Source organism: Protobothrops mucrosquamatus, unplaced genomic scaffold (assembly GCF_001527695.2).
Source record: "Protobothrops mucrosquamatus isolate PMUCROS unplaced genomic scaffold, P.Mucros_1.0 scaffold233, whole genome shotgun sequence".
Lineage (NCBI taxonomy): Eukaryota > Metazoa > Chordata > Lepidosauria > Squamata > Viperidae > Protobothrops > Protobothrops mucrosquamatus.
Window position 1 is genome coordinate 460,694 of NW_015386584.1, and position 72,089 is coordinate 532,782.

A 72,089-nucleotide genomic window follows, 5' to 3' on the forward strand; every position below is an offset into this window, starting at 1 on the left:
AGTTTCAGGACTGGGTTAGGCACTGAAGCATCCTTCATCGTCAACCTCACTGATGACCTCTTACACTGAGAAATGCAAAATGGACTTCTTTTGATCTCTCAACAGCTTTTGATAGAATGTATGATGGTATCTTGCTGGACTGGCTATGCAGATTGGGTGTAAGAGACATAGTAAATATTTGTAGGTTTCAGACAGTGGCCCTGGGGAATTTCTGTTTTAATACCATGGCAATTGTGCTATGGGATCAAAAATGATTCATGGGACTTCCCATGCTTTTCAATAACTATATGAATTCACTGGATAAGATAATCAGAATTTGGAATTAGATCCCAGAAGTATCCTGACAACAATCAAGACAAGTAATAAAAGGTACCTCTCAATTTGCCCAGAACATTACTTCTGTGAGAGTAGCACTGGTTGCTACTTGGCTTCTGAATGCAATTCAAGATGCTTGTTTTCACCTTTAAAACCCATGACTTAGGACCTAGATACATCTTTGCCAAGCGGTTTCTATCATTCCATATGAACTATGAAGACACTTTCAAGTCCCATACCCAGGGCTTTTTTTCTCATAGAACGCCCAGAACGGAGTTCCGGCACCTTTTTGGGATGGAACCTTGTAGGGTAGGCAAAACGGGTTGTATGATGTGTGTGAGTTCCGGCACCTTTACTTTTTAGAAAAAAAGCACTGCCCATACCTAAGGGATTGTCATTACAAGGGACCATCAGAGCATGCCTTTTCATTTGCTGCCCCTTTCCATTTGAACATAGCTCAAGAAACATATGAATATTATTAAGCTGATTGGTGTGAGTAGTCCCTTTTTGTACTCCTTGTCATTTATTGGTGTATTTGGTATATTAATGTGAATAATATTAAGCTTTTTAAAAATACATTTTGTTAAATACAACTGTGCTATAAATATATTTTATTAAACTAACAAGTAAAATATTATTTTGATAAACAGTTTATCTTCTGGAATTTCCAAGACAACATACATGATTCAGGGAGGAATTTCTCCTTATTTTATCTCAGGTTGCTACATGTTGCATGTCCAAAGTAGCCCAAGAATTATATAATTAGGGAAAAATTGGGCCTCACAGGATCCCAACCTACACCTTAACTGCTATAGTATACTGACTCTCATTGATCAAGAGTATCTATTGGATAGAATATAGATTCTTAGAACACACAATGAACCTCCAGCTACAGTAATGTGTTTCTTTAACAGGCTTGCCTTGATTTTTTTTTTTTTCTTACCAATAACTTGAAAACCAGGACTCAGAAAATCACATCTTTCTAAAGTCTTTATATTTTTAAAATAAGCTATATCTATTGACACTCTGTCAATAGAGGAGCTTTTGTTTCATATGTAACACCAATCATTTTATCAGCAAAGTAGGTTCTAAGAAAATAGAAACCCCCTCCATTTCTTCCAAAAAGATATATGACTGTCAAGCTTGACAATGACCTTGTAGGTGTCTCTGTGTGCTTATATGCATGTAAGTGTACGTGTACCTACAAATAACATTAATAAATAATTTCATCACAGAAAAAAGTGAAATTAGCTCAAATTTATTAATGAGAAGATTTTATCTGCAATTTAACAGGACTACCAAACATGAACATTAGAAATCCAGACAATCCATAAATGGCCACAGAGTTAGTTTCCTGTATCTCTTTACTGTGGTCTAGTTGTTATCTGGAGTTTTGCTGTCAACATATAGGAGCCATAAGTGGTTACATTCTGATGTCAAAAAGAAAATTGTATCAATGAAGTGAGTGAGTGTCTCAGTCAAGTAAATATTTCCCTGTGCTGGTATAAAATACAATGAAGTGTATCAATCATAAGAAAGTATATAACTCTAACAACTACTCATAGTCTCACTGCACTTCAAGGTTAACAGTACATTTCTATAGATTTCACAATGCATTTTCAAGCCCAGCCTTTCTTCTCTAATACAGTACTTGCCCCTCTCTCTAGCACATACTAAAAGGAGGTAGCAAGAGCCAGGTGTCTTAGCAACAATAACATCATCTTCAAATCTCCTTTCTTCTGCAGTGACTCCATAATAATCTACCTCGGCATGCTCAACATACCTCTGTTGGACATTGTTCTATCCTTCTCGGCTCTCGGCTCTCTTTCTTGTGCAGGAGCTGATTGTCCCCCTGCATGCTACCAGTGGCGGCACACAAACTGAAAAATATTGTCCAAATAATCTGTTCTGATATCATCAATCATTCACAGCTTTTGCCTTCATTTACAGTACTTGTCTCAGTTCATATTCTGCTTCTTACTAGGTTTTCTCTTCAGTTTTTTTTTTAAAACTGACCACCAAACCACATTCTTTCCTATGGAAAATACTGTGGTTGCTCTTTTATATAATTTTGGTTAGAATCCCTTGACACATGACTTTCAATTATATCAATATCTGCCAGCTCATTGGTTTATAAGTATAAGCCAATGAATGCCATAAATTAAATTTCTCAATTTCATCATATATAAACTAGTATTTAAACCAATTAGAGGCTGTCAATTGTAAAGCTTATACGCAACAGCTATTCAAGTTGAGCTAGAACAGACTTTTTCATCTCTCAATGTTCTTACTATTTAGAAATTTATTCTTTCAAAATATATTCTTATTATTTTTATATTTAAAATCCTACTTTTATAATATTTAGCCTATTCTCATTTTCTCTAGTTACATTGAAATCAATTGCACATATTCTTAGGTAAGAATGCAAAGGATTGCAACCTTACTATTTCATTAAATAATAAACTTTTTAAAACAAACTTTTCCAGGTTATACAAAATTAGTATGGAACGTAGAAGTTAAGAAAGGTTAGAAATGTTTTGTGTGAATCAAATACGTAATTTTTTTGTTGTCTTTGGCAGCATATAATCATATAAAATGGTATAGTCCCAGCATTTCTTCTGAATGTTGAGATTAGCTTTGTAAGGAAATATGAAAAATGATTACAGCTTATCTATCTAAAGAATAATGTCCAATGTACATTTGCCTAAACAATACATTTGGGTGGAAGTAAAAACCTGTTATCTCTAATAGCCAGATGACGCCTCAAGCCCCAGGTTAAATTTAACATCAGGAAAGATCTATGGACATTGTCTTCACTCTTTTCTTTCAAAGAAATGTAGGTGGGGCCAGGTTTTATGAATAGATATTTGAGGATTAGGAAGCAAAGGCTGGTATAAGTGAAGAAGCCAAACATGTCTGGATGCAAATTAAGTCTGCAGCTAAAATAATTTAACATCTGTCACACATCAGCAGATACTGTATATATTTTTCTACAATATAAAATGTTCCTTATTAACATAACCCTGGAAAAACATTAATTAGATAAGTATTTATTTTAATCTATGGTTTATGTGTATTGTCATTCATGTGACTATCAAGCCTGTGCAGACTGTTAAATTAGATTCCAACCTTCCCATGTTTATTTATTAATATGTTTCACTGACTTCATTATGCTAGACTGGTGGGGATAATATGGGAATAAATAACTAGGTACAAATTTAGTCATGCAATATTGAATTGTGTATCAGTTTGTACTGGATAAATAAAATGCAATATCATAAAGATATAATTTAAGAGTGTCTTTTTCTGCTATTTTAGCTCTGCAAGAAAATATGAATTGCATATTTTAGCAATATTTTCTATAATGTACTTTACTCTTTTTCTCTTATTTGGTTTTTCCTTTTTTCTGAGTATCATCTTGTAAAATATCTCAATACCACAGGTATCCAGAGAAATTTAATTATAAAAATATTAAAGTTGCCAAGTTTGAAAAGTATTGCTCTAGACCAATGTTTCCCAACCTGGGTGTCTCCAGATATATAAACCAAGTTCCAGAATACCCCAGTCAGTAGCACAATTGCTGGGAATTTTTAGAATTAAAGTCTGTACAATTGCAAGTTGATAAGGTTGAGAAACAGTGTCTTGGATTATAATTCTCAGACTCCAGCTCTTCCTTGAAAAGTAGAAAATTTAAAGGGATAGGACTTTGGTCTAGAGGCTATTATTCATCTCCCTTGTCCCTATGAAGGGGCTACGTGAAGAAAGGCAGAACAGAAATTGGGTAAGTCACTAATAAATAATTTTCTCTATATTTAATGATAAGAAAACTTGAACATATCATCCCAACAATTATTAGCCTATAAAAATAATCATACAGCAGCATAACATTATGGACCAGTAATTCCCTATGTTCGTTTGAGGATCTAAGGAATATTCAATTTTCTGGATGTGTCATTTTGTCTGGAAGTGGGGATTTTGTGAATGCTAAACATTTGTACCTTTTTTGAAAGTAGATAGCTTAGTTAATATAGCTTTGGAAGTTTTGTTGTCATGATTAATCCACTTATTCTGTCTATTTTGCATAACCAGAGAATCTAATTTAATTAATAGTGAAAAACTGCCAGGTGAAACATATGGATATCCTTTAGTCTGAGACTATCTGCCCTTCTACTGCCAGGAAATGTTATGTTATCTGATTTGGCTTTTATTAATTCATAGCTTTTACTAATAAATCTCTGTGGCCTACAACCATCTCATCAGAGATTAAAATCCAGGAAAAGCTTCCTTAGGTTGACGGTAGACTTCGAAGAATTTGAAAGCAGAGTGGACCTATGGAAAGCTACAAAGAATCAACACTGGATGGAGTCAACAGAGGAGCTGGTTCTTGGGTCTGGCGAAAGGTTGGAAGTATGGAAATTATTGTACAGACTGCGCACTGGTACAACAAGATCCAAAGGCACTCAGAACAAATGGGGCTACCTGGTGGCTTTCTCCTTTGCAATTTTGGTGATATGCAGACAACCCATATGTATACCTGCTCTTTGCATCCTGATCATTATATACTTGAGGACTTAATGAGAGTGTGACAGAATGCAATTTAAATTGCTAGTCTCTGGGCAAGATCTGTTTAACTTGTACATGTTTTCCTCTTATATATTATATTTTAAATTTTATGTCATATAACAGTGATGGCGAACCTTTTAGAGACCCAGTGCCCAAACTGCAACCCAAAACCCACTTATTTATCACCGGGTGCCAGGTGGGCGTGGCCGCGGTGGTCATGGCAGACTGGGTGAGCGGGGCCAGGGTGGTGGGGGCCAGTCCCTCGCCATCTCCAGGGCACGGCACAGAGAGGGCTCTGAGTGCCGCCTCTGGCATACGTGCCATAGGTTCGCCACCACTGTCATATAATATGCCTTATTTTAATTGTGATGCTTCTGACATGAATAATTAAACTAATAAATATCTGCCCTGCTTTGTTAATATAATAACTAATTTGTTATTCATTTGTTTTCCTGAGGGATCTGAATGCCTAACTCAGATAGAAATAGATGTAACTTTAACAATGGTAACAAATATGAGGAACAACAGCTATGGTTTGTTTCTTTATTGAAGTTCTAGGAGTATATTAATTCAGCTAATGCCACCTTTGCACATGACTGGAGGTAATCTGTATCTTTGCAGATTACTCCTTCATTTTACTTAACATTCTAATCATGTCTTTCAAGTTACATCAGGTTAGGAAATAGACACCACAAAAATTACTGGATCTCTACGGCACTGTCGAAGGGGATAATAACAGAATCTGGAAAAATGGCAGAGGTTTCCTTTGCCTTTCTTTTAGTGTACAGAATCAAATGTTATTTTATATTCTTTCCCATGTTCCCTTCTTTCCAAGGATTGAGCTGTCTTTTTCTAGTTTATTATTCCTTAATGATTCTGATAACCATCAATATTATCTCTCAATTCCTCTCTATATATAGTGATATCCCTTTAACACTGCCTATATTTATGCCTTCCATTTTTCTGCTTTTGTACCACTTTGATGAAGAGTTCTTTAAACTATAATGTCATAAAGGCGCTTATGAAAGTACTAGCCTTTATTATGGATTTTTGAGAAATTAAAATGCCTTTAAGGAATCAAGGCATTTATTTTTGACTATCTAAACCTATCATAGATCACGTTTATTAGCTGACTCAGGAATCTGTTCCTTTCATTCGTGTTTGTATTATCAGTTCATGAAGGGAAAGATACGAAAAACAACAGAGACAGATTGAAAAATGTATTTTTAAAATGATCACCTCTAGCAATAATTAATATATAAGCTCAAAGTACTGAAATACAGCCAAGGATGAATTGGGCACTATGCCTTCAGAGAAATAAATGTTAATGCACTATTACCTTTCATCTTCAGGAAGATGAAATATACATTGATGTTTTAAAAAACAACTGGAGCCAAGCATATTAAGCAAGCTTCAGCCTGCAAATCTACCTAATTTTTATTTTCAGCTGTTTATTTTGGTTTTTGATTATTTTCATGCAGAAAAGATGCAACTTCATGATAAAGGAATCATTATTTCAATTTCTATCCTGAAATCTATGAATACCTATTATGTTCTGGGTTTTACCTTATTTAAAACTTTCATAGGATCCTCCTGTCATTAGAAAACTGAACGTCATGTTACAGCAAATTGTTGGTTTCTGGCAAAATTGAACGTTGCTGAGTGCAATGGAACTGTATGATTCATGTTCAAATGGTCAAAATATTTGCAATAGTTCCTTATCAGGAGTTCTAGCACTAGCATACCATTTTTCCTGCAAATAAGCCTGATCGGGTACTGCTTCAATTGGTCTGGTAATTTGTAGTAGCACTGATGATACTTGTGGCCGATGGTTTGCCAGTACAATAGATTATCTGGCTATTGTAGAGACTGAGGCTGAGTAGAGATCTGACATCCTCAACTAGAAGAGAAAAATAATATATTAATGAAATCAACACTGCAACTCCTTTATTCAAAGGATGATAAAAATGCAAACATTAAAATACTTAAAATGTAGAATTTATTCTCAGCAGATGCTTTTGTATTCAGATTATTGGTTGGGCTGAATTTGAAGCCATTTATTTAAAATGAAGCAACTTTCCATCTGGTAAAGTATATTTGGGAGAGCTCTGCATATCCAGTGTGTGAACATTTCAGATTCACGGAATATCTGTACATTTGAATATCCTAAAAGAAGTAACAAAAATGAAGCTTTTAAATGGAAAGGTAACTTTATATTTTAATGCTCTTATTTGAAACTATACAACCCATGCCCAAGAGGTATTTCCTCTACCAAAATAGAGAAACAGAATGACCACTGGTGGACAAAAAAAACAATGGGAGCAGGAACAACTTTAAATTTCCTACCAGCTTCCCCATTAAATAAACCTTCCTTCTTTCCCTCCCCTCCCCGATCATTCTATCATTATTTTCCCCCATCCCTCGAATTCCTGCCAGCTTGCCTATTTACTTTGCTTCTGAGAAGCTTGCAAGGAGAGAGTCAATGGGAATTCAGCAGGAAGGTTAAAGTGTAGGGCTAGAATGGCTGCTGCTGGGGGACAGAGAGAGGGAGGGTGTGATATAAGGGTCAGAAATGGTACATATGAGAAACCTGCTGCATAGTTTGGGAAGGGTGTGTGGTTGTACACCAGAGATGCTGCACAGATTGTGGAAGGAATTTGAGTGGGTGGCATAGGTCAGGAAGGATACCTGGGGTGTGCGAGAGGTGCCTGCTGGTTGAGTAAGGGGGGAAATAAGGAGCATGGGGGTCCCAGGGGTGTATAAGAGATGCTGCATAAGTCAGATAGAGTGTGTGTGTGTGGGAGGTCAAGCAGGGCTTGTGGAGGTTACAGGGATGTACGAGAGGTACCACACCAGTAAAAGGTGGTGTGCGAGGGGGGTGGCATGGGTTGGAAGGATGCCTGGGGGATGCTTGCAAGTGTGCAAGAGGTGCCATGCAGAACAGCATATGTGAGTGCCCAAGAGATGCTGCATTGTCAGGGAAGTTTGTTGGGGGATAGCACAGATACGGAAAGGTGCATAGAGTGCACAAGAAGTACTGTGGGGGTTAGGAAAGCCACATGGTGGTGGCACAATTCAGTGAACGGGTGCAGGAAGCAACATAGGTTGGGGGAGTGCGCAGAGAAGTAGCATGGGCTGGGAAGGGTGCTCAGGATTCCTTCCTCCCTTCCTTTTTTCCTTCCTTCCTCCCCCTTTTCTTTGCAGCAGGCGAATAAATGGCTGCTAATGGGTGTGGAAGGGTGCAAGGGATTGCAAGCTTGGCTAGTCGTAAAGTCACTTTTTCAGTGCCATTGTAACTTCAAATATTCGCTAAACAGGATAGTTGTTAAGCAAGGTTTGTTCGTGATAATTCAACAAGTTTGTATTCATTCCAATTTTCTCCTCCACATTATTCTAAAAGAAAGGGGCCCATGAAACAGTTCATATGAGCTAGTCAGATTTAATTCAAAACAGTTCCACCTAAATCCTACCAATAAAACCCAATATTTGAACTTTAATTAAACTCAATTAAATGCTCAACCTCAATTCTACCAAATCAGCTTAAATATTTAACTTATTTATGGATCAAGCTAATAATATATTTGTAAAATAAAATAGGCTTAAACTATGGGTTTATCTGCTTAGCCTTGTTCTGCAAAATTATGTCTCATCTAGTCTGATTTAGAAATTTCTCAGTGAGACTTGTTAAATGGGTTGACTGTTCCCAGATCTATCCTTCATTAAATTCCCAGACCAAAAGTTCTCTTTAATCACTTTAATCCAATTAAATTTTAAGTGAGTCAAAGAACATGGTGTAGAAATTCAAAATCATAATGAATATCTGCACAGATTGTCCCAGCATCAGTATGGACCGTTAACCAGTTCTTGAAGGTAGGAAAGGACAGTGTCCTCTCTAATTGTGCCCAGCTTACTGAGAAGACAATCTCCACTCAGCATTTCCTATTACACATCAGAAGTTGTACCTTCCAACTTGTACCAGCACAGGTGAGGCTGTCTGGTTCACCTTTTGCATTTCATTTTATTATAGACAACACCTCTACTCTACTTGGTTTCTGTGCATTGTGGCAGGAGCACTTTCTACCCCAATACTTGCTGCCCTCCATTTTGTTCTCAACTAGTAAGCTGCCTGAGCTTTTTTAATTTGTTTCAGCCGTGGAGCTTTTTTAATGTGTAAAAAGACTTTCCATACTCTGTTTTTTAAGCAGATGAAATTGGCAAGATTTCTTTTTCCTACCCCATGTAATAGAAAGAGCCTTAAAACTCTTAAACAAAACAATAACAATAGTCTATCAGATAGGAATGTATCAACTACAAGGGGAAACAATGGAGGAGCCAAGTCTCATATAAAAGGTCTATCAATATAAACTACATGTCTTAAAAGATCCATTTTGAAAAAAAAGCAATTGATACTTGCTTTCCTGGCACAGGTGGGACAGGTGGAATCCACCAAACAGGTGTGATAAGTGGTATGTCCAATGCCACCATTTTGGCCAATGCCAAGAAGCGGTTGAGAAGTGGAGATTTCTTATGCTGGCTCCATTTCCATTTGGTTTGTATACAGGTGTCAAGTAGCTTAAAGCTGCAGGCAGGACAGAGGTAATTTACTGTATATTCCCAATGCTTCTAATACAAAATTAATGATACTGCTAGCCAAAAAAAAAAAAAAATCCCGCTTATGTCCCACCAGCTAAGGAAATTCAACACTTGGAGTACATTGTGTCCCAACCATACAATATGGGCGACATATGCAAGCGGGTCGTGTTGGTTTTATGACACCTCAGGGTGATCATATTTTCTCACCATTGCCCACATTCTCTCAACATGTTGATGCAAGTGCTTCTCAACAACAATTGTAGTTATTTTCTGTATGTTTTGGATGTAACATCACATAATAAATGTGGTCATAGTGTAAATCCTGAGTTTTTCTTAATAGTTTCTCAATGCAACTACACAGTGGCAAACTCACTGCCTCGGTCCACTTCAGAAATCTACCCCAGCCCCTTTTACAATCTGATTACAAAAGTTCTTTTTTTTTCCTCTTCAGTCACCTTCACAAGCAGACTTGAAACCACAGTTTACTTGATAAGAAGATTCTTTCCCCCAAAATATTTTTTTCTTTGAGTTGGGGAAAGATGTCATCTTACATTTGCTGAAAAAAAGTAGAAGGCATTGTTGAAAATATGGGAATAAAGTGAAGATTTAAATGGCTACAGACATTATTGCTGAAAAATGTGACTACACTTTTTCAAGATTAATTATTGTTTGGCATGGGATATTTGCAAAGTGATTTTTTAAAAATTCTATATGTAATGTACAAACTTTTATTCCTGCTGAGTTTCTTCTTCTTAATCTTTGTTCAGTTTTGTTGCCTGTTTTCTATTTTTTTTTCATTCCTACTACTGTTTGTCACAAGTTTATCCCAAAAGAGAAAAAGAATGCACAGGTGTATTTTCATATTTCACTACAGTAGTATATAATTACTGCATGTAAATTAATTTTACAACTGATAAAATTTTATAATTTTGTTTTATAATGTTAATTTTAATCAATAATGATACATTTAATTAATATTTACATTTCTGCTATGAATCTATCCTTCTGCAATGTGGTCTCTGGAAACTATGTAATACATACATATATTTATGAATAGATAAAAAATAATTACACTGACCCCTATATTCTATTGCTATGCTTATAAATAAAAATAATATAAATAAAAATGTATCACTTGTATACATTTATGGCAGGGGGGAATCTCATTATTGGGTTCAACTAGAATTGGCAATCTTAAATTAACCAGTGGTAAGGTTGGACATTGAACAAGGGGTATGTGTGTGTGTGTGTGTGTGTGTGTGTGTGTGTGTGTGTGTGAGCACACACATATTCTCATATCTACCTTTTTGAGGAGAACTATTTAAAATTCAGCACAATCGTCTCTTCAGATAAAAAGGTATTACAGATATTCCTTTTGGATAAATGTAGTATACTAAATCTCATCTTCTTCCTTCTTTAGATATTTTGAAAAAGCTTATTTTGTTTATTCTTTTAAATATCCCAAGGAAACGAGAAAGGTTGTTCATTTTTTCAATGGCAGTTGCCTCAAGGGGAATATGGATTTAAATTTAGAATTGTCAATCTGGAAGCTAAATTTCAATCCTGATTATATATTGCTATGTATTTTGTCAATTATTCAATGTGGTTTATCTTGTTGCTGCTTTTCATTTAAGTTGTACTTTATGTATGGGTTTTTATAAATAAATATTAAGTACTATTTCTTCAAATGAAAAATGAAGGCAGCAATTGCAATAAGGCAAGCTGTATTCTCAATTTCACTTTCTTATAACCTTTAAAAGCTGTAAAAGTTGAAAAGTGGCAGCACTTAATACAATTCAGGATGTTTCTCTATTCTTGCACAATGAAACAGTTAGTTTGTTTTAAATTGGCCATAGGCTAGTAAGAGACTTGCAGCATTACAACTAGATCATCTATATGTTAACTCAGATGTGATCACTACTATGTTCAGTGAAATCACTCTCTGTTTTAAAGCTAAGAATAATATCTTTTTAATTCATCCCTGCAGCACAGTTAGTAGCAAATAACTGTGGGAGCTATGTCTAAATCACCTTGGGGAACCATTTTGCACATTTGTGTTTTAAAACTTTACATTTATGGCGGAGGAATAGAGGAAGTCACACTAGCATGCAAGGGAAGACCAGTGGTTCTATTTCTATTAGCAGACTTAACACCTTGACTTTTTGCAAAACTAGAAAAATAAATAACTAATTTATTATATTATTATATCTTACAAAATATTATAATTTATTAGGTAGCCATACCCTCTGAAGTTAGCAGGAATCAATTTACCTAGAATGCATTAAATTGCCATCAACAGAGAATCCACTTATGACAAACTGAACAAAAGACAACATATTGGAAAACTGATAGAGAACTTATATCTGACTAAAGTAGGGCAGTTAAAATGTTATTAGACATCCAAGTCCATCCTGATGGGATGAAAGGCAAACTTTTCTCCTGTTTCTGAAAACAAAGAGGCACAATAATAATGAATATTGGGGAAAAATTTAAAGGACAGTTCTTATTTGCTGTGGGATAGAAATCTTATGTTTCATGCACCAGTTTGATACAGATACAATGAAACAGTTTGTTTTAATTTGGCTATAGGCTAGTAAGAGACTTGGAGCATTACAGCTAGATCATCCATATGTTAACTCAGATGTGAGCACTACTATATTCAGTGAAATCACTCTCTGTTTCAGCAGGGAAGGACTTCCTATCTGTCTCTTTTCTATGTCAGCGACTCTCCCAGCATGGCTGACTTCTTGTCTACCCTCTGCAGCTGTCCCCTACTTCCTTTTACAGCATGTCAAATACCAAACAAACGATTAATACCGGGACAACATTTTTGCATCAAAATGCATTTTGAAACAGTCGAGTACCAAGGTGCCACTGCAATTTTGTTGTTGTTGTTGTAAAGCATGGGACAATGCTGGTTTCTAAAATACCAGTGGAATCCTACAGATATTAAGTCTAGAGATTAATAGCAATCTTTTTCCTATTTTTCCCACCAACTATCCTGTGTGTAAATTTGGGCTGAGCAGGTGTGACTAGTCCAAAATTATCTAGTGAGCATCCATGATTGAGGATGGGCTAGAAACTGGCTTTCTCTCCTCCTAATCCAAGACTTATACAGTGTAGGATACTATACCACATATTCCATGAAATCATTTTAATGAAATTCCATGGATTACAAAATTCTATTATTTTTGAAATATTTAAGCCTTAAGGATTGTTTCTGTAAAACGTTGCTTGTCCTATGTGGTTGTCTCCTTAATAATAAGTGATAAAATTGGGAGGGAAAATATGCTTCCAAAAAGTGTGTGTTTTAGCTTTTTTGTACTAGCTCTATGGTATAACATGGAATATTTTCTTTAAAACCCATTTGGAGATCTATAAGGTGATAAGAGTTCAATAACAGTTTGAGAAATAGTATATTTTGGATTAACCCAACTACTATGCTAAAATAGGGGTGCCAAACTGGCAGCCCACAGGCCAGATGCATCACACGCAGGGCATGCCCACCTCAGCTCCACAAAGGCATAAAACGTTGCGGTACATCACGATACATCACATGACGCAATCGAGTTTGACACCCATGTGCTAAAATAATGTTGTGCGTTGCCTAGAATTGTCTCTTGTGAAATGGGCAACTATATAAATTTGTTAAATGAATGGATGGATGGATAGATAAATAATATATAACTAAAAATACAGGGCATCCAATTAATGTGACCTATCTGTAGCTAAAGAAACATGGTGGCATAATTTAGCTTTAATAACCTGCCACATTGCATGTACTACTATAATCCATTATCTAGAGCTTGGTTTCTTTTGAACTGCTAAGGAAGTTTGGAACTGGTTATTGCCTGATGGATTGGGAAGTTGAAAAAACAGTTAAGATGAGAGTAGCAAATCATTTCTGTACTTTCACCAAAAAATCCACATGGAGATGGGTATGAATTCACCAGGCGTAAAGCCCAACTCCAAATAGGCTTTATCTTGGGGCAAAACGTGGGTTTTCCCACTATAACACGAGGGCCTTATGGAATCTCTTTAAAAAAAGTGTATTTATTACATTTCTACCTAACACAACCAATTCTCAGTATGGCACAAATAAGTGTTTATTCAACAATGTACACCTGGTCCTCTTGAGGCAAGACTGGGCTGCATAACCCTCTAAGACTGCTCATTCACCTCTACGGTAAACAAGAAAAAAATTGCTTTCATTCCTTCTCAGTCAGAGGCTGGGCTGATGGAAGATTGCTTCGCCGGCCAGAAACTCGGTAGGTCCATGCCCCCTGCAGACATAGTGCCCAAATTAGGGAACAATGGACCCCACCGCTGCTTGCACACTTTTCTAGGTTCTCTATACGTGACACAATTCCCAGGGCAGAGAGGACAGAGAAGACCTGGAGTTTCCCGAGACCCTTCCTCTCTCTCCTGAACGGGCAGGGAAAAGGAACAGAGACCGCGATTTAGTTTTACTCTCAGTAGGTGTGCATGAAGCAAGACACAGGGCTGTCTTTTTTTTCCAGGAGTATCGTAAAATTTATTAGCTTAAAGATGCCACATCTCCCCCCGCTGTTCTTCTTTTGCAGCAAAAGGACTACCTCTCTGGTGGAGGGGGGGGAACCCCTCCTTTTCAAAATCTGGCTCTAACGTCATCCGCTGTTAGGCCCCGACTTGTTTGGTACCCATGATCAAAGGAGGGCTTGAAGCGGGAACGCAGCCTGGGCAGGAACTGCCGGATCCTCCCTTCGAAGCCTCTCCGCTCTTTGTAGTCTCCTTTCAAGTCAACGGTGTCCGGTTTCAGGCGGCAAGCAAGTTCGCCCCGCCCGGCCCCGCCCCGGGCCACCCAGACCCCTCCTTCTGGGGTTGCGGCTGGGAAGGGAAATATGAAGGGGAGTAGTTGTTGGTGTCGCCGCCGCCGCCGCTGCAGCGCTTCGGATAAAAGCCGCAGGAGGAGACGCGGAGGGAAAACCGCCTGGGAAAAAAAGGCGGCGGTAGGCGCCCGAGGCGGGATCTGAGCCTAAGCAGGCAGCGGCGGCGGCTTCGGAAGGCCAAGGACTGGGAAAGCCTTGGGAGCTTTGGCGCGCGCCCGAAGCTCGCCGCCTCGGCCGGCACGAGGCGGAGCGCCTCCCTTGAAAAGTTTTGGTCGGCGAGTGGGTGGGAGAGCTGGAAGACTGAAGCTCAGGGCGGCAGCTGCCTGAAGACGCCGGAGCCTCGCGCTGCTTTCTGCAGTTGGGAGTTCGCCCCGAGTTGGGAGGGAGAGGTGGCGAGGGCTGGCTTGGGGGGGAGGTTGGATCCCGCCAGGTGGGTTGCGCGCGGATCTGGACTTCATCCTTTTTGCGCAGAACCTTCGCTCGCTCTTGCGCTGGGTTTTGCCTTTTTACGACGACTCTTGCTATTAGCGCGTGTTTCCAGCTTAGTGTGCGTGAGAGGACTCGGTGGATTTGGAGGAACTTCAGCGGTGCGGAAGAAAGGGATTAAAGCAAAAGAGGAGAGAGAAGATTTTTTTTTTTATTTTATTTTTTAAGGGCGCAAAAAAAAAAAAAAAAAGTTCGGAATAGAGAAGCTGTTGAAAAGCTGGAAATGTCCTGTCCCTGTTGCATCTTGGTTGGGTACCTGTTCCTAGTCCTGCTCTTGCATGGTGAGTACTCCAGAAAGAAACAGAAGTGCATTTGTAATAATCTTTTTACGTTATTCTTGTAACGAGAGTAATTCTTGCATTTTCTAGCCAGATTTAGGGTACGGCTAGAAAGGCTACTTCAACTTCAAACTCCTATGTGTTACTAACGCTGTTCTTATGGATAACAAATAATTTTCCCTTTAACGATGGGTTGGCTTCTGTCATTTTAACCCTTTGGTGTTGTAGTGGAAAAGAGTATTTTAAATGTTTTCGTTTTTTGCTGTACAAATGGTTAGAGACGTTAGCCTAGAATTTATTGGCAGTATTCTCATGACAGCCAGGTCTCTTATTTCCCTGGAAAAAACTGAAAGAGGCATATTGGTGAACAATTTAAATATGCAACGTTTGGGAGGCTGATTTTTTTTTTATTAAAAATGTCAGCTCCAAAAGCAGGAATTGCTGTATAGATGCATCCATGTTTGTTATCAGTTACATATTTGATATATAAAATCCTGAAAGATCTAACACAATATTTAGGTAGAGAGAAATGTGAGATTTTGCTTTATTATCCATATTAATATAGTCCCATTTTTGCCTGTTTAGAAGTTTCATAAAAGAACTTCCCACTTTTATTTTCTTAAATGCCTACCTTAATATCACCATGGGCTTAATAGAGAGGCCAAGTTGACTTCTACATCCAAGAAGACCTAGAAAAAAGGGTCTTAGGCCATTGATCCAAACCAGTTTTTGCTTCAGATGCATTGTTCACTAATAAAATGATGGTACATTGCAGTCACAATTCTTTTCCATTTAATGATGAAATGCCAAGATGTATTCTAATTGGGGGGTGGGGGTGGTCTAAAAGTTATGTACATAAAAGTAACAACAGGATCACCCCAAGCATTTGTAGAATTTACATTCTGTTCCCAGCAATGCATAGCTCAGCACTCCACAAACAAGTAAGGACCCATACTGGTCTTTTGTAGTTTTGACCCCAAAATTGGTATCCAAGAGTACCGAACACTGTGTTTAAACATATACTTTCTACTTAGTCATTGCCAAATCTTTTAAATTCATCTTAAAACAGAGGCATAATCTCATACTGTAGTAATGGATTCTAGAAAAGTACATGCTATGTAAGAAAATACATTTCTTGGCCTGCCTTGACTTTAATGTTTATTAATGTGTATTGCAATGTTATCCCACACTATTAGTGATGTAATGTACCTCTATCATGATCACTTTTCTTATTTTCTAGACTGTCAAGTCCATTATTTTAGTCTTTTCTCAAATGGAAGATAATAACTGCATCATTTTTGCGCCCTTTCCATTGCTCTAATGTCATTTTAGAGATCCGATAGCTATCTAGAACTGTAATTAAAATTGCAGATGATGTAATACCGTACATGTCTATAATAGAGTTATGATATAGTTATCTTATTTTCAGTCTTTTAAAAGGTTTTTTACTGTTGCTGCAAAATCTGGTATTCATATTCCCCTGATAAAATTCCAGTGTCTTCCAATAATCATAGCTGCTTCATATGTCATCATTACTATATTATTATTTGACAGATGATTTTCACATTTAATATTCTGTTTGTGATTTTATTGTCTATGTCTTCAATATGAGGAGAATGTCTTCAGTGTTCAGGAATCCTTCATAATCTGTGTTGTATTTCCCCATTCTGAATAATTTGATTACAACTGCAGCTTGATTGTCTCTAGTTTTTTTCATCTATTACTGGACCGATATCTGCCCACAGAACAATTTTTTTTGTGTTGCTTCCCTTTTGCACTAAAGCAAATTTCAGAGAGTTTGAATCAGTGAGAGGAATGTAAGGGGAAATTCAACTGTGCAAAAAGCCCATTTATTTGTTGCATTCAATTCCAGATCACTACACATCCATAGGGGAATATTCTTTAGTTATTAATCTACAAGAGGGCTTTTAAGTTTATATAGGAGCTTATGTGTATGTAGAAGCTTATTAAAAAGAGCTATAGACTAAAAATTGTTAAGACATTGCTAATATTCTGCAGCAAGGCTTGTTCTTTTATAACATTTTTGCTTTGGTGATCTCCAATTTAAAATGTCCATAAAAGTTTGTTATATTTTAAGTTATAGCTGAGGAACCTCTGGGTTCTCCACTTATGGAGTCTATTTTCAGGTAGGATAAATGACTGATTGGAATTCTAGTCCAGTAACATTATGTTTTCCACTTTACCCTAAATGTTATTTGATAGAAATGCTTATTTATTGGATAAACGAGTATCTGAATAGCTGTCCAGTATCTGTTAAATTAATAGAAATTAGTTTAACATCAGCATTTGAACACACGTGTGTATTTTTATACAGGTGTTTTAAACACATAGATGTTACCTTCCCATCTGTTTGGGACTGTCAGATGCAGAAATGCCACACCATCATGATTAAAAAATCTGTACCTTCTAGGTAACTTGTCATTTCATAGATAAAAGGATTGCTTTTTAAAAAAAGTACTTATTCTCTTCCAATAACTCAGCACAACATATACAGACTATATAAATATGTCTGGTTGAAACAGACCTGCATGGACGCCAAGGTGTACTTTAAAATTCTCTGGTCTGGGAGTCTAGAAGTCAGAACAGAAGATTTGAAGTTAGAGGCTAAGTAAGGAGAGAAGGTGTAATTATAGGGTTAGACTCATAGGCTCATCTGCTTAGAATTACCAAGCTGTTTTAAACTTTGGCTGAAATATGAAACAAATCAAGGCCAGTAGTCAGATCAAAACAGCCGCTGCCAAGAGAATTTGAAATGGGGAGTTTTGCTTGTCCCTCCTTCAGAGTACTATCAAATTGGGAACATGAGAAAAGAAAAAAGAGGTAGGAGAAAGAATCAATTGTTGAGGCTACAGTAAACATAGAGGTGAAGAACGTAATAGAAAATCATAACCCTTTGGCATTCAAGTAAGAACAGATAATTGGATGGGCAGTGCTGGCCTCTTCTGTGTGAGTGATTTTTTTTGTTGCTAAACTTATGTAACATTTATAATGGTGACATTTGTTTATGAATAAAGGAATCTATAGAGTAAGGCAACTGCCACCTCTATTTTTTATATAATGCAGGTAATTGAAGAATCTGTCAGTTTCTGGTATGTATCTTAAGCCTTTTGTTACTGTCCTTAAAAGTCTAAACTCATTTTTCCCCTTGAACTAATATCCCTTAGATCAGGGGTCCCCAACCCCTGCCCTGTCCGTGGACTGGTACTGGGCCGCGGCATGCCAGCAACCGATCCACACAAATAAGCAAAGCCCCATTCATGGGCTGCAGGCAGCACACAAAACCATGCACTCTCTGGTCCAGGTAGAAAAACCTCTCTCCACGGAACCGGTCCCTGGTTGGGGATCTCTACCTTAGATTGCGGGTTCTCAATCTGGTTGTGTGTGTGTGTGTGTGTGATACACCAAACATAGTATCAAAAGGGCCTGGAGTCCAGCTTGGGAGAAATAAAAGGATATTTTAATGCTTATTTATATTATGTCATTACATGTATAATTTACTGTCTCAGCAACTTTAGTCCTCGACTTGCAACCACAATTGGGACCAGAATTTCCATTGCTGAACAAGGCAGTTGTTAAGTGAGTCACACACGATTTTATGACCTTTTTTGCCATTGTTGTTAAGCAAACCACTGCAGTTATTACGTGAATCACATCACATGGTTGTTAAGCAAATCCAGCCTTCCCGATTTACTTTGCTTGACAGAAGCTGGCTAGGAAGGTCACCAAATGGTGATCACGAGACTCTGGGAGTGTCATTAAAAAACATGCTGGTTGACAAGATTTTGATCATGTGACCATCATGTGAGTACAAGTTGTAAGTCGCTTTTTTCAGTGCCATTGTAACTTCAAGCAGTTGCTAAATGAATGGTTGTAAGTTGAGGACTACCTGCATTCTGTTCTCTTTTGAGACTCATCTGTGGTACATCTATTGCTAGTGGAGAATAAGTGCTTTGTTATCCATCGTATTGGTTTGAGGTGAGTTTTATACAACAGAGATCCCCAACCTTTTGGGCACCAGGGACCGGTTACATGGAGAGAGGTTTTTTCGCGGACCGAAGGGGGCATGATTTTGTGTGCTGCCTGTATCCTGCAGATGGGGCTTTCCTTGTTTGTGTGGACCGGTTCCTGGCATGCCACAGCCCGGTACTAGGTTGGGGACCCCTGTTATACAACATTTAGAATCAATTTGCAAAAATTGAAATCAGTGTGGCTGCATAGAACAAGGTTTCTTTACTAAACTTGTCATGTACTGCTCCAAACAATCCTATTTACTATACTGTTTACTATACTATACTTGCAAAAAGTTGAATCAAATAATTTCTGAAAAAGTAGTGGGCCTGAGTTCAGTTGGTTTTATAAGCAATTCTGTTACTTTTATTATAACCCAATATATGTGATATCTGATGCAAATTTTTCAAATGCTGCTGGTTGGGTGAGATATAAATTTAGGATTACCTGATTAATTAATTTAGGACAGAGGATATAAATATTACATATAATTAATTTAACAATTTTTGTTGCCGTAACATATGATGGATTTGTTGAATTAATTGGAGACTAGATTTATCAGACTATTAACCCTAATAATCGTGTGGGAGTTTGCATATTCAGAAACAGTACATTTCTGAACTTCAGTTTCTTGCATGCAAACACACACATTGCTTCCCATGTCTTTTTTGTGGGTTTCCTATAAGCATCTGGCAGGCCATTGTTGGAAGCAGATGGCAGAGATAATCTAAATGGACTTCTGATGTCTTTGATTTTTGTTCTAAACATGGAGAGTCTTTGTCTTTTATTTCTATGACTCATATTCTCTGAATCTTTTCCGATTCCACCATTGGTCCAAACTTGAAAATCTTGTCTGGAAGATTATATCTGTCGCAGCTGCATAATAATAATATTACATCCCAGCCTTAGGATTTTGCTTTTTCTATGGAAGATTCAAGCTAAATTATTCCTTCCAGTCAACTATTAAAATTGACATTTATCATTAATGACTGATAAAACTGAAAAAAATCTGTCAAGATACTAGATTACATAGTTGTATCTAACCAGTGGGACTATATGTAGCAATTCATAATTTATTATACATTTTATATCAAACATACAGAAACTCTGCTATATATTTAAAAATTGAATCAATTTCCTTATCTACTGACATTATGTAATGGAATAAAATGTAAATTGAGAAAATTCACTGCATAGACTAAGGAAAGGAGAAAAAGGGAGAGAGCATCATCTCAGTAATTTAGAAAATGACTTAAAATCTTACATTTATTGCTTGTTGAATGTTAAAGGTTTGCATCATGTGACAGAATTTTTCTGTTACAGAGATTCTGAATTCATTTTACTGCTCATTTTAATCTGAATTTCTGGAACAGAAAAATTTTGTCACATGATGCAAACTTCTTTAAATTCAACAAGTAATAAATGTAGGGTTTTAAAAGTCATTTTCTAAGTTACTGAGATGATGCTCTCTTTCTCCCTTTTTCTCCTTTCCAAAATAATTAAAATTGATACTGTATATTAAATGCAATTTTGCTTGCTTTATATTTCCTTTCTCAAAATAAAATTGATATTGTTATATTGAGTTTCCAACTAGTTAACATGAAATACCAGACTGTATGGCAAATACATACAGTATATGATACCTATTGTAATTGCTTTTAAAATGTATTTTTGTGAACATTGTGGATATTGTTATGAATGTTGTTTTTCTTTTCTTTATAAAGTTAGTGTATACATAGCAAGTTACACAATCTAAAGTTGTCTGGGAAGCCATATATACATACATACATATAGTGTTTTCAAATTAGTCTTGACTCGGTTGACTATATGGACAAGTTCATGCAGTTTTCTTGGCAGGATTTTTCAGAAGTGGTTTGCCATTGCCTTCTTATTAGGGCTGAGAGAGAATGACTGGCCCAAAGTCTTTCAGCTGGCTTCATGCCTGAAGCCGTGCTAGAATGCACAGTCTCCTAGTATCTAGTTCACTACTTTAACCATTTCATCAAGCAGGGTCTCATCCCCCTCTTTTTTTTCTTAAAACATTAAAAAGTATCCAGTTTTAAGAATTAGAATTTGGGCTGTGGAGGCATCAAAGTAAGGCCCACTCTTGAATTTTCAGTAAAATTATCATTTCAGACAGCCATTCATCCTAGAAAGTAACTTCTGTTAAACTATATTAAATGTCATAATTATAATACATTATTCTGTCAAATTTGTTTTTTATGTTTATTATTTATGCAATCTTGTAAGTACATAAACATCCTTGTTAATTGAAGACATTCCTATATAATATAAAAATGTGACTAACATCTTTTTAGTTGTATACTAAGGATGCAGGCTGTGGAAAAACTTTTGTCTTTTGGTGATAAAATATGTGTCAACTAAATATTTGAACAATTGAAATTAAAGAATTTTCATCTACATTATTAAAACTTTGGAAGATTCTTAAATTACTTAATTACTTTAGTAAATTACTGAATTACCTAACAAACTCTGCTACAGACTTTCATGGGACACAGTAAACTGTTGCATTTTGTTCATTTACTTAGCTGTTTATTATTATGGTTGGTCACACAGCCAGATGTTTAGACAGGATTTGGAATTTTATCAACCTATCAAGTCTTTTCCAAGGACCTGGGATAGGCAGATGTTATTTGATGGTGTTATAGTTAAGGCTGTTCCAAGCAAAGCTGCCTTTTGCAATTGACTGACGATGATTTTGTCAACACAATGGTAGTATTCCAGCTATTTTGGGATTGTACCCAATGTGTCTATCACCATTGATACTATTTTTGCTTTGCTGACTTACCACAGCCCTTCTTTTCAGCCCAGATATTTTTATAATCCTTCTAGAGGTTAAATTTAAGACCTTTTACATACAGATCATATGCTCTATCACTGAGTTATAGCTCCTCCCCTTTTATAATCTTTTTTTCCTTTAGTAAGTTTGCATCACAATCACAGATTTAAACATAAGCAAGAAAACAAGAATATAGTCATTGCTCAGCAAAAAATAACATATTTAGCCATTCTCCAGTATCTTTTGCAGTTTTTCTATTTTATATTAAGTCCTTGCGAAAGGATACATATTTTTTAAGGGATGTATACTAAAGTATCTACTGAGCCACATAGGGAAAATAGGTACAGAATTTCAAAAGAACATTAAAGAAGATTATCCTTTAATAACTTGGCTTTAATAAGTTACTGTCATTAGAGCTCCATGAAACTTTCATTAACTAGCTCCACATGGAAAATATTTGTTCCAACATTGTGCAATCTCCCTTCTTTCTGGTTTAAGTAGGAAGAGTTACTATGTTATTAATAATTTACTAATCAATTTGTATGGCCATCCAACTCACAATTGTGACTCTCAGCAGCTAACATCAGCTGAAAAACACATAAACAAAAGGCAATAAAATACATTTTAAAAAGGACATCTATTGTTAAGCACAACCAGTCTGAACTCAACAGGCTTGTCTAACATCCTAGTCCAATGTCTCAAAGAAGAGCCCCTCAAGCTAACCACACTACTTCATTCTGGACCAGTTGTTGCTTCCAGGTGGTCTTCAAGGATACTTATGTATAGTTTGCATTGTAGTAGTCCAAACAGGAGGTGATCACGTTTGAGGGATTGTGAACAGAGCTTCCCAATTCAGGAGCTGGTGCAATTAGTGCATAACTTAGGTTTGTTCAAAGACTTTCCTAGTCTTAGCAACCATTTGCTGTTCAAATAGGTGCTGTGAATCCAAGAAGATCCCAAATGTGTACCAATTCTGTTTAGGAAAACACTATCCCATTAAAAAAAAAAAGGTTGGAAAGTCCTCAAATCTCAGGGGCCCTAAAACCCACAATCACTTGGTTTTGAAATCTGTTCTTCCTCCAGACCATCACAGCCTTCAACACTGGGGAAAAATCTAAGTGGAGTCATTCGGTTGGCCAGGGATAAAGATGTGCAACTGAGTATCATCAGCATATTGATGTTGCTTAATCCTTTACCAATGAACCACCTCATCTAGAGACTTCATATAAATGTGAAATAAAAGTGGGGAGAGAGTTGAGCTCTAAGGAACCTCACAAAGCAAAGGCCTAAAACTAGACCTCTCTCCCTACCAATATGATTGGAATCAACCCCAAAGGGAGGAGGAAAACTACTGTAACACCATTTCCCCCCCCCCATTCTAATATCCTATGCTGATCCAGAAGGATACCATGATTAACAACACTTATTTTATTTCCTTCCTTCCTTCCCTACCTACCTACCTACCTACCTACTTACTCCGGGTGGCTGTATTGAAGGTTTTTGACAGATGAGAGAGATGGCTGGCCAAAATTATGAACAAATGCAATATAGCAACAAATATTCTAAAGCAAGTCATTTCAGCAATGACTTAGGATGCAGGGGAAAGAAAAGCCCCACTGCATATAGCTCAGAATTTTTTAAAACTTCTGACAAGTTTCTGCTCCAAGAAGCATGTTGCGAAAGATAAAGCTTTATTTCAATACTGTCATAACAGAGTGAATATTCACTGGTTACATGTTTTCCTTATTTATTTATATTCTATTTGTATTAATTGTATAAATAACTCAAGGTGGTGGACCTACATAATACTACTTTCTCCTCCTCCTGTTTTTCTGACAACCATCCTGTGAGGTGGGTGGGGCTGAAAGAAAGTGACTGGCCCAATGTCTCATCCAGCTGGCTCTCCGGCCTAAGGCGGACTAGAACTCCCAGTCTTCTGCTTTCTGGACTGGTGCCTTAACTACTAGACCAAACTGGCTATGTGCTAAACCTATTGAACCATGGAATCAAATAGGCCAAGTCTTGATTTCCCTTCGTGAAAATATTTACCCTTTGATTGCACAGTTTCATCTTATACATAGTTATCCAGATGTTCCTTGCATAAATATTTGTAACCTCAGTGAGTATAATCTTGAGATCTATGCATATATTGGGTGTGAATATATCATATAATTTTTGTATAATTGTATCATTTCAGATTTCCCTCAGTTTCAGAATTTTAGAAATGAAGTAGAAAAAAAACTAAATGGCAGTTCTATATCTCAACTTTGAAAGGCATTTATATTTTTTAAAAAGTATGACAGTATGAAGTGTTTTATGGATATTGTATACTGTATATAAAGTATATAATAGAACATAAAGACTTGGTTTTTCCTTTACAATGATTAACAGATCAGTGCTACCTAGAAAGTAAGCTAATCCTGCTATAAATTGTCCAAATATATATAAAAACTAATTTCTAAATACATTCTAGCATAAACAAGACATTTAAATATAAACAGAGAAAGAAATTGGAATCTGCAATAAAAATAATTTGATTGTTTAAAAACACACTCCTGTAGAATGAGAACAAAAGAGGGTGTTGAAAATAAAGGAATTACCTCCAGAATAAGAGGCTACTTGATTTAGAAGGCCATAAGTTAAGATTCGGATGGCACGGTTATTTATGGTATGACAAGGTTAAAGTAAATGTTGACTTTAACAATCATTTTGTTAGATGTGCCATTCTAAGAGTCTGGAACAAATATAAAATAAGGTATTGATGTCCCCCCAAGAAGCTTTTTTTAGAAAAGAAATGGTGACGAAGCTGGACTGGTGAACTTATAGTAAAATAATAACTTTTAACTTTGGTGATTCTATTCTCAAATCTAAGGAGGAGCTAGAATCAGAAGGACATGTCTGCCACTAGTTTACATATTTACAACTGAAAGAAAGATTTAAACTAGACAAAAAGAGCTATGAGTTTGACTCTGTTAAAAATGAATTGGAAACCCCATTGTGTGGTAGTGGTGAACATATTGCTAGGGTCTACAAAACGTTATTGAGTTTGATTTGGAAAGTGAATATGTAAAACATTGTATGATTCAGTGGGCAAGGAATTGTGGATGTAATATAAAGCTTGAACAATGGGAGAATATGTGGACGAAAGCTTTAAAATTACAATTTAAAAGGATTTTTTTATAAATGATGTATTAACAACAGATAAGCTATCAAGGTATAAAGGTGTTTCAAATGAATGCTGGAAATGCAAATGCAAAGAAAGGATTTTTTATCATTTATGGTAGATGTGTGATAAAGCAAAGAAATACTGGAGTAGGATTCATATTCTAATACAGAAGATTCTCAAAGTGAATATAAAACTAGAAACTTTCTCTTGGGTTTAATGGAAAAAGACAGAAATTTGGGGGGGGGAGAACTTTGATGTTATATATGTGGACGGCAGCAAGATTACTCTATACTCAAAAATGAAGGACACTTTAATCCCCACAATAGACAAATGGTTGCAAAAGCTGATGGAGTCAGCCATGGCTAAATTGACTGCTTTGATAAAAGAAAAAAACACAAGTACTTTTGTTTCTACTTGGAAACCGCTTCTGGAATTTGTGCTTGAGATGGAAAAAAATGAAACTTTGATTTTGGGTTTTACTGATTAGATAGGTCTGTTGTTATAGAAATGGCTAGTTTATAATGTTATGTAAAAGTAAAAAATTGAGGTTTGATGTTACTTCTTATTCTACTGCACCAAAGGGAATCGGAAGTCAGTGCCTTTTTTTTCTTTTTCTTTTTCCTTTTTCCTCTCCTACTTTTCCTATTATTTGCTTTTGTATTTTTGTATTTTATATTATAAACTAATTTTTAAAAATGTGGCAAAAAAAAAGAATTACTATGAAGTGCAAAAGGCCCAGCAGATGCTCCTGATGCCTTTGAAGATTATTTTGTAACTTGGAAGGGCTGTTTGCCTATTAAATTTAACCCTTTTTAAAATGCATAAACTGGTGTCTCTTTTCTCCCTGTTTCTCTTCCTTCTTTTTCCTATGACCATTTCTTCTTCATTTTGCTGTTTCTGCCAGGCATGAGGACATGTGTGTGTGTGTGTGTGTGTGCGTGCGTGCGCGCACGTGCACGCATGTGTGTGTAATGTGTAATATTGATTTGTGCATGACAAAGAATAGTTGGAATATATAGGTAAACTTTGATTACTTTTGTAAAAAGAATAATTTATTTTACTGGTAATTAATTTGATTTAATAGCCATTAATTTAGTCAATATTAACTCCTTTTACCCCAGCTCTGCAAAATGCTGGGGAAGCAGGAATTATAGCTGTTGACAGGTATCCATATTTGCACACATAAAATCAAATATGACACTTGCACTCATTTATTGACAAAAAGGATTTTTTAGAATAGGCTTCAGCTGAATTTGTCAACTCCAAGTTGTTAAATTTGGAAGCTAGGCATTGCACAAAGCTTTTTTTTTCAGTGTAGTGATAGCATGCATGTAATTCCTTATATGTAGGGTCCAAGGATTAAAATATGTCAGTCAGTTAACTTTTCGTAATATCTCTACAGCAATGATGGCGAACCTTTTAGAAACTGAGTGCCCCAAAACCGGCCCTCCCCTGCTCCGCCCACCCGCTCCCACCCTGCTCTGCCCTTATTCCGCCCACCCTCAGGGCCATCCATGGCATGCCGCAGATCACCCAGGCGGCCCTGCACGCCATGGTGGCCACGCCCTCCACCCGCACCCAGCAGAATCATCTGCTGCCCAGCTGCCATGTGCTTGGCTGTGCAGCTCTGCACGGGCCGCACTCGGGGGTGACTCTTCTCCGGGGGGACTGCTGGTGAGGACGGGGTTATGGGGGAGGCGGGGTTGGGGCGACAGCATGCGTGCCCACAGAAGGCTCCGAGTGCTGCCTCTGGCACTAGTGCCATAGGTTCGCCACCACTGCTCTACAGTCTTTTAAAATTTGCACTCATTGTAATCTCAATTTCAAGCAGATGGTCAGTTTCTAGAGGCCTGCATTCCCACATGAAGATATCTCTCATTGCCAACAACTGGGATTTATTTTTTTATACATTTATTTTTTATTAATCTAAATTTACCAGAATGTTTATGTTTTATCTTTGATTATCCAGGGCTGGGAGAAGGTTCTGCACTTCACGACAGCAGGACTTCTCAAATATTAGAAAAGAACGCATGGCGAACTTTCAAGGAATCACAGTGCCATCATATGCTGAAACATCTTCACAATGGTGCTCGGATTACTGTACAGATGCCACCCATAATTGAGGGACATTGGGTCTCGACTGGGTAAGTTTATAGGCAGACAAAATGATCATATTGGAAAACACTACAGGCTAAAATACTTTAACTTGCAATCAGTTAAAGGATTTGAGAACGTTACTTTTTTTCTTCCCCTTAATGATAATAGCTCTCTCTCGCTCTCTCTCTCTCTCTCTCTCTCTCTCTCTCTCTCTCTCTCTCTCTCTCCCTCCCTCTCCCTCCTCTCTCTCCCCCTCTTTCCCTCCCCCTCCCATCCCTTCCCTCCCTCTCTCCCTGCCTCCCTCCCTCTCTCTCTCTCCATAAGTATCAAAGTCAGTTCTTATTGTAACGTGGTTGTTGTGATTGGCTGCAGAATTTTGTGACCACAATCTGTTTTAGCCATTTTAAATATTTTCTATTTTCCTTACTTGGAACCTGCAGCATAGCATAAAATTGTTCATATGCTGTTTTCTTGTTGGAACTTAAGTATTATAGGATCTGGTGAATAAATTCATGATTTCATGTTTTGTCTTCTGACATCTGTATAAATTCATTAATAAATTGAAATTACCAAGTTTCAGTTGACAACCCAAGCATGTGTAAATGTTTAATTGACATTATAGATATTCTTTTAGAGTAAGATTTATTTTATAGTTTTCTTTTATGGTATACTCTAAATTATGTGTTTAGAATTACAACTCCTTCAAGCCTAATCCAGCAGTCCTTATTCAGACAAAAGCCACAGTTAAACTTAATAGGACAATTGCTTCAATAAATACCAGTCTTCATTCAAGTCCATAAAAGGTTCTGATAGAAGCTATAGAAGCTCATTTCTTTGGTGAATTATTTCTTATTTATAATTGGCTAACAGGCAAGATGGTTCATTTCATACATCATCTTTTGCATTTATAGTCTGTATACAACTATTTGATACAGGTGTTTGTTTAATATATTAGTGTAACATATGTTACATTATTAATCTAGAATACATTTAAGCTACTGATCTAAAATTTGGAAGATGATTCAGTATTTTGATAGGAATGTGGATGAAGCACCTTTACAGAAATTCCATTAAAATATCTCCATACAGCATACCATAAATTCTTAGTATATAAAAAAGGAGAAAAAAACAAGAAATAAAGAGAAATAAAAGGGTCTTACCAGAAGGGTTAAGAAATCAAAGCAAATATTGTTACATATAGAAACACTAATGTTCAAGTATTCCAATTATCGTTGTCATATATATGAATAGGTTGTTATTTAGAGATGTATTAGTAACTCCCGAACCTGTTTTGACAATAACTACGTTTTATAATTTCATACTTTAACGAAGTGTGTTTTTTTCGTGTTTGACTATAGTTGTGAAGTTAGAGCAGGTCCAGAATTCATCACAAGATCCTACAGATTCTACCATAACAATACATTTAAAGCTTATCAGTTTTACTATGGAAGCAATCGGTGTACCACCCCAATCTATACCTTAGTTATCCGTGGTAAAGTCCGCCTTCGCCAAGCATCCTGGATTATCCGAGGAGGGACCGAAGCGGATTATCAATTGCATAACATTCAGATCATCTGCCACAATGAGGCAGTAGCTGATAAATTAAATCAGTTGGTGAACCGTACCTGTCCTGGATTTGTAGCAGAAGCTAAACCTTGGGAGCAGAATGTGAGCTATGATTTATGGAGAGAAGAGAATGGCTACGAGTGCACAAAGGCACTGAATTTTGCTATGCATGAACTTCAACTGATTCGAGTAGAGAAACAATACTTGCACCATAATTTAGATCACTTAGTAGAAGAACTGTTTCTTGGAGATATCCACACAGATCCTGCTCAAAGGATGTATTATCGCCCATCCAGTTATCAATCTCCACTCCAAAATGCCAAGGTATGTGAACATTTCAGTTGTATTTCCAAGACATGTAAATGAAGTATGTTTTTAAATTACTTAGCCCAAAACTTAAGTCCAGATCCCATGCAGGTTTTGTCTGTTTTCACTTGTATTCCTTATCAGGGTTGCTTATCTTGTCTGTCAGTTATGCCTTCTAGACTTTATTATCCTCACTGTTACATCATCTTATCTGACATTCAAATTGCTATTTTCTGTTTGCTGGCTTATCACCCGTGTTGCCACTTTTTCATGTCTTTCTAATTTGCATCTTGGATGCAGACTTGTAGGATCAAATCTGTTTTATGTTTTTAATGTTTTAATTGGAAAGAATGTTGCAATGTATCTTTTTTTCAATATATTTACAGCAGTGGCATCTAGAGGGGGAAGTGGGGTTCAAAATATTAAAAGCAGTATCATGACATAGGCCCTGAGTCTTTAATAGATGTAGTGCAGTGTAACATACGTGTACAAAAGAGATGGAGCTTGCTGACAGAATGCAATAATATTTGCTTTTGTCATTTTGATGAAAACAGCAAGATCCTGCAGACATTGCTGCTTGGCAGAAATATTTTCCTTGATGGCAAGGAAGCATTGATCCATACTCTCAAAAGTTTCTGCTCTTTAAAATCTGTCTGATAGTTACAAGAGTATACATTGCAAAATTTCCTGAATAACTGAAAAATATACTGTGTGGCCAACCACCTACCTGAAAGGCAATTTCATATTTCATATTTCATTAAAAGTGAGGTACTTTATATGTATAGGAAAGATAAAAGTAGAATAAGGTTATGACAAACTTCTTTTCTATAGATTTTCATAATGATTGCTAAGAAGAAACAGTAAATAATGTATAGTAGTTCGTTGCTTTTCAATATTTTCAAAGGGCATTTCATAAGATTTTTTCAAAGCCTAACTTTTCTTCACCTTTTATGTATTTTATATATTTAATTTGCTTTATAATATTTTCTCCTTGCTCTTTATCCAAAATATATTCAGAATGACTTACACGTGATCAGTAACTGTCTCCTCTCTGACCCCCCTCCTCCCTGTAAGAAAGAAGCAAAGCGGGGGAAGCAACTCAGGCACAATTTATTAAAATGTATTAAACATTAGTCTGCCAGCCAGCATAGCTGATAGTATATTTTCCCTCAAAATTGTAGAAAATATGGAAATTATTAAACGGAAACTCCAGTGCTTTCCTTTTGAAAGGAATTAATGTTATAAAGCAGGAGAATATGGGCAATCCTCCTCAATGGACAGCATTTGTTTATATCGGGTGGGGAATGATGACCCCTTTATGACTTGTGGACTTCAATTCCTGCTAGCTCAGAAATTCTGGGAGTTGAAGTTGAAGTCCACAAGTCATAAAAGGGCCATTGGTTCCCACCTCTGATTTATATAATCTTCAAGCATGTTTGGGTCTCGATCATTTCATTGGAGGGAAATGGCATCCATTTAGAACAGGGGTGAGGAACTATGGCCCTTTTATGACTTGTGGACTTCAACTCCCATGCCTGGCTGAGGAATTCTCGGAATTGAAGTCCACAGGTCATAAAGGGCCATGGTTCCCCACCTCTGATTTAGAAGATCATAAGTCACAATGAAACAAACTCAATTATAGCAGCTAGAATTAAAGGGGCAACTGTTTATAACAGAATGGAATAACACAGATTTAGGATAAGCATATCCTTGTGTGAATCAAAGAATAAAATTCTTGTCTTACAAGTCTTGACTGAAATGTAGCATCCAAGACTGAGAAGAATAAAAAAATAATGAAAGCAATTCCTGAAAATATTTAATAGCATTTTCTCTATTTCACATTTGACCAGCTGCACTTTGCTATCAACTTTTTTCTTTTTGTCTTTCGTTAATACTGTAATAATTATTACAATGCCCACCACATTACAGTGCAGCATCAACAATAGGTTTTGATATTTGCATGAAGTGTGATTATAATTAAAGCCCCAGAAAGGTTCGTGCTAATGAGGAAGATTTTTACTGAAAGAAAAAAAAACATGCCTGAGAAAACAGAAATGGGGGGGGGAGAGAATGATGGCAATCAACAACAGAGACAAAAGCTTAAAATAGAGTTCCTCAAGTTGTGATACATGTGTCCTTCAAAATAACATGAGGATCATTCCAGCATACTGGCAGTTTGGCTTATTGGTCAGGAGGATCAGAAGGACCATGCAGGAGGAATGTACTTTCATACTACAGGTAGGGTAAAGAGGCCTACCAGTTGCCTATTTTGATATCTATTTGAGGAAGAAAGGAACTTGGGAGGAGCTGATAAGAATACAGAGAGTGGTACTGATGGTCATGAGATTAAGATTGTATAGAGTAGTGTTTCTCGACTTTAGAAGTACTAAAATATCTGGACTTCCCAGCTGGATGGGGGATTCTGGGAGTTAAAATCCAGATATATTAAAGTTGCTAACGTTGGGAAACACTGGTATATTTACTTTTGCATTATGGGATAATTTAGTGATATATCATGTGACTCCAATGCAGTGGAACACACAAATGTAAGATTTACTTTTCTTTTGAGTAAGGTGTTACCACAAGCTTCTCTAATATTTATTATGATTATGTCTAATAATCATTATGACACCTTTCCTAGTAATATTTTTTCTTATCTTGGAGTTTTACAGCAGGAAAAACTATTTTATATACATATATAAATACATGCATACATACATACATATATTTTGGAAAGCCTGATGTCCAAAGAAGTCCACTAAGAGTATTAAGGTAGTAACTCAGTATTAAACTATGTGCGATCCTGGAATTGGATGACTGTTTCTTACAGAATGTGCTTCATAAAGAAGATGACAACTGAAGAGTTAACAATATGTTTAAAGAGGCATTTAAATATTTTAGCTGTAGTGAAAACTGAAGCCACAGCCCCTCAATAAGCTATTCACAAAAACATACATAGAATAATGAGAATATATTGTTAAAGTTTCACAGTAGAGCTGTACATCTTTTCTGATGACATCTCAAAGGAATGTACATTGCAATTGTAACCACATTTGAGATCAGAGTTGTCATCAGTTAATTCCAGCAGAATCTTTCAGGGTTACTTCAAGTTTATTCTTTAAACATTTTCGTATCATGAAAATGTGATCATAATTAATTTGGCCTATCCTTTAAAATAAAGTGCGATTGAATGAACCTATAAAATATTTATAACCAAAACATTTTTTTTCTTGGTTGAACTCAGTGGTGGGATTCAAATATGGAAACAACCGGTTCTCTGTGGATGCCGCTTCTGGAAGTCCATTCTGGGCCTGGGCAACAACAAATTAGCTACCGGTTCGGCCGAAGTGGTACAACCTGGCTGAATCCCACCACTGGTTGAACTGTATTAATCCTTCTGAATGTTTTGTAGTATAAATTTGGACAGTGCATATACTTAAGTGAAGCATATGGTATTATTTTAGACTATATAATTTTATTGTATGCAGTGTTACAAATTGTTTTATTTTCATGAATATGCAATAAAAGAACAGAGGAACTGGCTGTCTGGCTCAGATCCAGAGCCCTTTGATGTAATGTTCCATTTCAAGCAAAAGTGCAGATATGACTCTAAAGTCTTTGGGTCAGACTGTGCAATTAAGTGAGGGGGGAGCTTATTGGGTGGCTTTCCCCAACAAAGCATCTTCCAGACATTTAACTACAAGAATGCTTAGCCAGCGTAGCTAATGGGAAAATTGGGAACGCTGTAATAAGACTTAAACAAAAGTAGAACATCTATTTGAAGTAAAATTGCAGTTTGAAGAAAGAATTCATGTGGCTGCAAAGAGCATCTATTACTTTTCCCATGTCCTACTTTTTAAAATATTAAACTTGCCTCCAGGATGTTTTTTACCCCAACAGTTATGAACATAAATCTTTTATGTATATTCTTCTTCTTGGAGGTAATTATTTTGAAAGCATATATGACACTGTTTCATGGAAATGTGTCATATTCCAGTACCTCTTCTTGTAAAAGAAATAAAATAAAATAACCTTTGCAGAAATATTTATCAAGTGAACAACTGTAATTTGATTACTTAGAGGTAAGCATAAAACAAGACTAACATTAAATATAAAATGGCTTGCATAATTATTATCCTTCTGTCTTGAATTTCTTTTTCTCATTACCCACAGCAACACTGATGAAAATCAATTCTAAATACTAGACTATATTTAAAAGTTCTAATCTTAGTTGCTTCTGGAATTGGAAAACAAAGACATTAAATCAACTACTTACATCAGATTTTTGGCCATCAAACACAAAAGCAAGAAAACTCTCTGAAGAGAATCAATTGTAGAGAATCTGTCTAGTAAAGCTTGCTTGATAATGTTTTTAAATTTTAAACATAAATATTAGCTTACTTATAATAAAGAAGAGAACTTAGAAAATTTTAAAATTGAGGGATTTCATAGCCCAGTTCCCATAAAGCAGCTGGAAATCGCTCTTGAAATAGGATCAGAACTACCATGGTACAGGGTCTTCACCTCCAACTCAAATGTTCTGTCCAACAAGATGCTATGTTCAATATTTTCAGAATATTGATAGATTGAGGAGAATCAACAGAATTGCTATCTCTGTCTTTTTCCTGACACAGATCATTCCACCGGGTGACCAAAATGATTTCTTTTTGATAGCTAAGTCTGAAACCAGTTTGAAAGGAATCTAGAAATCATTTTTACCCAAGAAAATATGTAACTGATCAGTTACCACCTACACAAACGCCTAGCCTAGCAAGAGGGTATTGACCATTAGAGTATGCAACTGTTTTCGTCCACTGGGTCCAGGTTTTGTTTCTTCAGGAACAGCTTGATCACGGTCTCTTTTAAAGAGGTGGACACCACACTGTCTGAACAAGGCATTTACAACTTCCTGCATCCATCAGTCTTGAGCTAATTTAAATGAACTTTTTGTATTATTCATTTTGTATTATTTTCTGTTGGTTAGTAAATGCAAGGGCCTTGTTAATAAGGGACTTTCTCTAGGGATGCTGATGTTTCTTTCCAAATTGGCAAACGCTTCACTGTTAATACTTTAGATTTATTTAATTTGGGTTGTTCCTGACCTTTTTGGTTCTCTGTTTCCTATATTGGTGACTCCCCACAACCAGCAGCCCAACATAATGGCCAAGTCATCTGTTTTACTTTTAAAAATGGAGAACAAAGTTTGAGGGTCTACATGTATCCCCACTGAAAGGTATACTGATCTCTTGATCTCCCATATCTTCTAAGACATTGATATCCCAATATATATAGAAAGAAAAGAAAGAGAAAGAAAAAAAGAAAGAAAGAAAGAAAGAAAGAAAGAAAGAAAGAAAGAAAGAAAGAAAGAAAGAAAGAAAGAAAGAAAGAAAGAAAGAAAGAAAGAAAGAAAGAAAGAAAACTGGCAGCCTGAACATCTTCCTTTCTGCCATTTAATTAGGACTGAGTAATTGGTTTTCTTCACCAGTAGGTAACATAAGTGGTAGAGAAAGACTTCAGGGCATTCAATCACTACTTTAAACCTGTCCTAATTTACACTTTATGAAGTCAGCAACCCTGAGTGGCTGTGCTTGTAAAACATGATAAAAATAGTCTGTGGGAGCAGCACTTATATCAACATTGTCTCAAGCATGGGAAGGGAGCACATTAATGTGTTGTAAAGAAGAGCCCTAAAGTGTAGGGTGTACTCTATGAAAGTAACTTAGGTCTTTGTCATGTTTGTCTTTGCACAATTTGCTCAGCAATTTGAAACAGACAAGGAATTAGTAACCAGTTCAGCTACTTCAGTATAGGACTAATACAGCACTTTTACAAAATGCCACATCATCCATCCTATTGCTTTCTGGACCAGTTGAGTTTCTGGACCCTGTTCAAATGAGTAAACTGCAGTAATCCAATATTAAACATTGGCTATGGATTATCAGCTCAAGTTAATAAAAATGCCATTTATATAACACAATTGCTAAGTATCAGTGACAAATTTAGATGGAACACCAGGCAGAAAACTTGATTCTTAGGGGAAAGAGTCAGGGGCATCTTCCCAATTTCAAAATTCGCCTCCCAGAATCAGCAACAGCAGGCCTTGCCTCATCTGAATTCAGCTTCAGCTTTTTCTCCAACATTCAGGTCCCTTGTAGCCTAACGATATAATAGAACATAGGAGATAAGATTTGGTGGAGCCCACAGACTGAGTCCCAAAGGGCCGAGCAAGAGTGTTTTAGAGAGAGAGAGAGATGCAAAATACATTGTTCAGGACAAAGCAACTGAAGTAAATCAAATGTTGCCTTTCAGTTTTCTCATTTGAAACATTTATTATTTTATATTAGGTATGGAAATTTGTATTAACAAACATACCTGGTATGTTTACTATTAAATAACTAAGTGGATAAGATAGATCATTTGCCATAGAACTCTAGAGATGTTATTGTTTTCAGGTAGTGATTGGGTAAACGAGATTACACTGAATAAGGTGATTACAAAGCAAATTGGCAAATAAGCAAATAAATAAAGATGATGACAAGAAAATCTCCTGATAAACTATTGTAACCGCATAGATCAAAATCTTGTAATTCACTAATATATTGTTTCAGGTGACAGTATATTTTTAATCTCGCAAATTAGTTGTGCTTAAAGCTGTGCTGTAGTCTGTAATAGTACGTTAGCATTTCAAACTATCAAAATATACTGAAGATCTAAGGGAATGTTTTTTTAAAAAATACCCTGCTCAAAATTAAGTGAATCTACCCCCAAAATAATTCTATAATGGAGTATTGGCTACTCCCAAATGTCTCATAAAGCTAAAGGTTATCATTTGTATTATATAAAATACAAAATATAGAGTAATTCTGACCTGGCATGTCCTTTTTCTTCAATTTTATAACTCAACGTTTTATGAGCTTCAAGGTTCACAACTAAGTACTTATTTTAAAGCAAATCAAAGTTAGCTCAAATTAAAACCATTCTCTTACCTGTTTGTAACTCTTTAGCTTTTTAACTAAAATACAAATCAATTCCTAGTCAACAAACTGGAACTGGCATAGCTTGACATAGGTTATTGGATAAAAGCTGATATACATCAGAGCATCTGGACATTTTTATTGAAGCATGCTGAGATATAGAGAAAAGGACAGGAAAAATAATTCCTGAAACATTTTTAGTCTCACTGAATCTGAGCAAGGCATTTATTATTATTAACCAGGATAATATTGTCTAAAATAGAAAAGCTATCATAAACATATTCAGAAAAAGTTATGAAAAAAGCAAATTACATGTATATTTTTTATTTAAAGTGCTGGTCTCACAATAGATATTAAAAAAAATGGTTAAATTCTGCAATTCTTGAACTGCATTTTAATTTCACTGTTTCATCATTAAAGGAGAAAGTATAAGCATAGAGTGAAAGGGGATAGGAATAAAAAAGTTTACTTTTGTTCCAACTACTTAAAACTAAATTGCATTTCTTAAGCCTTTATTTTTTTGAAAATGATTCATAGACCATATTATAATTTCAGATTGTGTACATCAGAGCTACAAAATACAGTAATTCTCCCTTTTTTCCTGCCAAAATATTAATTCCTTATTTTGTTTCTGATGCATATTTTCATTTAGTAGTTTATTCATCTTTTTGAAATTAGTAGGCTGATAAGAATGTATGCTATAAAGAAGTGGCTTTGAATAAGATTTGGGATTTAACATAGTATTTCATTTTATAATCTATTAATCTATATTAAATACAGGAAACTAATACTTTGCATTTGGGATAATTAAATATAGAAAAAGGAAGATCATTCTCCATATGTAAAATGCTATATTTTTCATCTGTGAAATAGGAAAATGCAGATGAATAAAACAGGATTAATGACTTATAATTAAGAGTAAGAACTATATAAAGTATTAATCAAGTGAAAATTTTTGATTTTTGTACTAGAATATAAATTTTGCTTACTAAGACTTTTTAGATTTCAGATTCTCATGCTTTTTCCAGATTCCATATACTTAATATAGCAATACATTCAGTTTCAAATGCAGAATCTAGGCGGTTTCACGTAAATCAAATTGATTGCCTAAAATAGGTTTGGGGTTTTTTTCTTTTTCTTTTTAGAATGGATTCTTGACCTTTATCCTCACATTTCAGTAAAGGGAACAAAATTACAGAGTAGCATTTTTAATAGCCATTGGAGAATAAACAATGTTAATTTACATTTTAAAAAATCCATTAAATTAAAGTTATCAATTATAGCCTGTTGTTTTTTTAAGGTTGACTTAGAAAAGGCACAGAAAAGTAATAAGATTGGGAGAGAATTTAGCAGTTCTTTAAACAAACAGAGTATTTTCTTGAATTGAGGTACAGTATTTTGGCAAGGGAAAAAAAACCTCATTTTTGCTCAGGCTCATTTCCCGAACCCTATGCAATTTTACATGTATCAAGGAATTAGGATTACTTAACTTTGTTCTATAGAGATGGACCACCATAAGGAAGAAAATACATCTCTTGCATAGTTGTAAGAAAGATCAGAATGTTTATTTTCACCACTGTTAAATAACATACTAAGGCTTGTGAATGCTCAAAGGGATTTTTTTTTATAAAAAAAAGTCTAAAAATTTATTTCCAGCATGAAATAGTTTTCAAGCACCCTGATCTCTTAAGCAGGCAAGCTAGTTTTGTCTCATTTTTGATTCTAGCTACATTTAAGCACATGACCCATATGATAGGCAAAGGTTATGAGCATTACAAAATGAATTGTATTACTAATTTTTATTTTTTTTCCGCAGAACCACGACCATTCGTGCATAGCTTGTAGGATCATTTATCGATCAGATGAACACCATCCTCCAATTTTGCCTCCAAAGGCTGATTTGACTATTGGATTACATGGGGAATGGGTGAGCCAGCGCTGTGAAGTACGTCCTGAAGTGCTCTTTCTTACTAGACACTTCGTTTTCCACGACAACAATAACACCTGGGAAGGTCACTACTATCATTACTCTGATCCAATCTGCAAGCATCCAACCTTCACTATTTATGCAAAAGGCCGTTATAGCAGGGGTGTACATTCATCCAAAGTGATGGGAGGGACAGAATTTGTCTTTAAAGGTAAGATTCTGTTCTCTTCAGATTCTTTCATTCTGAGTGAGAGGGTGATGTAATAAGGTTTACTGGAAGAGATGGAATGTGAGGCGGGTGTTTCTTCCTTTTGGTTGTGGGCAATAATTTTAAACCTCATGAGGGGCTTCGTACACCAGTGGATTTTTGTTTTTGTTTTGTTTTCTGTCCAAAAATATCAGGAAGTTACACTGCTTCTGTTTGCCCATTTGTATTGTTGTAATGTAATTACAGTCTTGGAAGGGTGTACAAGGTAAGGTAGTTAATCAAGAAAAGTTAAGATATGCATGTTATTAAAGGGAAAAGATAGCAAGGGCTTGTTTATGTTTTAGGTAAGGAGAGAAGTAGGAAGGAAATAGTGGTTTCAGGCAGTTTAGCTGTATTGTGTTTATACCTGCTAAAACTATGTTTCTGTGTTGGCTGGGGAATTCTGGGAATTGTAGTCCACATATTCTAAAGTCGCTAGCTAAAGTTGAGAAACACTGTAGAGTTTTCAAGCAGAATTGTAAGCCCAATATATTTGAAGGGCACTGAATTAGAGAAGGCTGGCATAATAAATAGATCTTTGGAAGCAACTTTCACAATGTAAGTGTAGAGCTCAATATATCCCTTGTTTAGTTTGGTTGAGCAAAGTTTAGCCCCTTGATTTCAGATTGTGTGCAGGTAACTGCCTGTCAGCTCCTTAACCCACACATATCCTTTCCTAGCATTGTGCTGTCATTCTGCAGGGCAGCTACACAATCCTGAGAAAGTCAAATTTGACTTCAGGCGTTTCCAACAGGTGCTGTCTAAAAGCTTAAGCACATACTTGAAAGTCCTCTTCCCTTTGAATCAAAAGTGCTCCCCCACCATATTGGTTGAGATGTTGGCTTTGAGCCAAGCAAACACATTATAACCTAAGTCTACAGAGCTGATTAACAGCCTTTTCTTTTCTTTTTTTAAAATCAGGTGACATGACAAAATTGAAAATGTACCTTTTGCAGGTTAATTATAGAACAGCTTCCCTGGCTAAATGGTCAGTTAACTGGTTGCAAGGGTTGACTGAGATTATTGCCATAAATGTCAAAGTAAAACTAAACTTTTAAAATGAAATTACATGTATATTGGTAATGGCAGGGAAAAATAAAACTTTTGCTGGAAATTGAGTTTTATATATGACATTGACACCAGAATTGAAATGGAACCAATGTCTGTCTGCTTGAGAATTCTTTTGAGGGAGACTATTCAGTTCAGTTGCAAGTCAAAACTAAAATAATTTAAATTACATCTAGTCGTTCTTCTCAGGATCAAAATAACTTGGTTCATATAAAGCAAGTTTGTTTTTCCACAAACTGGTGTTTATAGATTATCTTTCCTCAGGAAATTATGCTAGGTGAAGGCTCAAAAGAGGGTAATATGTTAATGGCCGCCATTTTATCTGAAGCTTAATTCCCATTTGGCGGCTACAGAACACTTTTTAAAGGATATTTAATTGAAGTTTTGCATCATTCAATCTCCACAATATTTCCATAAATATTAGTTTATAAGCTTGACTGGCCAAGAGCATTAAGAAACAAAAAACATTTATCTTCAATTTTCCTACCAAGAAATCAATTTTTCAAATGGAACATTATTTTTAATGGGACGTTATGTGCAAACCCAGAGTTGTGGCAGTTTGTGGAATGCATTTAGAAATGTTTGCATTGTTTAAAAATTAGTAGATCACTTGATCTTAACTGATCCAAAAATAAGTCAAAAATTATAAATATAATGACTTCTAATGAGTAGATATATTCTACACTTAGTACGTATATTTTATGGTCTAATTCTAAAATTGTGAAAGGTATGAATGTTAAATTACATTTCTATTTTAGAAAAAAAATAGGATTACACCATATGAAAACGTTAATGTCTACATACTGATTATTTATAGGTAATGGGGGAAGGAAAATAAATTTACCCCACTTTGCTCTTCTTGCCAGCAAATGAGATAAAATGATAGGATTTCTGCATTTCTAAGACTTTCATATGCACAATTGTTAAAACCAAACTGCAAATTACATTTATCACATTTTTTAAATAAAAGCTTTTTTCCTGCTGGTACTTTGTTGTAATAAAAGAAGCCATAAGGCTTTGTTCCTGATCCAATTTTACAAGAAATAACCTGCATTCTCCTCCTAAGTAGTGTTTGCAATAAATATGCATTAAATGTAATAAAATTTTCACCGTATGAAATCCACACAGAACATACGAATCTCTTATTTTTCAAAATAATAAATTTTACCTGTATTTTTAAGACTTTATTACTATAGTTCAAGCATCAGATCAAAACTAATAGCTCTAGCAATTTCAGGGTTTAATCTCATGAGTACGTTATCCAGAAGTTATTTGTACCTAGGTTAAAGAAAATGAGAAAATTTGGGCAATATTGCTCATGGCTTCAGTCCAAGGTCTCTTTAAGATGAGTTATATTAACACCAAGAACCAGCATGTTACTAGTCTCATCCTTGTTAAAATTGTCAGATGTGGGTAGCTAAATGACATTCTGAGGTACAGGCCCTCTGTTGGGAATTATTGGGAATTGAACTCAAGGACCTTGCAAATGGATGACTACAGTACAATGAAACATCTGTTTCTCTCTCCTCTGAGACCTTAAGGCAGGGGTGTCAAACTGCAGGCCTACAGGCCGGATGCATCATGCCGAAACCACGCCCACCCCATTGCCGGCAATGGAAAAAGTCACAATACGTTGCGACACGTCACATGAACATTGCAAGTTTGACATCCCTGCCTTAAGGGAAGGTGGACTTTATATACTATTCTGATGGCCTGTAAAATATATATTTTGTCCATAAAATGTTCTTATAACATTTTATCCTAAAAACTTACCTATTTCTATATTTCACTCAGTTCCCTCCATTGAAATCAAATGCAACTACCCATGTAAAGGAAAGTTTCAGGTGTCCACTCTACTCAGAGTGGACCTTCACAAAACCTTGGCAGTAATAAGCAACACAATTATGTATTTGTAAACACTATGCATGCTAAAAATCTAAAAAAATGCATTGTTGAAATACTACTTATGAACAAAACCCATTCAAAACTGCCAGCTCATTGCTTTTCTGGTTGCACAATATCCACATATATTGGATGCAAGATGATGACCTCTGGAAACATTTGGATTCAACAGAGCACAGCTACAATAAAGTTATTGAGGGATATCATTTATTATTCACAGACCAGTAGACAACTTTAATACTGCAAAGATAGTTATGCCACTTGTTTGCATCTTAGAAAACTAGAGTACTAATCCAGTACTGTCACAAACAGAAACTAATTCTTTTGAGTGTTTTTAATATTTTTCTGCACAGCACATTTTCTACATATACACTCAGTAGCTACAATGTGAAAATACTTTGAGGGACATAATGAAGATGGAGCTAAAAAGAATGCTATCTTTAGCTGCATGAAATGCATTCTGTCTCCACTGCATCAGTTTTTCAAGAGTTATTCAGGGAAGGGCAATAAAGCACTTTTCTACTTGGTTGGAATTGCCCAGCTGTGGAAGCGCTGCCATCACTCAGATCAGCTGTTTGTTCTTAGTCAAGTCTCTGCATTCATTACAGCAACCCTGACTACAATAATAAAAAGAGGCAGAAACATACAATAATATCCAGACATACAGTAAAGATGGACAGGTGATATTTTAGGTCCCCTCAAAGCATTATTTTAAGGCTATTTCTAAAGACCGAGCATATATTGAGAATATCCATATACTCTGCTTAATTTTAATACTTAAGACCACAAGTAACATATGTGGACTTTGCTTTTATGATATCTTGAAATATTTTCACTCAGTGCATAACAATTCTACAAGATGTGATAGATGGTAACTTAGGCATCTTTAAATATTAGCCACATTGATAGAGGATACATCTGTTAACATATGTTAGTCATGAATTCTAATGGAATCTCTAAGTCTAAAAAGTGCTATCTGAAAATCAATTGTTTAAAAGGAAATAAAAAGAGGAATAGTTGTTTTTTGAAAGGATCTTGCTGAATACCATTGGAAATAGAATGCTGGAGCAGATGGGCAAGTGTTGGAATACCTTTGAAGCAAATTAATCTTAGGCCTGTTACAGTTACATCAATTTTAATGTATAAAAGCACAGTTCAAAGGAAAACCATAATTTAAAAGTAAGGATTTTGATCATGTTCACAGAATAGCATCAAGTCGTGACTGGACCATTGTTATTCTTCAAAACATAATGAGCAGTTTCTTCTCTTTGCAGTGAATCATATGAAAGTTACCCCCATGGATATAGCTACAGCCTCTCTACTGAATGTTTTCAATGGAAATGAGTGTGGAGCAGAAGGATCCTGGCAAGTTGGGGTGCAGCAAGATGTGACTCATACAAATGGATGTATTGCTTTGGGAATCCGTCTGCCTCATACAGAATATGAGATCTTCAAAATGGAGCAGGATACCCGGGGGAAATACTTGCTATATAATGGCCAAAGGCCTAGTGATGGATCCAGCCCAGACAGACCAGAAAAAAGAGCAACCTCCTATCAAATGCCCTTAATTCAGTGTACATCAGCAGCCCCAAGAATAGAAGGAACATTAAAAGAAAACATTCTAGGATGGTATAATAGTGGAGCATCAGCAAGGAATTCCTGTGCATTTGTGCTAGCCACAATAGTGGCTATTTATACTGTGCCACACTTGGACCTTCTCAGCTAGAACATTTTGAAATTTCTCAGATCAGGGCAATATAGGAATTGGGATTCATGAGAATGGCATTTTTAAGACAAAAAAGAATAATTATTTTCTTGATGCACTTGAATGCCCCAAGCTTTTGTTATTTCCTCATGCTTTCCTGTATTTGAATCATGAACAGCACTCATTTCTTTGAGCTTCATCCAATCTGATCTACGGTCTGACATGACTGCACAATAGTAATTGCACTTTAAGACTGCAGTTTCTTTATTTCATGTTAAAAACTGTTACAACTAACCAGAACATATTCTGCAACTTTTCTTCCATCAGCTTTGCTGTTGCAGTCCATTGAATTAAAAAAAAAATCTTCACTGAATTTAATTATCAGGTATTATACCTTTATCGTGCCAATACTAGAAAACTGCATCTTTAAGCTACAGTGTACATATGTATATACAAAAAAATTCAAACCATGGATGTATCTGAATATACTTTTATAGATTTTACATATTAAATGCTTAGAATAAAAAAAACTGACATGAACTTCTCAAAAATTGAAAATGTATAAAGATTTTGTGAAATTCAGTGATACAGAATAACACATGACACTTTTTATATTGTTGCTCAATACATGATGATTTTCTGATTTCCAGTAACGTGATTAAAATTTTAAGGTAAAATGGGGGAGGAAAGATCACAAGACTTCTCATTTAACAGCTAAGGTATTTTTAAAATGATTTTCATGAAAAATGTTGCTATATTCATTGCACGAACCTTGAATCTCATTTTATTAATCTGGGAAATTCATTAAAACGGCTAAGTTCTAATAAATGTCATTCTTTACAAGGGAGCTTTTAAAACAAAGAACATGTAGCAATTTCTTGAAAAATAGTTTATAAGCAACTGGAGTCAAATTGCAAACTTGTATTGGTTGAGCAAAGTAGAGGCATTTTAGATGAAGTGTAACTTCATCTTTATTAGTAATGGGAAAGAATACACTACAAATATGTATCATTGTTCTTTTTCTTTAGAGTCACAGCTCCTTCACCAAATATGACAAGTCCAGAAAACACAGTATTCTACAGATTATGTTGTTTTCTACAGGTGTGCATTTGTGTGTATCTATGCACTCACAAATGCCTACATGGTTGCCATCTACTAGTATGCATGACAACTACTACTGTGCAGAAAAAAATAGTAATGGAACAGAGCATATGGATAAGCTAAACAACCATTATATCACACAATATAAGAAATAGATAAGTCTCTTACATATCTTAAGAGTGTACAGTATATAGATTATGATTTAGCCATTTTATAACTTCCTTAACTTTAGAAGTCTAACTGGAATTAAAAATACAAGAAAAGGGAAACTTATCCTTTGAAATAAAACTTTTAATATGTCATGTCTAAATGAATTTTACAAATTAACATTGTAACTTATAGTTTATTCCCTTTTTAATAAAATGCATTATTGAAAATATTGCAAAGATTTGAATATGAAATTAAGAAAATTGTTACCTATTTTTTTCCAGGAATTATGTCCAAAGCTGAATAGCAATTCTGTTGTTTTTTCTTAATGTTATTTTTGAATCTTTACACCTAGCAATACTGTATATGTAGATAAATTTAAAAGTACAGTAGTACATCATGATCTTTAATATTTCTCAAATGTTTCTAAATACGATTTAAAAATGTTATCACCTACCTATTTCACTTTGGAAGACAAATGTATAATTCTGCAATGACAATTGTATTTAAACCCCATTATTTTTGAGTTTTTAAACTGATAAGGTAGCAAGTTAGTTTTATTTTAACTGTGAGAAATAGAAGTTAAGACTTAATGTGCTTGAACTTCCAGTCAGGACTCTATACCAAGGGTCCCCAACCCCCAGTCCGTGGACCGGTAGCAGGCCGCAGAATGGCAGCAACCAGACCACACAAATAAGAAAGCCCCATCTGCGGGATGCAGGCAGCACACAAAACCACACCCCTCTGGTCAGCGAAAAAACCTCTCTCCATATAATTGGTCCCTGGTGCCCAAAAAGTTGGGGACCTCTGCTCTATACTGTATTCACATACATGTACTTCCCGCATACTATTTGAGGATTTGTGTGCATGTTTATTGACACAATTTCTCTCTCAAAATTTCAGTTTATATACTAAGCTGATTGGCAAAACCGTTCCACTTTTATATTTAATAGGGAGGATCATGAGGATATCACATGTTTTTAAATTGAATCTTGCATAATGCATGCTACTGTTTTATGCTAATAAAGGGACTGAGATCTGAAATTTCCATCTCCTTCTGGTACCTGGGTATGCTTTTGAAATTTACACTAGTGCTGGCTTAAATAATTTCCTTCCGACTGTTTAGGAAAGAAACAAAATATACTAAAATCAAAGGCACATGAAACTATAAGCTTCCATTAAAATGAAACAAAAAACAAAAACCCAGAAATGAGCATTCACAAGATGTATGAAAGCCAGAGACATTCTTAAAAGCAAGCAAATTAGTATCATTTGAAATATTCCACATATTAATTTCTAGAGAGAATTCATTTATACCAAAGGCATTCGTTTAAGTAATGAAATGCAAGTAAAGCTATATTTTCTAGTGTTGACAGGCAAATGGATTTACATGTGTGCAAAAACTATACCTACTGTATTAAAACCAGTTAGTAATCAGCAAACCTTTTGGGATTAGATTGTAAACTGGTTTTATATTTACGTATGTGCCCAGAAATTGTAAGATACACTTTTTTCTAATATTTTATCCCTATTCATTTTCTAAATTTAAAGTGCTTGGGAAACTTGAGCACATGTTAATTATGTTAACTATTTAATTATGTTAATTCTATGTTAATATACTAAATACATGAAACTAATTACTAAAAGAATTAATTCTTCTAACTAGAGCATGTTTTTCTCAACTACAGCTGTCTCTCATTTGTTGCTATCCAGATGTGTTGAGATTGAAACTCCCAGCATTCCCTTAAAAATCAGTTGCCAAACCTCTTAAGGGTGCAAGTCTATGAAAACTGTTTAGTTAGATTGTTTTACAAAAAGTGACATGCTATAGCGAACTAACATTAAATACATTCTAGTACAAATTAACAAATTCACATAGATAAAAGGTTCATATAAAGTAATTCTGGTAGAAATTAGCTTTATCTTATTCACTTAGTTGAAATTATTTATATTCAACTATCTTAACTTTTAAAATAGCAGGGCATGCTCACAAATAACTTGGCATGACATTGCAGCTAACATTCAAAATTTTCTTTTTGCTCTTATGTTTTCTGATGGGAGATATAAAACCATTTAATATTTCTTAACCCACAATTTTTTTGTGTTTTGCAGAAGTTGCAGAGTAAATCTGAGTTTTATAGTCATTAATCTACTACTATGCATACTGGTTATTCTGTAATGCGTAAAAAAAAGCAACATGGTGTAAGCATTTTTTAAGATGAACACAAGATGATTTATGTAAAACAACTATTAGCACATGCCTGTACTAGAAACCAAAGCTACGCAGAAAAATGTTCCAATGCTTCCAACAAGAATTAAAATGTTGCCATCTAGTGGTAGCATTTTGCCTCAAAAGATGGATAGATATCATAGTAGTTATTATATTTATCTATCAATACTAGTCATTTATTTACAAGTCGGGCAGAAAGCCAAACACTGTGATAAAGGTAGAATAAAGTGTGGAATAAATAAATAAAAATGTGGAATAAAATGTGATAAAGTGGGGGGAAATCCTCTGGTCTAGCCAACTATTAGATAAAACTATCACCAACATCTAGATTACGAAGAGAAAGCCATTAAAACAAAACACAAGCTCTGGTCTAAATTTCATTTGGGCATCTGGTTTTCAAAAACATGTTGAAAGCAAACTATTCAATTTATTGTAGAATTCACCTAATCTATTTTAGGACTATAATGCTGCATAAAAAAAAGACTGTGCACAAATTAGGTTTCATCAGAAAATAGGAATTGTTAGAATTATATTCTAGACCCGACACAGTCCTTGAGACACCTATTTTGCCTATTCTGTTCATGTAACTCCTCGGTGTATATATAAAAAAATGTTGCTCAACTCTGCTTAAAAGAGACGTGTCCATAGGCTATGGTCAAGAACGTGTCCATAGGCTATGGTCAAGAATCAGGATGGTGGCCATAATGGTGTGACTGACGCTGTTTTTCTAATGTTTTTATCTTTTACATCTGATTTTTTTATGTGATACACATAAAAAACAGGCAGAGCTTTGCAACCCTGCAGAAATCTCTGTAAAAACAGTTAAAATGAAAATGGCAACAAACTAGAGTTGTGATACAGAATCTTTTTTTTTCTGTATTTAGAGAAAGGCAATGTAAGATTTGGAAAGATTTATGAACACTGAAGATGTTGGAACATATAATGTACAATTCTCTATATTATAATAAAATAAACATTTTTTGTTTTGTTTCTTTCCCCAATAATTTATAGGTCTCATTAGCACTAAGAACACAAAGCAGATGAGAAGAATAGCACTGAAAGCTCAAACCACGTGTCAATCCATTTGTCACTCATCATCCAGTAATCCTTATTTGATCTATTTCTGCTTTTGAGAGTTAGAAACTTGCAGTTTCTCTGAATAAAGGCCAACTTGAGACAGGTGTCTTCTCTTATACAGTAGCTCCAGACCCAAACTAACAGAATAAATCTAATTCTGCAAACTAAGATTTTATCAATTCAAGAAGTTTAATTATGTTTAACAAAGCTCAGTCACAATAATAGAAAAATAAGCAAAACAGAAATCTTCACAAAGATATAACTTTAGCTAATCTCAGATATTACCTATGTAATCTCTATTTTGGTAGCTTCCATGTAAACCACTTTCAGAATGACTAATAAATGGGGGAGCGCCCTCAAGAACATATCTCACCAGCATCCTTTCTAGTTTAGGGAAACAGCTACCATAAAAAGAACAAATACTGAAGATCACAGAGGCAGCAGCTCAAATCTCAGAACATTCTTTCTCAATTATCTAACCACTGTGAACGCCAAAGTTTCTCTGCTGACATTTGGGAAATGGCACAATATTACATACAACTGAAAAAGTGTAGAGATAAGACAAATGACAAAATATATTTAACTTTTCAGAGAAACTTTGTTTCAGCAACTAGATTAATCAAATCCAGTATGACTTATTTTTTGTATTTACATTAAATGCTTATTTGAAAGAGCATGTATGAAATGTGATACCTCAGTATTACATCAAACATAAATTATTAACAGCAGACAAGATGTTCAGTATGATCTGACCTTAAATTTAAGTACTTAGTGAAAATATAGTTGTCTAGCTTCTTCAAATTTCTGAAATCAGACATTATGCATAAACAAAAGTTTGCTAATACAAAATACTTCTATGAGATATACTGAATGAGGAATCATTAATCCTATTTCTTGCCCGAGAATTGATCATACTACTAGAAAATAGTCTGTTAATAATAACTTTGGGTCTTACAAATATTGTTACTTTATTACAAGGGCAATAGATTTGTATTTGCTTAAACTTTTTGCAGACAACACAGCAAAAATACGTGTAATAAGATAGCATTAGATAATCATCAGGGAAAAGGTTTTAATTTATAAATTCATACATTAGATAAAAGAATGCAATTGCTAAGAGTCAAAACAAAATCAAACAGCCTCTCAAATTTACCCATGACTTTTCTCAGATAATATGCCTATTCTTATGCAATTGTACTGATTCACAAAGTATAATTACTTATCTGAGCACAAATATCAACACATCCCAACAAGCCAGTACTTACTGAACATGATGATATTCAACTCCAATGGCTTATTTTATACACTTGACTGCATAACAGGCTACGTTAAAGTTGTATGATTGTTACTAAAAACTAATGGGGCACACTGCATGTTTTCTGCATTCTATTTCTCCTATAATCCCTAATCTTAGTATAGGTCTTTTAGATGTTCAGGAATTGTAATCCAAAACTATTTGTGCATGTAATTGCCAGCTTCCCATCACCTGTTGTGAATCCAGGTTTCAATTTATTTTATAAACTTTTATAAATTTTATAAACACAAGGAAATATTTTGTATTACAAAAACCAATGGGTACCATAAATCCTTTGCAACTTTTGTGAATTTCCACTCAGTTCATAACATGTGGTGCTACTTTCCCAATATCCTTAATACCACCTGAACGTACAAAAGACTTTTGGCAATGAGAAATTCACTGGAAAACTCATTTTAATTTTACTTAAACATAATTATTTTCTTTGAAATCAATTAAACAGATTTTGGGCAGAGCTTCTTTCTCACTTTATACAAAAAGCAGACAAAAAAATATTTCAGGGCTTTTAAATAATTTTACTTTCTGTTATAATTTCTTACCATAAGCAAAGTTGCCAACTTAAATATAAAGCTTGCATCATGCAAGCTACAGGAGCCAATAATTCACTATATGTAAGATCTATTACAGTGCACTTTCTGATGGAAGCACTTACTAACAGGAACAAATATGTTCCTCACATTGGTGTACACAAGCAAACAGGCAAAGTTCTAACCATTTCAGGAACAGACAATTTAATCCGTATTACATAAATTCACTAAATACAGTTGGTATCACTCAGAATCACTTCTGAGAGTGAAATAGTTCAGCATTACATTTTATATACAGTTATGAAAAGATTATTAAAAACTAGAAGCGCATCCACAAACAGGATTTTCTCACTTTACTTACAATAATTATTAAACCATTCCATAATATTTGTCTTTGAAAGCCTTGTCTTGCTAAGTGGCCCAGCTTAGGACCTTAATTCTAATTTATGATCATCAGATTATAAACTGTGGAACGCTTTTGTTATTGTTGTCTTTATTTTATTTTATTTTATTGGCAAGAGATCTGCAAAGGTTAGAATACTTCCCCATACTATGTTTCACCACAGTTCTGGCTATCTGTAATAAATTCTAAGTTGAGGCTAATAAATTCTAAAGTATTTTAGCCAGTGCAAACCATTGTAGCTTTAGTTTACTTTAACAGCGAACATATCTTTGAAGCTTTCTTCTTTCACAGAAATATCAAAACGTATCTAGAACGTATAGCCTGTACATAAATCTTCCTTGTAATCTCTTCCAGTGATCAACTTCCTTCAAGGAATAAATGCTTTCTCCTGATGTACCAGTTATACAATAGAGTATGAACAGTACTACTGATTTTAGAACCAATTAAGTGAGAACTGGATATGAGCACGCTTCTTCAAGTCACCACAGTCAGAATGCAGATACCAGAAAACAAGAAGAGTAACTGTATTTGCATGCTTTTAAGTGAAACATCAGGCAAGTAATTTGTTCATCATCATCTTCGTAAATTGCAAGATGTTTGTAAAAGTTTATCACAGCGAATTGTGATGGTATGTGACATAAGTAGCTCTTCCATTAAAAAAAGCATTAAAAATCAAAGGCAACCAAGAAGATTTATATTTTTCCTAGAACAGTTCTCAGCTACGTAAAATCTACATAGCAGTGCTTCATTATATGCAAGGACATACAAAATTCTGCTTACAAGCCTTCCAAAATATCAATTTCAAATACTTTCTTATGATGGATTATGTCGAACAGCTGTATTGTGCTTTCAAAATCATCTATTTAATGACGTGAAGACCAGAAATTAAATCACAAGATTAAGTGCAGAAAAAAATGTTCAGACCAAATAAAATGAATTTTATAGAATTAAAATATGCATAGCTAACAGGCAGCTGTGCAAAGTTATTTGCTGAACAAAGCTTAATTTCTTCACAAAACTAAATGATTAACATTTTCTCAATCAGTATTAGCTTTGGGTTATTTGGAAACATTATAGGGAATGTTCTTCTGTGGACACTTGGCCTAATAACAAGATACAATTGATTCCATAAATTTAAAGGAATATCAGTGATACAACAGAAGTATCTGAAAACCCAAAATACTATTTCTAAAAAGTAAATTTAAAGTTATGTGTCCCATGTCCCAAAACAAATCAAATTCTGATCTTTTCCTAAAAAGCCAGGTAATTTTACAGCTGCTGCTGCACAATATGGAAACTGCTACATTTCTTCTGAAGCTTCATTGGCACCAGTCTAAGCCACAACTAGTGAACAATATAAATCTGTGACAAGAAGAAGGCTGTGTATAGCACATGTTGTAAAATCTTTCTAAAAGAACAATTCACAGAAACAAGCTACCCATCAGAAAGTCTGTTAACAGTTTTATTATTTTGTTTGTTAAATACCATGGGACAGGGCTGTCAAGATGATTATTTTTTTTCTTCCACAACCACCTCACAAGGGTAAGAAATTCTGCCATGATATCAGCAAAGTAAGGTGAAGGGAAAAAAATGTATACACTAAGAGGAACATTTCCCCACAGAATGCCTCACCATTTTCCTGAACAAGCGAATTAGCATTCTAATAATCATTCTTTCCAAGAGGCAAGAATAACAGATAAAATTTGAAAAGGATTATTAAAATAACATTTACAAGACTTTGAACAATTTTAACTCTTATTAAAACCACAAAAAGAAAGAACAATTCTTTATTTATGAGTTTTCATAAAGGACTGAATGTGCAACTGACACCTGCTATTAATGAATTAATATACAATTTTGTCCAGCAGCCGAACAGTTTGTCTTTTTATCGTGTTGTCTAACCGTGCAAGATCATTAGAGGCAAAGCCTGTATGATGCTGTACACAAAAATGGTCACTTTGGCCATACTACCAATGAAGTGGTAGGGGTTTTTTTCTGGCCAAGAAAAAAAAGGAAGCAGCATTCTGCATGCTTCTCTCTCTCTCTCTCTTCTCTCTCTCCCTTTCTACAAGATGAATTTCCCTAAAAAGAATCCAATGAAAATGGCTGCAATTACAACAAGGAGTGAAGGAAGAGGGTTGGAGCCATTATCTCGGAGGGCCAAGCCTGATGGTCCAGGTTTATCTGAGTGTGCCACCTTTCTCAGCCTCAAGCCTTCATCCTGAAAATACATGGAGGAAATTAATCAACAGAGGGAAAAATCACGAGATCACATCAGGCCTGAATATAACCAGGATGCATTTCACAGAAGTATTTCAATGCTATCATAGACTTTATTTATTCATGCATTCTGCCTTTAAAGAAAGACACTTAACATACAGGGGGCATAAAATATTAATCCTAAATAGAAAATAGGACCTAAGAAATTTTTCCATCTATACGATTACTACGATAATATGATTAAACATTTAAAATAATTGAGAACAGTGATTTGCTGGAAACATTACTACTTATTTCAGCTTTAGGATTACAAATGGTGGCAACATAGAAACTTCTAGACATTTAAGAACACCAATCCTGTTTTATAGAAAGTTCAAGAAGTGAAACCTAAATTCATTTGTAAGTCAGAGACTACTAAACTACTAAAATAACCTGATTCACATTTAAAACACATTTTTATCTCTCTTGATTAAAGGAAGCACAGCCTAATATCTTTAAATATTAGGTGTGTGTATGTGATTAATTTATCATTTTAGTAAATCTAGCTACCTTAATTCTTAAAACAGGTATTTTACCATCATTTACTGGATTAGTATTCTATCCTTCCAGCGTAGAAAAACTATTATAAACAGCTCAGTATAAGCAATTTTTAAAACTATATTCCATGAATAAATCTGTAAGGTTCAATTTTACTGTTGAACTTATTATATATCTGCAAACTTACTCTCAGATGTCTATTGTCCTCTGATAGTTTCACAACATCTGCCTGAAGTCTTTTGCATTCTTCCACTAGCTTCCTTGTTTCAGTGTCATTAAGTGAAACACTATGTGATTTTGGCAACGGACCATCTTGTTTTGTTGTGTTCAGTATTGGAGCAGATTTATTTGTTTCTATTTCATTCTGGAAACATTAAAAAAAACAGATTCAAAATAGGTATTTCAATGTTAATGACATTTATTACTTTAAAAAAATGCAGGTAATTTCCAAGACAATAAATATGAAAGGGGTTCAAGAAGCAGAATTTAGTTTTGAAAGAAGTATTTTTAAGTGACTAATAAAAATAAGCTGGCACGATAGACGTATAGATTTACGCTGCATCTCATTCTAAGATAAGTCTCTAAAGAATTAATATATTTATCTCCAAGGATAAAATGGATAGAAACTTCTCAGTTGACAACATTCCTGAAGAGATTAGGAGACCATGAATGTTTCAAAGCTTCCACACTCTTTCTATTATTTTCTAACTACACTTCACCAACTGAAATTTAAAGCTAGTCATAGTCAACATTGACATTTGGACAAATGTAGCTCTGAAAACTGGAAAAGAGAGACAGAAGGGGGATATTTATAAATTACATATCATTTAAATAAAAGCATCAGTGGCATGGTTTAAACGTACACAGAAAGTGCCATATACATACAAAGAAGCCAATCTGCAACACCAATCAAGAAATTATTTTAAGCAGATTTTTGTCACAATAGATGCAGTATAAACAATGTTTGCATTTTTCTAACAGCAGTTACCAATTCCTACTGAAGGAACATGGACAGAGTTATTTCTCTTCCCCACTGTTCCACCCCTATTGTGGTAGTCCCTAAGCCTTATGAGCAGACACAGACATGCTGCAGTGGGGAGGAGAAAATCCGATCATGATATATAACATGCACTATTCCTTTGATTTAATCAATATTCTTGACATGCCTGTTTTTTAAGTAACAATAGCAAATCTACCAAACTATGCTTAGTAAAATACATAGTTTGTAAATGAATAAAAGTATCTGTTCTCATTAACACCATGCCATGGCTTGGTTTTACGCATGAACCAAGCTGACTACCAGATTCAAATGATCATACCTTACTTAATAATCTTTTGTTGTATTCTGCTCCTTCATGCTAGATGACAGAACAAATTGAAAAATCTTCTATTAACTACAACTTCTTGATTCAGCAAGAAAGAAATAATGCTTAATATCATAGTTCCCAAATGGGGCACCATAGTGAACTCATAGGGACACTGCAAGGTATTTTAGATTTCTGAGGGAAACCCTATAATACTTGACACATCTGTCAGACATTGCACAAACAGCTAGCCTAGGAGCACAGTGAAAAAATTACCGAGACAAAGGGCACCATGAACTAAGGGAACCTCTGAATTAATGGATTTGGAATAAACTATGATAATTTTAAATCCTGCCATCTCCAAAGCAACTGTGAACTACTTCCTACTTTGAGTAAAGTGTTAACTGAAGAGTTCTGAGTTTATTTAATTTCACCACAAAACAAAGAGCAAAGGGGTTGTATGAACTTGTATAAACCTTGTTCCTATCACTGTTTATTTACCAGATAAGTATCATCCAAACTAGTCCAACACCATTTGGCTTGATTCCAGTTGCTGAAGACGGCTTGTAGAAAGGATCCCCACTGGTTCTACCTTAATTCTTAATTATCAATTTTGCCTCTTCCAAGTGATGTATTTCATTTTCTTTCCTTCCTATGCATCTCAATCCTAGAAATTTGCAGCAGTCCAAATTTCACAGGAATAAAAATGATGCAAATTTTGAACAAAAATGTATACAATAGAAAATAAGCTTAATAATGTAGCATGGTTTTCATTTTGACTGAATTGAACATCCTTCACTTTGAGCCTCTTTTGATATTTTTCTTAGCTAGCTGCAATGAACCATTTTAGAACTAGAAAAATCTTGAAGCTTTCAGCTCCCTCAAACAAACCTGATCCATCTTGTGTTTGACCTCACTGCCTGGTTCCATCATGTCAATCTTCTGTCTATTATTTGCAGGCTCCTGAAGAAAGTTTCTGTTGGCTGGAGTTATGTATACAGATCTTGATGAAGATAAAACCTGAGATGGCAGGTAAGACATACCCTCAGCACTCAGGAGATCTCTCACTGCAAGACTTAAAGGAATGACTAAACCAACGGCTAAAGGATTAGGGCCTGGAACCCCATTCTGCTACTTAGAAAAACATAAATGTTATGTACAAGCAGTTAAGCAATAGCTTAAAAAGCACTGGAACAAACAAAAATAAAAGTTGTCTTTAGACACTTGAGTTTTATAGACTAAAACTAAAATCTTAAATGCATTTTTGCAGGATTAAGCCCTAGAAGATAATATGATTTAGTCATAATGCATACTACCAGTATAGACAGAACTAGAAATTCAATCCAGGTCAATTTTTTATAATTTTGGAGCAAGAAACAGTTGTTTCCAAATGTACAAATAACTTAAAGTAGGCTGCCACAAACTTAAATAGCAAAGGCAGCAAACTCCGTTCTGGCTATTTGCAGCTCTAAGGATCTTGCACAAGGATTAATTTTTATGATTATAAACATAAGCACCCTAATTTAGGTTGATTTTTATTTTTAAGAAGCCTCTTTTTTGCTTGAACTGCTTTTTCTCTGAATGTGGCATCGCATAGTCTGATGTGTTACTTATCAAACTGAATGAACATTCAGTATACACATAAACAACTAATTTATCTGGTATGGTAAATATCACAGCTATGAAACCTTTCTGCTTGAATATTTTGCTTTACACCAAAATTAAATCTATGAACTATATCAGAATTGTCATTGTTCCACATCAAAAATACACTAAGTCTAATTACACTTCAGGAGTGAGACATTATGCCATAGCTATTAACAACATGCATTCCACCAAATATTGAGACTTTTTTCACAAAAGCTAGCATATATATTATGTGAATGTTAATCTTCACATAACTATAATCAAAATAAAATACAGGTAGTCCTGGGTTAACAACAGTAATTGGATCCAAAATTTCCATCATTAAACAATGCAGTTATAAAGCCCAACATCATGTATTTGCATCGCTTAGTGAGGGCGACTGTGGCAGTCTCCATTACCATCATTAAATGAGGATCGTGGCTCATTAACCTGTGACTTCCTGCTGACTTCCAGAAGAAAAATAAACGGGGACGCTGGCTGGAAGTCATGAGGCCCAAGACAGCTTGCAAACAGTCTGGAAGGCAGGTAAGTGGCTGCTGCAAATCAGTACAAACGCAATTGGGCAGGAGGGTGCACAAGCAGCTGCAGCAGCCCAGCACAATGACATCCAGATTGGGAGTGGCTGCTGCCAAGGGAGGCGGGACATGCAAGGACTCCTTGAAGAGCAGTTATAAGTACCGCTCATGCAACACTCTTATAATTGAATGGTCACTGAACAAGTGGCTGTTATCTAAAGATTATACCATGTATACCATGTTTTACTTGACATACTGGCATATTCTTAAAAATTTTCAACTCTCAAGAAACTATTATAAAATATATTATTAAATTTTACTTGGAAATATTTTCTTCTTGTATTCTGTACAAAACTTTACTTGAGATAAAAATGTGAACACATTTGGAAAACACTGAACTGCACACTAGGAGGAATCTGAAAGTGGCCTTTATTTCTATAAAAGTAGTCCTCGACTTATGATCACAATTGGGACCAGAAGTTCCTTTGCTAAGCAATATTGTTGTTAATTGAGTCATGCCCAATTTTATGAACTCTTTGCCATGGTAGTTAAGCAAATCACCGTAGTGGTTAAGCAAATCCTACTTCCTCCGTTGTCTTGGCTTGTCAGAAGCTCCCTGGGAAGGTCCAAATGGCAAACCCACGACTCCAGAAAGCTTCAACTATCATAAATACATGCCAGTTGCTAATTGTGATCATGAGACCAAGAAATGCTGCAATGGTTGTAAGTGCAAGATATAAATCGCCTTTTTCAGCACCACCATAACTTTGAGAATTTGTTAAATGAATAACCATACGCTGAGGGCTATCTGAATGGCAGTATGCCTTAATCAGTAAGATATAATATATAGAGAAGTCCCATCAGGGGGAAAAAAATGAAGTTTACATTACTCCCATTTTCTTGTTACAGGTAGTCCTCAACATACAACTGTAATGGAGCTTGTCCATTATGGTTGTATATTGTAACGGTGTAAATCTTTGTAAATTTACCTTCTTTTTTGTAGCATTAAGCAAATGCTGCAGTCGTTAAGCGAACCCATTGCTAAGCAGCCGGTCAGAAGTTCAGGTCTACTTGTATTTGTAACTAGAGTAAATTAGCTATTCAAGTCACTTATTCTTCAGCTCTTTAGCATTAGCTAAATGTAAAGGAACTTTAGAGCTCTTCTAATCCATCCCCCACCCATAACATCCTAGACTTTCCCAGACCAATGGCCATCCAATCTTTGCTTGAAAACCTCCAGTGATGGAGCACTCCAGGAGCCTGGCTCTTCTACTGTTTAATATTTTTCAAGATAGGGAAATTTCTCCTTATTTCAAATTTAAATCTCCTTAATTATGTCTTCTCGCCCACTTTCTATAAAGCAATATTTTGACATTAAACTGAGAGAACTGCTTCACAAGTATGAGCGTGCCTATTTTGTAGCTTTCCTTATAGGACAGACATGTCAAACTCGCGACGTCATATGACATCGTGCAACATATCGGGACGGTTTTGCCATTGCTGGGTGGGCGCGGCTTCTGGATGATGCATCTGGCCCGTGGGCCGGCAGTTTGACACCCCTGTTATAGGATGAAGCTTAATAATAAAGAAACTGCTTATAAATAGAACAAACTAGTAAAAATAATGTTAAAAAATTTAAAATGTAAACTTCCATTTAGGGTAAACAACGTGTCTAAAATTTCCTGGATATTTTAAAACAGAAGTATACAGTCTGAGGCCACTACTGTGGCATACAGTCCCCAAATACCTTGAGCATAATCCTACTACTCCAAAAATTGTTAATAACAAGCAGTAGTAGTAGTAGTAGTAGTAGTAGTAGTAGTAGTAGTAGAATATTAATGTTTAAACTTGTATGCCACCTGACTGAACGATTCTGATCAGCTCACACAAAGTAAAATCAATAAAAGGGAATTATCTGCCTGTGAACTGATGGGAGGTTTGACAATGATTCTGTAGCCTTTTCCAACCTCATGAGCATCAGCAAATCCTTTTTCTGAAATCAAGTTTTCTTTTGATTGATACACAGTTCACTTCCAGAAAACCTGTGCTATGAAGATACCAGTGTGGCAAATAACACATGTATGTTTTTTTAAATAGGGGAGGATCACATCTCATTGATATCTCCCTGACCTAATTTACCCAATTGACATAGGACATCATATACTTTTCCCATCGAAGATTCTGAATGGCAGATGAATGTGCTAATAAGCAGGATATAACATTGGATGTTATTAGTTTCACCAAAATCTTTTTCTTTATTATAGGAATTAGATGCTCTGATCATGCTATAGGACACAGTAGTTCAGAATTACAGATAGTTATAAAGGTAGTTCAGAATTACAGATAGTTATAAAGGTAGTTCAGAATTGCTGATAGTTCACAAACTTCCTTTCACTACCTGAGTGTAAATTTCAAGAACCTTCATTCTTTCAAGAAGACTAAATGAAAACCAATTTCTTTTATCCACTTCCAGGAGTTATTTCTTCTTCTGCATATCCATTTCTCTTATTTGCTTTTGAAATGTATAAATTATAAACTTTCACTTAGTACACAGGCTATATATGGCTTTATTGATTCCAAGCCAATTTTTACTCTAACTAAATTCACAACACATGTTAATATAAAAGTAGCTTGCTTAAAAGTTTACAAAAGTACAGTGTTTCTACATTAGAAAGAAGACTGGAAAGCTTTAGAGGTTTTATTAAAGCACTAATTATAATCTCTATATTTAACAATATGCAAAAGGTGTAGGCAGAACATAAACGTTTGAATATTTTTTACTTACCAGCTTATCATTTTCATTAGGCATTTCAAATACACATCTCAATTTGGAGTCCATTAATTCCTCAGATTTTGCATCCTTCCACTATGACAACAATGAAATACATTATGTTACTAGATGTCATCAAATACATTTTCATAATGTATAAACTCTGCTTCGTATACTGATTTTCAAGAACTAGCATGGCTTAACAGGCAATTGATCTTTAAGTAGGAAATATAGACTTAAATCCTTGTGATTTGAAATGAATCATTTTTCATCAAGCATCAATATTTTTCTAGTTTTGAATAGTCATAGCTTTCTTTTACATTTGAACCAAAAAGCTACAAATATTAGAGTATGGGTAAGCTATTTCTGAAGCCATGGTTTGAAATCTAGTCAGGTATGTAACAATCTCCTAATTCAGTTGTAAAATGAACCTACACTGAATGAAACCAATAAAGATGTCTATGTTCATGTTATACTGAGAAAAGGAAAGGTTACAAGTGCAGAAATATATATTTGATTATATGTGCTACCACACAACTTTTTCAACTGCCCAAACAAGTTATTTCTAAAACAATGGACAATATATACTTATGAATATTTTTATTAGGGAAAAAAATTGACCAGCACATTCTCAGCAAGGGGGAGTCTGCAAATCAGAAAGAAAATACAAATTGTTGCAATTCTTATTTTTCTATAGAGTAGAACTGATCAGCCATTTTGTAGTGTTCCTCATGATACTGTCTCAAATATCCAGATATGTTAATAGGTTCAAAATTGCTGAAGCTCCTCAGACAATATACTGAAAACACTAAAGCTGCTGTGAGAAAGATTACCATTTCCCCCCCAAGCAGAAGCCATCTCAGTTCCACTACTTTGTCTTTAAATTAAGTGAACATTTGAAATCTTTCTCAGATACTGATGCTGGGTTTTTTAAACAGATTCAGAGAAGTTGGAAAAGCTTTGAGATATATGAGACGAAAGAAAATCCAAGAAAGCTTCAAAAAGCCTGAGAAGGAATTCATATCTGTCCATTTACTAAAAACTGAAATTGTAGATATTTACGTACCACTGCTTCCATATCTGTAATGTTTGTAGGGGCAAAGATCGTCTGTACCATAAACTTATGTTTACTCTTCTCATTTGGATCATAATCAAAAGGCTGTAACATAACTGCATAACAGACAAAGTTTGTATTATATAAAAGTTTGCAAACTTTTTCTTATGAACTTTTAATTTTATTGTAAATTCAGAAAATATAGTGTGTACTTTAATGTATTTCAATAATGAAATTCTTTTGTTACATATCAGCTGATCCTTATTTTCTCGTAATTACATAGCTACACTTTATAATTTGAAAAATAATGTTATTTCAAATATTTGCCCTCTTTAATTTAATAATTACTAATCTCAAACAAAAATAAATTCAGAGCAGACAAATAAACTGGTTCCATTGAGAAATAGGGATTTTTTTTGTTATATATTATATTCAATGTTCTGAAATACATTAAAGATGATCAGTAGCTCTCAAATCAGAGTCCAAAAATGCTGTATTTTTTTCTGTTGAGGATAGAATGTATTAATCATTCTGCAAGTATGGATAATGGAGAAAAGAATCTTATTACATAAATAGAACGCAGCACATATTACACTGAATACAGCTTTTTAGTACACATTTTATGAAGGGCCTGAGTTGTACTGCTTCTCAACCAATTTATTTACTTAATATAACAATGTGCACTTATTCTTCTCATTAACAATTAGAAAGCCAAGTAAAGATAAAACAAAATACTCTTCCTCCCAAAAGGCCAGGTAGCGTCAATAGATAAAAACAGAGCTCATAGAAACACTTGCCTACACAGAATACATTTTGCCCCACAGAAAGTATAATGCCTGGTTCAGATGCAACAATTAAAAAACAATCCAAAATGTTTATTTTAGCTTATCTGAAAGCTTCTATGATAAACCAAAGTTTATTACTTGATATTAGTTCATATACCACACTGAGCCAAAACTGAATAAATCATATTATAATTTTTATCTTACAATTATCTTACAATTAAATAAGGACCAACTGAGCTTTCCAATACCAAAAAAAACTGCATAATGAAATAATTATTAGATGAATTTACCTAGCAAGGCAGTAGCCATTTATGCCCTCAATATTACTAGCACTTTCCTCTAAGAAAAAATTCAGTGGCTAGTAAACTAGTTTAAATGCTAAAGTTTTAATTCCTACTCATGAGAAGGGAAGAACAGTTAAAGAATAGGTACTGCTACATGAGGTCTCTGTATAACATTATTTAATGCAGGGTATATGCTGCATATATATTAAGGAATCTGTAAAGAAAGAAGAACATTGTTTTAAAGTTGGAGGAAGAAACATCAATAACCTGATCACCGAAAATGCAAAGGATCAGCAAGCCCTAGTACTAAAAGTCAAAGAGCACAGTGAAAAAATGGAACTAAAATTAAATAGAAAGACGACCAAACTAACGACATGTACAACAACCACTCCTAGAATTGACATTGAAGATACTGAGGTGGGGGAAAGCTTTTGCCTTTTAGGGTCACCCATCAACAGTAAAGGAACAAGCAACAAAAACAAGGAACAAATAAGCCTCAGACTAGCACTTAGTAGAGCAGCCATGAAGGTCTTGGAAAAGATATTCAAATGTTTTGATATGTCTCTGCCTACAAAAATCAGAATCATGCAAGCCTATGAAACTGAATGGAAATGAAGGTTGGACTTTTAAGAAGGGTAGCAACAGTAGTGATGCCTTTGAACTTTGGTATTGGAGAAGATTCCTGAAAATACCATGAACACCAAGAAAACAAACACATCATTGAAAAATCAACCCAGGTAATATTTTATACCTTCTCTCTCATCACAATCAAATTTAAAATATGGACTACAAATGCAAAACTATGAGAATAAATCTCAATATGCTCCCTCACCTAGGACAATTACTCCCTTATTACTTACTCCCACACACTTTACACTGAAGATACAATTTTGCCATTTATTTACCTGCAAAAAAATTTCCATCTCTCCAGCCTATTAAATATGGGACAGCTCCAGTCAGCAAAATTCATTTGAACCTATAACATCATCCTGTTATAACTACCCTTTATGTAGAAGAGTTTTAATACATTGAACATGAAATATTTGTTTTGATTAAGTTGTATGTATTTTGCCTATCTAATTAGACATTTATAGAATTAGATTTTCTCTGCCTAGAACTGACCTTACCAGATTGACAGATTTCCCCTGAAGTCTGCCTTCGGTAGCTACAAAAATTGTGGATAGGGTAGAGAAAACTGCTTAGTACATTTACTCATAATTATCATGCTTACATTAACCTAGTTACCTTACACATTTCAACAAAAATAGACAAAGATATATGTTTTATTTTTGTCAATGACAAGTTCAAGGACATCTGTCATAATTTATAATTAATTAATTATTTAATTAATATATAATTGATATTTCTGTTTTATTTTATGATTTATATTAAAATACTGAACAAAAAGATCTTCTCCACCTTAAACTAAAATACATTGTCAATGGGAGGAAGCATGTAATGTACTACAAAAACAAAATGTGACATATTTATTAACTAATGCTTATATTATGATATGTCTTCATTATTCTCTAAAGGCAAAACTATTTTAACAACAACTAAAATATTAAGGCAGCTATAATAGAAGAGCATTAAATTACAGTACACTAGCCAGAATAACTATTCTCCTAAATCAAGGATTAAGAAAATGCTAGTGGCACCACCTTGTGGATCAGTAGAGAACAGGTTGATAAAGCACTAGCAGGATTAGAATGTACTTGTCTGACAGGAAGACAATTCTTAATTTAAACTCATCTCTCCCCAAAGGAACATAAGATAAAGAAATTATAAATTCAATCACAAGTTTTGGCAATGCACAGCTTCTCTTTCTTGTGATCCTAAAGGCTGCCAATTCCAGCTCAAACTGGTGGATAGCCTTTGCCTTTTAGGGTCAAACATCAACAGTAAAGGATGAAAATTCCTATTCCACATAAATGTATTCTTTATTTGTTGGCATATGTGCATCTGCATGTATACTTGCCACAAACACTGTAGATGACTGCCAAATCTCTCTCTCACACACACACACACATATAAACACACTGATTTAATAACTATTTTATAAAAAAATTATTAATTCCTGTAAAATTATAATTGTCTGTAAAGATGCTTCTTTTATGAAATCAATTAACCCCTATCTGCTTATACCAACCATTCTCTCAGTCAACTATAGCAGGGCTTTTCAACCTTTTCACTGATTGTACCACTTTTAGGATATGGCAATATTTGAGTACCATCTAGCAAGGTGTCAAAAACTTGATGACCCCCCCCCCCAAAAAAAACCCTGTTCAAAGTTGCAATTGCACTGAAATGACTTATGACCATTTTTCACACTTATGACCATTGCAGCATGCCCAGGGTCATGCGATTTATATTTGGATGCTTGGCAACTGATTCATATTTATGATGGTCTCACTGTCCCAGGGTCATGTGATCCCTTTTTGCAACCTTTTGACAAGCAAAGTCAATGGCAGGGCTACTAGTGGCCAAGTGCTAAGGTGGGACTTCCTTCCCTCCCTCCCTCCTTCCCTGCCTCCCTCTTTCTCGTTCTCATCTCTTTCTGAAGGAAGAATTTGAACCTCCCCCCATATTTTCCCTCTTCCATATATTTATCAAACAAGGAAAAGCCTCCAGAGACAGAAAAGACAAGCTGCTGAGAGAACTAGCTAAAAAAGGCGCATTCCGCTTTAAGAATTAGCTACCAGCTAGAAATGAAAGTTAAGGAGCTGGCAGCCGGCACTTAAGGAAGAAAAAAAAATGTAGTAAGTACTGGCTGCCAGCTAAGGCAGCCTCCCCAAATGGCTCCATTCATAAGTAAAGGAATGCTACAGGCAAATTCATTCAGGAGAAAAATACTTCAAAATCCCTTGCAGCAAAACTTACAGCTAACAATAGCAGAGCAATAGACTCTAACACGAGACATCAGCTATCAGCCAAATAGAAATTGCCAAACACTCCTTAAGAACACAAAGCCCACATTGCACAGATCCCAGAACTTCAAAGTCACAAAAGCACAAAAGAATCCTTCCACTCTCCTGGTTTGTTGTTCAGCTGAAACAGCACTTCGCTTCTGCCATTAAACGTCTCCTCTCGAGCAGCTGGGGCAGTAGCAGCCCCTGGGAGGCTAATACCTCTTAAAGGTATTAGCCTCCCAGCTGGAAAGCAAGCCCCGGGCTTTTCCTTCCATCGCTCCTCCTTCCTGCTCTCTAGCTTCCTCTTTCTCATTGCCAACTCCCTCCCTCCTGCCCTCCATGCTCACCTCCAGCCGATGCTGCCTTTCTTCATTCCTCTTGGAGGGCAACCCCTCCCCCACTGCGTTTCTTGCCTGTTTGTTGCTGCCAGCACAGATGGCTGCCACAGAAGATGTAGATCGGCTCATGGCCGGCCTGCTTGATCTCCTCTCCTCTCCCCCCACCCTCCCCCTTCTTTCCTTTCGGTGCAACTAGAGCTGACTTTGCCTCCTCCCAAGGCTGCTGCTTTTTCTCTCTCTCCCTCTCCTGTTCAAACTGCCTCCTTTTATAGCCTCTCCTGTCTCTGCCCCCTCCTCCTCCTTTCTCTTCCGGGTAAGCTGGAAGTGAGCCTTGGGCCTTTGCCTCACCCAAGCCACTCTGCAGCTCCGGAGGACTCTCTCACAGTAAGTCTTCACTGGCTCGTTCCCTCCCCCACTACACTTGGCTGGGCAGGGCCACGTACCACCTGCCATGTGCTAATGTGCCACAGGTGGTACACGTACCACTGGTTGAAAAGCCCTGAACTATAGTATTCTCAGCACAGATTTTCCTTTCTTCTTTCCTCCAGAGGAAAGGGGGGGGGGGGGAAACGGATAGATAGGAAGATAAGAGAAAGAGGCAGCTGTACTAAAAAGGAGAAACAAGAAGTAGGAAAAAAATGGATATAGATAAGGGGAAAGAGGCATCAAGGGAAGGAGATACTTATTTAGGATAAATGTACCAGACAAGCAGTTCCTCTCAACACTCAATCCAATGACTTCTATTTTTCTTCGTGAATCTAAAATGGTGCTTCTGATTCATAACGTATTATTTTGGGGGGAAAGTCATTATATCAAGTAAATATGATAAAAAGTAGAGAAGATATCCATATCCAATATCCCAGTTAACCCTCCCAACAAAAATTCAGGATTATTTTCTTAATCAAACTATTAGGCAGAATATAAATAGTATAAATGTCAACAAATAATAATGTGGTTAGTTTTAGCTGATATTTTTAAAGGATTCAATTAATAAGTATATTGTTTATTAGCTTTTAATTATGCACTTCCTATTCAATACCTTCTATGATTGAAAAAAGCCCCCCAAAAATGAACAAAATGTATTTAATATTTTTACCGGATACAGTTACTGCAGTTCCTGGGTCAATAATTCCACTATTTGGCCGCACACAGTATCGACGAGGTGCTGTAGTTTTTACTTTAAAGCATATTTTTCTGTCTGATGGGTTTCGTAGTTTAAGATTCGTGGTGACTACATCTGTAAAAGGACCTGTAAAAAGTTTCAAGGATTATTTTTAGGAATTAATTCTTAAACATTTAACAAAATGAAAAATCAACACACTATTCTTAGAAGATAGTTAGTATGGTTTTTTTAAGTGTTTCAATTTGCTTTTCAGTGCATGTGCTATCATTTCTACCTGTGTTCACAAAAAAAGAACTTCTTTCTTAGCAGTTCTTTCGTGTAAATTCTATCAATCACTCTACTGAAGAACTAAGAGTCCACCCAAATAGAATTAATATGTATGACAAAATTTTCTTATTATATTTACCATATAATAATTTTAAATACATTAAGAATTGCAATCATATTGTTGACAGTATTGCTATAACTGTGCAATAAAGAATGAGAGTTAATTGGGACCAAAGTAGTATTTGCCACTGTGGTAACAATCTTCCCTTAGTTCAAAATGGAAAAGGAAAGCAAATAATGGGAGAAAGAGAGAGCTACCTAGTACAAAATTTTATTTTAATTGCTAAATTCAAGGTTCTGAGAAGAAGCTACACGCTAAGACTCCTAGAAACGCTCATTGATGATGTTCATATTGCTCCTATGCCTCAATAAACTCTACTGGAGACTGGAAGCTCTGCCCTTTACACTTGGAAAAGCTCTTGACTAATGTGAAAAGGCTAATAACATATTCAAACTAGGCTATTCCTGAGTATTAGCAGAAGTATGGTTTTGGAGAACTATTTCTTCCCATCAAGAACAAAAAGAGGTTATGCAAATGATCTTCCATTTGCCTAACTAATATGTCAAGTTGCTGAAGCCATGGAAAAGATTATTAAGAATCTTCACCAATTCTGTTTTCTAACCTTTTAGTCTATGAATCTTCTCTTGGATTTTAATTGAAAAAGAATCATTATCCAAAAGTGGTGAAAGAATTTGGCATCTAATTTTATTTTTAGAAAGTTATCTTTCCAAATAAACTCATATATTTTTCTTATCAAACAGTGCAACTCTGACCAGCAGATCAGAAAACAACTAAAATAAAACAACAATAAAATAATAACTCTAATCTTATATCTATCAACATATTTAATATAGGTAGTCCTTGTTTAAAGTTCACTCATTTGGAAGTCATCAAAGTTATGATGGCAGTTAAAGAAAGGAACCTATGATTGGTCCTCATAGTTACAGCCATCACATCATCCCCATATCATTGCGATTGGGGAAACCCGAATTTTAGTCCTTCTTTAGGCATGAATGACTTTAGACCAATCACAGTCTCTCAGCCTTAGGGAGACTGTACCAGTAAAACAATTTCCATGTAGTCACCAAGAGGCAAGATTAACTTAAAAGACCATGACAATAACAATAACACACACACACATCATGCAAACTGTTAAATTTTGTTTTTAACACTACTAGCCAAACTGTTCACGCACATGCTCAGTTGGACCGTAACACTAAATTATACTATAGCAGTCAAGAAATATACAATTTTCATCCTGTCTGCAACATTCTTTTTTTAGGGTTAGGATTAGGATTAAGCTTCCTTTTTAGGGAAGACTGTTGAGGAAGTGATCAGCTTGCAGGTACAGGGCACCCTTCAGGATATGGATTATTTTATCCGTTTCAGTTTCAGACCAGATGTAGCACTGAAACAGCACAGATCATACCTATAGATGATCCATGGTAGGACTGCAATGGGGTTTTCATTCTGGCCCTTCTTGATCTCTCAGTGTCTTTTGATACCATCAATCACGTTATCCTTCTGGATTGTTACAGGAATGACAGCACTGTGTTGCAGTGGTTCTCTTTCCTCCAAAGTGGTTCAGGTTGATGTTAGCAGGAAAGGTTTAGTTCTACATTCCTGCTTTACATGTTTCCTCAGAGTTGTACTCTCTCTGTGCCCCTATTTAACATCTATATGAAGCCACATAGACATTTGTTAGCACAGTGTTAAGTATTATCAATATACTAATAATATGTAATTTTATATCTTTATCCCTGTCCAATCAAATTAAGTTTTTTCCAACACCTGAAGGCTGTGGATGTCTGGATGTAGAAGAACAAGTTCTGCTCAACCCAAGGAAAACGGAGTGGCTGTGGATTTTAATGCCATGTTCCCTTGCTCTCCCCCCCCCTTTAAATTTGAAGACTTTCCATCTTTAGATCTGCCATTTCCCAAGACAGAACTTGATCACAATTTTAGGTTCCTCTTGCACTCACAATTCCTGCTTAGAGCAGGTAGCAGCCAGGAGCAAGAGTTCCTTTGCACAATTTCATCTTGTATATCAATTGCGTCCATTCCTAGATTGGGAGGCCTTGTTCAGTCACTTATGCCTTGATTATATCTTGGACTACTGCAACATGCTCTACATAGCATTTCCCTTGAACATCATCTGGAAACTACTGTCCAGAATGTACCATGGGATGGTATAGAACATTACGCCAATTTAACATCACTACTTCATGAGCTGCACTGGCTTGTCATAGATTTCTACTGCAATTCAAGGTACTGGTTATCACTTATAAAAACCGTTCATAGCATTGAGCTACTTTATTTGTAGAACCATCTATCTCCAGCTATTTCTGCTATCCTACAAGATCAGATAGAGCAGACAAGTTTTAGATCATCTCCATGAAACTGCCTTCTGATAAGGCCCAATAAGCATGCCTTCTGTCATGGCATATGCCCTTTAGAATAACGGATCAGCCAAGATACAGATGACCCTGACTCTGCTGTCCTTCCATAAAACTTTAAAAACAAAACTTTCCCCCAAGCACTGGATTAGGATGTTGGGTAAGCCTAATCGGAAACCTAGATCAAGATTTTGTTTTTTTCCTGTTTGGGGCTTTGTTTATATTGTTTTGCTGTGCTTCTTTTACATTTATGGTATATCTTGTTTTGTTTTTAATCCTAAATTAGCTGTTCAGAGTTTAATTTTATGAATTGGGTGGCCATGCACATTGTTTAAATAATAAATCTAACAAATAAATATTCAATGGGTGCATAGTACCAAACATAATGAGCAGAGAGTAGACTATAGAAATATGAGATGATAAAGTTTACCAATTTCTGCACTAAAAGCTAAATAGAGATGGACCACCAGGGAACTCTCTCGCTCTCTCTTTTAGGCATACATCCTAAAATAGACTTAAACAAATTGCCCAAAACAATCAAAAATCCCTACAAAATCTTGGGTCCACCCATTTCATATCAACACCCTCAACAAATTATATTGTTAACAAACATCAGTATAAGATGGTTCCTGTAGTAGCAATTTCCTCTATTATACAGCTAGTTGTCAACTTATGACAGATTGTTTAACAACCATTGAAAATTATGATGGATCCAGAACAGGTGCTTTAGTTTATGCCATGTAAAGCACTTTGGATCATTGTAAAATGTTGTGCCACCCCACACACATATGCACAATCATGTAACTACATTTTGGGTACTTGGCAACTGGTTCATCTTTACAACCAGTTACAGCACCCCGCAGTCACATGACTGTGATTTAAAAACTTTTTTGCAGGTTTCTGAAAAAAAAATGTTTCTTCAAAATAATCTGTTTGCACTTAAGGTCATGATATTCCCTTAATGACCACAGTGATTCATTTAATGATTGCCACAAAAAATATTGTAAAATCAGTTCCAGTCATGTGGGTGCCCTGATTTACATCCAGAACTTCTTATGATGGGAAATCCTGTCTCAACTGCAGTCGTAAGTCAAGGACTACCTGTGAGGTTTTAAAAACTAGTTAAAATGTTATTTAATGGATGAATCTGGTTAGTTTTAAAACCTACATTTATTCATGTTCACTATCCAACCAACTATTTGGGCATTTATTATGTTAGAAGCTGTACAAAATGTGGAGAGTATTAAAATGCAGAGAGTGTTACGCTGAGCTGATCAAGACTAGTAAGTAGCATGTAAATCATCTTTAATGCTAACAAATACATCAAATTAAGAGCATACTATGCTTTCAGATTTTTAATGTGCTTTTAAACATTAAATAAAATTATCTCAAAATCTGTCACCTTCCCAAGTTATACATAACATAAATTATTTGCTTCAGCCAACTCCACATTCAAGCATTGCCACCTGGAAATAATAGAAGGTGACATTATATCCAATTATACACTTCTATTACAATGTCACTTTCTCTGTAATTTTCTAGTGATTTAATTTTTTTCTGTCGTGCATTTTGTATTCAATATGATCATGGGCTCTTGCTTCCAAATCCTACAATTTAAAATATACAGTATGTTACTGTGCTGACCAGGCAAACCCCATTGACAGAGGCATGATATAGGATAGGAAACTTCTTCAGTCTGTACATTCAATCATACGACCAAAACTCAATCCCAAAGAGGCAGGAAAGCTCACAATGACTACAAAATTTAAGTCTCAAGGGTGAAAGAGAAGAAAAATCTTGCCCAGGTTTGTTCAACAAGTTCTCCTTTCTTCACAATTGCTGACAAAAACTGTTGTCTGAAGAGAAAACAACAATCAGAAAGAGAGCATCTGATGGACCCAGTTTGGTATACATGTAGTCTTTGACTTAGAACCACTTGTTTAATGATGGTTTGAAATTACAAATGTGCTGAAAAAATGTGAGTTGATCCATTATCAAAGTTATGATGGTCACACCACCTCCATAGCTGCATGATCCCAATTTGGGAACTTGGCAATCAGATCATAATTATTATCATTGCAGCATCTTGTGGTCACATGATCGTAATTTGCAATCTTCCCAGCCAACTTCCAACAAGTAAAGTCAATAAGGAAAGCCAGAAATGCTTAATAACTATGTGATTTGCTTAGGACCACAACTACAGCAAAAATGGTTATAAAATCATGTCTGGTCATGTGATGATTCGCTTAGATTGCACTGCTTAGCAACCGAAATTCCAATCTCAATTGTGACCATAAATTGAAGGTTATCTGTAGTAGTTAAGACTATACGTCCTAATCCTGTCTCAGGCATGAAAACCAGTTGGGTGACTTTGGGCCAGTCTTGTTCTCTCGGTCCAATCCAACTTTCAGGGTTGCTGTGGTGAGGACAATAGAAGGTGTGAGTATTAGGTATGTTGCAGCTTTGAGTTATATGTATTAATAATGCAGGATAAAACTCCAACGACAATAATAATAATAATAGAAGACAGAAAAGGCAAGGGTGTGTGGACACATAAGTAAAATGAGATTGGAAATAGTCACATGACCCTGATGAACTAATTTCCAGGAGAAGCAGAGAGCTAAAAATCTTTCTCTGGGATTAAAGATGAGAGTGTGACTTGGAATCAAGAATATCTTCAAGGAAAACAGAATAAGGCCTCTTAGGGAGCGAGAGTAGCTAGGGAGGATTTGTCTGGAAACCATGGTAACAGCAAAGCTAGGTGTCTCTGGATTGAAGAGAAAAAAAGTGCTGAACTATGACCCATAAAACTCTGGTGAGTTAACAGGAGCTGCAAGAAAGTGCTTCTAAAGCTTTGGGTGAAGGTTGCAATCTGAAGGAATAAGGACCAGCTAACTGGAGAATCAGGTTAGAGAAAATCCATATTCTCTCCAACATATGAGTTCTAGGCCAATATCTTCCTGAGCATTATTTTATTTTCAGATATGCTAAATTGCTGAAAAATATTATATCTGGAAAATAATTGCTACCTATTTCAAGGAATTTGCCTCTAATTTTTCTATCAGAAGTTTATTAGTTTTTGTGCTAACTAAAGTCTTATATGATTTGATCCCTCTTAATTTCTTTGTGTCTCAGATTCATCAATTTAGATCTGTGTCTGTTTTCCCATAGTATTTTAAATGCCTTATCTTAGGTACCCAAGTTAAAACAAAGTTTTGGTTTTCCTTCTTATTTTTAATAATATTTTTAAATACTAAGACAAATGATTATGTTTTCACCTCCTCACAAAGCAACAAAGCTGCTGCTATCTGGTCCCAAACCCCAAAGTTGCTAGAACCAGGAAGTGATACTATACAGAGTTGCATCATATTTATTATGCTTAGTCTTGCAGGTGAGTTAATTTGCTGGGGCTGTAAGAGCCTCACTGCCCACACAAATGGAATGGTCAAAGCATTTACTTCCTCCAGCAAGTGATAGCAATAGTAAAATAAACCATGACCAAAAGCTATACCATGTACCCTGTCAGAAGGATGATGGGACCAAAAATCCTGACCCAGAAGGTCAAAACCTTCCAGCTGCATACATACAACCCAGCTACCCATTCACTACAGCTACTAAATGGCCTAAACCCACTAATTTCATTCTGTATAATACATCCATGAATTGACAGATCTGTTGGTTTACCAATTACTAAAAGCAACACTAATAAGAAATGTGTTAACTATGGTAAGCCGTGGTGACACAGTGGTTAGAATGCAATATTGCAAATTAACTCATTGCTCACTGCCAGCAGTTCGATTCTGACCGGCTCAAGCCTTCCATCCTTCCGGGGCTGGTAAAAAGAGGACCAAAATTGCTGGTTGCAATTTCTAATGATTCTGTAAACCACTTAGAGTTGTAAAGCACTATGAAGCAGTATATAAGTCTAAGTGCTATTACTATTATGTAACTGCTTAGCTCTGTTCTTACATGCCAGGGATGTCAAACTCGCAACATCATGTGACATGTCGCGACGTATCGGGACTTTTTTTCCATTGCCGGCAATAGGGTGGGCGCAGTTTCACTGCGGGCGGCAGTTTGACACCCCTGTTATATGAATTCAGTATAAGACATTAAGAGTAGAATTGTATATTGCTTGCAATTTGAAGAACACAGATTAAAAGAGTTTTAATAACAATTGTTAAAACAT

General features: G+C 35.5%; 2 protein-coding genes across 4 annotated transcripts in view; one reads left to right on the forward strand and one right to left on the reverse strand.

The window, feature by feature from the left end:
- The first annotated feature begins 15,036 nt into the window (after positions 1-15,036).
- Positions 15,037-43,388, forward strand: APCDD1 (APC down-regulated 1). The gene is made up of 5 exons (XM_015814258.1): positions 15,037-15,106; positions 27,068-27,242; positions 28,554-29,085; positions 37,858-38,179; positions 42,460-43,388. The coding sequence occupies exons 1-5, from the start codon at positions 15,049-15,051 to the stop codon at positions 42,909-42,911; spliced, it is 1,539 nt and encodes a 512-aa protein (XP_015669744.1). The 5' UTR covers positions 15,037-15,048; the 3' UTR covers positions 42,912-43,388.
- Positions 43,389-49,470: 6,082 nt separating this feature from the next.
- VAPA (VAMP associated protein A) overlaps positions 49,471-72,089 on the reverse strand; it is a 28,453-nt gene continuing 5,834 nt past the window's right edge. The window contains exons 2-8 of one of the 3 annotated variants that reach the window (XM_015814259.1): positions 65,150-65,302; positions 59,750-59,853; positions 58,699-58,779; positions 54,643-54,771; positions 53,767-53,805; positions 52,635-52,811; positions 49,471-51,911 (exon numbers count right to left, since the gene is read on the reverse strand). In XM_015814259.1, coding sequence (XP_015669745.1) covers positions 51,756-51,911; positions 52,635-52,811; positions 53,767-53,805; positions 54,643-54,771; positions 58,699-58,779; positions 59,750-59,853; positions 65,150-65,302 — 839 coding nt within the window. In that variant the 3' untranslated portion in view covers positions 49,471-51,755. The remainder of the gene's footprint in view (positions 51,912-52,634; positions 52,812-53,766; positions 53,806-54,642; positions 54,772-58,698; positions 58,780-59,749; positions 59,854-65,149; positions 65,303-72,089) is intronic. The other 2 variants (XM_015814260.1, XM_015814261.1) reach the window with 2 other exon arrangements.

Excerpts from the sequence above, each read along its gene's own strand:
- APCDD1 (XM_015814258.1), top strand. The coding sequence starts at position 15,049 with ATGTCCTGTCCCTGTTGCATCTTGGTTGGGTACCTGTTCCTAGTCCTG. Across the intron at positions 15,107-27,067 it reads CCTAGTCCTGCTCTTGCATG|GGCTGGGAGAAGGTTCTGCA; the intron begins GTGAGTACTCCA and ends TTGATTATCCAG. Across the intron at positions 29,086-37,857 it reads CTCCACTCCAAAATGCCAAG|AACCACGACCATTCGTGCAT; the intron begins GTATGTGAACAT and ends TTTTTTCCGCAG.